The sequence below is a fragment of the Lathyrus oleraceus genome, chromosome 4, assembly GCF_024323335.1.
Source record: "Lathyrus oleraceus cultivar Zhongwan6 chromosome 4, CAAS_Psat_ZW6_1.0, whole genome shotgun sequence".
Classification (NCBI taxonomy): domain Eukaryota; kingdom Viridiplantae; phylum Streptophyta; class Magnoliopsida; order Fabales; family Fabaceae; genus Lathyrus; species Lathyrus oleraceus.
This window is the reverse complement of record NC_066582.1, coordinates 444,699,158-444,771,246: the sequence shown is the minus strand read 5'-3', so window position 1 is coordinate 444,771,246 and position 72,089 is coordinate 444,699,158. Positions and strand designations below refer to the sequence as shown.

Sequence of the window (72,089 nt, the reverse complement as noted above, 5' to 3'; positions counted from 1 at the left end):
AACTTTTCATCTGACCTCAAATTCTTCAATGTTGATATTTGAAATGTCAAATGAGACTTGTATGGACATGAATGAGGCCTCTCTAACCATCTCCCACCTTCAAATCCATGATTGAGTGCACAGTTAACTTGTGTTGACTTCTCTAGGGTTTCAGTTGACCTAGCTATGCTCAGATGAAATTCAAGCCCCTACCACTTGAGATCTTGATTCAAAATGAAGCCACAACTCATATGAACTCTTGTGAATGATCATGGTGCCCAAATTCTCAAGAATGGCCACCATCTATAGCTCAATGACTGCCTTGACCTGTAATTGCTTCATCTGCAAGTAACAAGGTTAGATGACATATTTTTGTACTTTTGGTTAGTAAACAAATGAAAAGCAATGATATACATATGCTAAACATGCTTGGTGATCAATAACCACGCTCAAGAGATGACCCACCCATAGGGAAGCAGGCAAGGTGCACAATGATCCTTGAGGCGATGATATGATATGATATGATGCCATGAGGGATCTTAGGGACAAAATTGGGGTTTTACAGATGCCCCTATTTAAGGTCATTCTAGCCGGAGAAGTGAAGTTTAGAAATCTTCCTCTCGACGCGGTAGAATAGGCTTAAATAACAGTAATGAGACAAATTTTGGTCCCTAAGAGACCTCACGATGCAAATGTATGCATGCAAAAGACACAAACTCTGTGGGGATATAGTTCACATAGAAGAAAAAGACGATCCATCGGAGTATTACACTCACCAGGAACAGAGACTCTACCAGGACTCTTATGGGGATGAAAAAAAGGAAAAGAAATGCGTGAGCAGGACACGACTCTGAATTAGGGGAACAAACTGACACTGCGTGAACAAAACACGACTGGACTGGAGACCTCACTGGGGAGTGAAGGACTCACACTGGGGAAAAGAAACCCAAATTGATCATAGGAGGAATTTCATCTGATCAATACTCTCCATTCATTTTGGGAGATGAAATGTACATTTCATCAGTCCCCTAAATCCAATAGTATTGGTCAAACAAAAGTCAAGTTAACCATGATCAAGGCCAAACAGAAAGTCAAACATCACAAGACCAAATAAGTGGCTCAACATAATTTTTACACATTTATTCAATTAAAAATCAAATTTAAAATGAATTAAAATGCATTTTTAAATGGACAAAACCTCAATTCCCTTCAAAACACCAAATAAATGGCCAGGGGATTTATCCTAGGTCAAACAAGGTCAAATGACCTTAGGCAAAAAAAATCATAATTTTTGGAAAGTCAGAAGTATTTAAAAATATTTAAAAACAAGTCAAAAATCATTTAATTCATGAAAAATATTAAAATTAATAAAAAAAAAATGATTTTAATTCAAAATATGGAAGAGGAAAATATTTAAAGATTTTTGGTGAAAGTCCCATATTTTTTGGACAAAAAATGAAATTAATATGAATTAAACAAAATAAATGGATTAAATGAAAAATTAGAAATTAAAAATAAATTAGAAAAAAAACGGGCCATCAGATCTCCCTCATTAATTGAGGTGGCAGATTTGATGGCCAAGCGCGCGTTCCATGGTGCACTGCAGTCAACACGTCACATGCTTGGTATTCAAAAGGAAGGGCTCAGATTAAAACGTTCCAACAAGATCAGGTGGTCAGAATGCACGCCAGCACATCACCGAAGCCCTAGCTCCGGTCATCTCCTCCGGTGGACCTCATCGGATTGGTCCACCACCAAAGTTCATTAAAATAAAAAGTGGATACACTAATTTAAAGAGAAAAAGTTCAGGAGCTCGAATATGGCCTAAATTTCTCCTAATTCCAAGTATATTGAAAGATATAAGGAATTGAATTTTGAGGTACACGATCTGATTTGCTTCGATTTGACCTCAAATCAACTCAATCTTATTTCCTACATTGGTAGGACTTCAGACAACCAATAAACAAGTAGAATAGTGGAGAATTGAGAGAGAATCGAAGGCTTGAAAATCTGGAAAAATCACCTTTGGGTTGTAGTGATTTGGCTTGATCTCGATGCAATTCCATTTGGTTCTTCCTCCTCTTGCTTGCAGTGATCAACTGAAATGAAAATGGCTACGAATTCTTGGAGTTCTTATCCCCAAACAGAAGTGGAATCAAGTATTCGATTTAATGAAATCTTCAAGAAATTCTATGAAATGGGGTTCTGGGATTGCCTGGCAAGGCTTGGGCAGAAGGGGTCCTTCAATTTGAAGCCAATGAGCTCATTATATAGGCCATGGAATGTGATATTCACACCAATTAAATTTTGAGCCAAAAATAGAAATCCAAGTGCATGGGTGCATGGACATGTGATAGACCCAATATGATCATTGCATTTCACTCCAATTTGTGCACAAATGTCACTTATGTCATAACAGGGTCCATGCTAAGGGAAATGGAATTTGAGTTCAAAAGTTGCCAAAACAAACCATATAAAGTATCCATGTGTAAGTCCCTCAATTCTTGTCTAAATGAAGTGATATTGGATGCTTTGGAAAGGTGATATCAAGGGGAACAACTTTGATGTTGAACACTTTTCCATTTGGATCTTGGATCATGATGAATTTTGAGGTGGAAGTTGGAGAAAGCAAACATGGTTGAAAAGTTTCTAAGTATAAAGTCAAATGACCACTTCTTCCACCTTGAATAACTTTTGTTATGAGCTCCAAATGAAAATGGTTTCTTCACCAAAGTTGTTTATATTTAATTCCTTTTCAATTTGGTCACAATTTTGACATTATTTGGATTTGGCATAAGGGAGTTATGGATTTTAGAAGTTGAGGAAAATTGCTTGTTCAATGGTAATGACCCAAAATGACCTATAATGTTTCCTCTTGGCACATGCCCTTGAAAGTTGAATTTGAAATTTCTTAAAGAATAAAAGTTGGATAATACATCTTTAAATTTCATCATGGAACTTAGATGGCCTTCGTATCATAAAAATTGAGCAAGTTATGGTCTTTGGAAGTTGACCTCCTAACTAGGGCACAAACAAAATGACCTATAATCTTTTACCATAAAAAATGACTTTACAAGCAAAATTAGATCTAGATGTCAACATGAAAGTTGTTTGGTATGTCATAAAGAGTAACCTTTCTCTTGTAATCATTTTCATATGACAAAAATTGTAGGAGATAGGGTCTAGGGAACCCTAGTTTTGACCAGTTAACTTTCTCTGGTTAACCTCTTCGAACCAACTTGCAAACTTGAAGTTCTTTTGATATTTGGGGCTCATGGAGAATCATATATTTTTGAGGTGATGTATAATGAATTATACCTTGATATTTTTGACCAAATGATGAAGAAACTTGCTGAGGAAGTCATACAAGATACCTAGACGAATTAGGGCTTCCAAGGCCAACAAGCTTCAAACTCTTGATGAATTTTTGATCAAAATTACAAATAATGAAAATGGGGATCCATATATGATGCTTGGAAACATTGTGAACCTTTACTTGATTGATCCTTTTCCATGAGGGTCTCAAACCCTAGTTGTGAACTTGGTGAGGCACATATGGACACACACACTACCTACAAAAGAAACAAGACTACACTATACATATTGGTATTTTGGTTAGTAAACAAAGAAAATAAAGTATTATATAATCAAAAGTTCTTTGTGATCTCTCCCAATGCAAACCCAATAAATGAGGGGTAAGGAGGATCCCAAGGTGTGATCCCTAAGTCAATGCAAATGATGAGATATCATGAGGGATCTTAGGATCAAAATTAGGGTCTTACACCTTCAACCAAGCCCTTTGAATTAAGCCAGATGCTTCAATAATAAGTCTTCCAATGTAAGAGCCCTCATTAGGGTTTTGATAGCCAAGACCAGGCCCAAAGAAGATCCAAAGGATCCCACCATCATACTATCAAGAATTAGGGTTTTGAAGACCCTTGAGGATTGCTTAGATAGCCCCTTGTTGAATCCATACCTCCACCATCAAGAAATTAAGGTTTTGAAGACCCTTGTGCTTTGATGAATATCCAAGTCATGCTTTTGAAGTTGTTCCACACATAAAACCTAGCTTCACAAGCCAAGAGTTTTGAATATATGGTGATCCAATAATGGATGAATGATGCATATGAATAAGTTGTTAATGTATGCAACTGATCCCCAAGTCAAGTGGTTGGACATAAAGATGAAAAAATGGAGGGTAAATTTTGGGGTACAATAGTATAGCTACTCGTATTAAAGTTGTGGCTCAAGCAATTCCCACTTATGTTATGAGCTCATTTCTTCTTCCTAAAAACCTTTTTAATACGATGGACAACTTATTATCTACCTTTTGGTGGGGAGATAAACAAAACAGAAAAAAGACCCACTGAATTAAGTGGAATGACCTTTACAAACCCAAAAGTCAATGAGGATTTAGATTTAGATCTCTTCACGAGTTTAACAAAGCCCTTCTTGCTAAACAATTTTGGAGTCTTCATGTTGAACCTCACACCCTAGTTTCCAGATGCTAGATACTATTACAAAACTGATATTCTTAAGGCCACTTTAGGTAGAAGGCTTAACTATCTTTGGAAGAATTATTACAATTGTGGTTGGATAATTAAAAGAGGTAGTTGTTGGATTATTGGTAGTGAGAATAATTATAATATTTGGGAAGACAATTGGATTTCAAATCTATGTAGGCTTAAACTCCTAACATAGAAGCCTTTGGTTCTAAGGGCTAATGAAGTTAGGGACCTCATAGACAAAGAAAAAGGTTTTTCGAACTCAAATAACACTAATAACACGTTTATCCCTTTAGATAGAGAGAATATCCTTAATATTCTCTCCACACACATGATGAAGATGATAATCTAATTTGGATGGCTAATAAGGATGGAAACTATAATGTTAGATCTGGGTATTATAGCCCAAAAGATTGGGAAGTTGATAATGTCATCGAATCTTTTGATAAAAATAGAGACAAGGGATTGTGGATCTTATCTCAACATTAACTTCTATAATAGTTTAAGATTAAACCAGAATTTCACTGAGTGGATAAGAAATAACATTCAAATGATGCACAAAGACACCCTATCTTTATCAATCAATATAATTGATCGGATATGGAATGTTAGAGATGATTATGTATTCAATCATAAAGACATACATGCAGAAGAAAGCATCGGGATAGCCAACAATAATAACATCTTTTATCTCTCTAATAAGGCGAATGATTAAGTCAGAAACAAAAATTATGACCTCGATAAATATAAGAGGAAAGGAAACATAAGTAAACACAACAATTGCAATAATGATAAGAAGAAAAATGAAATTGATGATAAGTGTGATCATATGTGGAATATGAGTAGTAACGACAATGCATATGTTACGAAGAAAGAGTCCAATTTTTAACCTGAAGTTTTTAACTTGCATAATATCAGGAATATTAGATGTCTCAAAGAGCATATCAAGAATAAGAGTAACCATAATTATGAATTCAAAAACTTACCTCAGAATATCTAGAAGAATAATAAAGATGGGATAAAGCACAAAGGGAAGAAGAATGGTGATGGTGACTTGTGGAAAGTTAATACAAATAATATGATCAACATTGTTAATTACCAGGAAAAAGGTAATGTGGAAGGGGAGAAACATAACTCTCACCTCAAAAAACATGTTGATAAAGACAAAGATCTGATGTATTCCATAGATTCTGATGGTAGGGAGGAATCCCAAACAAACATGGAGAACAACGATAAGAAGAATATTTACAACTTGAAAGGGAACAATAATTCTAAAACGAATGCTAATATGAGATATAGGACTTACCAGATGTTCGTCGATAAAAACCTTGAAACCATGGTTGAGAAGCACCGTAACTACGATTCAGAAGGTCAACAGAGTAAGACGATTGTGTCTTCGTCAACGACGAACATAAAGCCTCACAATTATGAATGGATTTATTGTAATACAGATGCTAGTCTTGCTATTGACAAATATTGGGGATTAAGTGCGGTGTTCTGGAATCACAAAGATGAAATCCTTGATATTGCATGCAATAAAAGAATTCGTCATTGAGATTCCCTCAATGCATTAACTATGGCGGTGATGATGACGACTAGGAAAACAATGCAGAAAGGATATCAAAAAGTGTGGTTCAGACTGGACAACCTCATTTTAGTGAAGAATATGAAAGATAATATCAATAGACTTCCTAGAACTACAATGGATATGATGTGTAAATGATGAAGTATATGGTGAAGACGATAGAGAAACCTAAGTTTTCTCACATACCCAAAGAAGAGAATTAAGACATGCACATTATAATTAGGATTTGTGCTATTTCAGGTTGTAACGTTTGGACCAATCGTAATATTAAGCCGAATAACACCAAATGTATCAAATCCAATCATTTTATCATTTTGACAATTATTTTGGTGAGAGTATTTCTAATATACTTAAATATTTAACGATTACAGTCATATTTAAATAAAGGCAAATGCTATCATGTGCCCCAAGGGCACAAGTTAATAATATATTTATAGAAATATTCTTTTAGAATACGTGCATTTGATTTCTTGAAACTTAAGATTTTATTTTATTCCACACAAAATTTTCAATAATAGTAACCTTAACTTGTGCCCCAAGGGCATAAGTTAGCAAGACCCTTAAATAAATAAGGATCACACTTTTCAAGAAAAAATATCCATAAATTATTTGAACAATTAATGTTGGGCAGTTGCCGATCCCCATAATCCTATGGATTTAAGCTAGGATACACTAATAGTACTAAAATTTAAGGACCTACCTTACCAATGTAGAACTTCCTTGAAAACTCTGAGGAGCATATTGCAAGGTTAGCCAAATAATTAAATGTATCAATGCAAATCACCATGATAGTAAAATTAAGTTTTAAAATTGAATTTAACATCTATCAATTAGATTTTTAAGTTACAGTTTAACTACATTATTAGTAGAATTGAAAAATTAACAAATAAAATATGAAAATCAATATTTAAAAAAATGATTGAATTATATAAATATTTTTATTTCTTTAAAAAAATAGAGAGAAGCTCAACACATTTTAAGCCTTGATTATCCTATTAAAGTTGGGTTCAATTAAGTGGAGTATAACACATTTCAAATTAATCTAGGTTGGAACAAAAACTTACTTAAAAAAGACCATAGACTATGCTGAAATTCTTTTCAATTTTAGGGAGATACTATAATATAGTAGATAGTTTGAAATGTATAACCGACAAAAGGATTATGATCAACTGGTTAATCATTCTTATATAAATCCTAATTCAATTGTCAAAAAATTTAAATTACAATTGATTTACGATGAAAAAAATATTATATTGCCTATTTCCTTTCTCCTCAAATGTCTAAATTTAAATTTTTAAATTCAAAAATATTAATACTAGAATATCTATTTTTTCTTTAATGAGAAGTAATAACTTGAATTTATGAACCTAAAACACATAGACATCAATCTCTAGTGTGAGGGGTAATGAATAAACACCTTAATGATACTCATATCTAACTTTGGTGTATAGATTATGCGTATAAATTATGGTTCACACAATCGACAATGCAACAATGACATAATTTAGAAGTCAATCTAAAAAAAAATTACCCTAAAGAAATATATGATTAATTTTGTCAACATTAAAAAACATTAATGTAAAATTTAAAAATCTATTAAAGCTAATACATTTTATTGTGAAATTTAATTATTCTTATTGCACTTCAAGTGAGAGCCCCTCCTAGCAATATGATATAAAAAAGGACACAAAATATATGATAATGGGAGGTGGGGGAGTTATGTTGTCCTTCCGGTTTTATTAGAACTTTAGGATTATACTGAGGTGATTTGAGCTCATATTTAGTTATAGCTTATGAGAGGCGTATATTATAACATATGATTGTGAAATGTCATTGGTAATGCCTCCCCCGTGATGAGTCAGGACGTAGGTTGCCATTGGTTGTGCCTTCCTCATAATGAGTTGTGACATTGTGACAACAAAGTCTCTTTCTAGCTAGGGGACCATGTTAGATGTTAGTGTTTATTCTGGGTTTGGATTATGGCAATTTGAGGTCAGGTTATAGGTTATCACTTTGAGTCATTTGATCAATTATACACTGGCGTGGTGGGTTCTTGGTATTGGATTTGTGATCCAAGTTTGTATGAGATCATGTTCATGGTCTTCTAATAATATATCAGTCCACCGTCCCTGAAACACGAGGCGTTTAAGGGATAAATGTTTAAGAGTATTATTTTGTTCTATCAGTCCCCCAAGCATTATGCCTACAAAAGAGAAATGCTTAAGAGCGTTATTTCACTCCACTAATCTCCAAACACGAGGCATACAATAGTAATATGTTTAAGCAGGCGTGTCTTGGTTTTGATGTATTATGATTTACATTATGAGTGTAACAATTACTTGATTGAATCAATTTTTCGGCGCATCAAAAGTTGTGTCCCTTATGTTGTAACACTTATTTTTATTTTTATTTAATGTGAAACTAGTGTTATCACCATTTATAAAATATCATGTTTATGTTTTTAAAGGGATGTTTATTTCAAAATTTTGTTTTGCACGCTTTGTACTCTAGGGATAGAGTTTTGAGTAGATGCATTTTCTAAACCATAAGTTATCATTTATTTGTAAATGTGTTGAGGGACACACTGTTTTATTGACTTTGGTCATATAATTCCTTTTATCGTTTTTCACTTGTCTTCTTTTATTACCTTCATTTCTAATAGTCTTATGAGTGTTATCTTCATGTCACTCAAAAGTTTTTCCCCTTTCTTTCATTTTGTAATTTGTAGCCTACATTCAATGATAATTCTTAAAGAGACTGATCTTCTTGGGAAGATTGTAATATCTCTTATTATCAATCAAGATTTTGTTGATATCAATTACTCTCACTTTAAAAAGTGGAAGAGTATATGATAATTCTTAAAGAGACCGGTCTTGTTGGCGAGATTATAATAACTCTTATTATCAACCAAGATTTTGTTGATATCAATTACTCTCACTTTAAAAAGTGACAGAGTATGGACTAGATCTGATATTTAATGATCATATAAAGAACCCGTTCATCTTAATAACCAATCATCTCAATACTTTTTTTTAACAATAGAGGACCTAAAGGCCCAAAGAAAAGAAAAAAAATTCTAACGAAACACTCTAACACATTTAAGAAATGAGACTTAAAAATTATCATCATTTAAAATTAATGATCCGTTTATTTTGATTTTTTATTTATTAAAATAATTTTTATAGTGTAATATATTTTTGTGTAAAAATATTTATAAAAAGAAATTTTTCATGAAAGTTTCAAATAAAATTTTAGTTTGAATAGTTATTCTTATTTTAGATATTTCATCGTTTTATTAAAACTTTTTTTGAATATCAAAAATTTAAAAAATCACTTAAATTTGAAGCTATTTCAAATAATTTTTCATAAAAATCATTTTTACAATACAACTTTTTGAAAACATTGCAATTTCGATTATGTTTTAATTTTCAATAATGTATGTTTATGTTATAAGATGTTAAAATGAATCTTTCAATTTAGAACACACGAACATAAAAAAAACTTACAATTTTTTGAAAAATACTTTTATAAAATTATTTTCAAAAATATAAATATTTTTTTTTAAGTTTAAATAAACAAACCTAAATCAAACGCATTTCACACGAGATTCAGAAAAATGAAAAATTCAATATTATTCCAAAAAAAAAAAAAATTTAAATTTAAATTGATTAAAATAAAGAACCAAAAGGTAAATAAAAGGAATAGAGATAAAAATGAATTTGAATGAAAAAAAAAGTAAAAGCCATTGCAAGAAAGAAGTTGAAAGATAGCACACCAAGGTTGATTAAAAAGGAAGACCCAATGAAGAAAAAAAAGTAAATTTGTTCACGAGTTGACACGAGCATGTCCACTTCTTCTACACCATACCAAACACATAGTCAAGTCAATAATAACCCATAGACCCCACGCAACTTCTTCAATCTCTCTTCAAATGTCACCACCAACCGCAAAGTTAGCTCATTTCCATCTCTAAATCATCGTTTCTATATTGGGTCACCTCCCTTTCTCTCATTCAACAACCCTTCGCCATGTCTCTTGAATCAGCTGAGAATAACATCAGAGGAATACCGACTCATGGTGGACGCTATTTGCAGTACAACATCTATGGTAACCTCTTTGAGGTTTCCAGAAAGTATGTCCCTCCTATTCGTCCTGTCGGTAGAGGTGCTTATGGTATTGTTTGGTAAGAAAAAAAATCTTTTTTTTCCTTTTTGTTTTTGAGGGTTTTTGATCTTTGTACTTTTTTTTTTTAATTTCTTGTACTTTTAGATTAGCTGAATTTGAAAAAGCAAACAAGATATAGACTAGTAGTTTTTGCTATAGATTTTATTTTTTTTGTTAATTTTTAGGGCTTGTTTGGATTTATCTACCACAAGCCCTTCAACTTTGGGTAGTTTTGGATTATCTCAGCATGAGTTTGGCAACAGAAGCTATAATTTGGAGAGCTTTATCAAAATCAGTGTTTCAATTATATTGCTAAAATCACTTCAAATCCTAACATGCACTGAATTTGAAAGCAAGGAAGTTGTAGTTTTTTTTCTACAAATTAGTTTTTTTTTTGTTAATTTGGATTTAAATTTGAAGTGGGGTTGCTCTGCTTAATTTAGTGGTAAATTGTTTTTCACTAAATTTTTTGTCCTTTTTATAGCCACAAGTTATTAGCTAAATGTCTTACATACGAAAGGCTTTCGTATGTAGTTCAATTTTTTGTTGTTGATATCCAATTGGATGTGGTTTGGGGAGAAAAGAGGGTGGAAAATAGCTCTGAAGCACATACACCTCTACGAGTAGGTATGTCGTGGTGTCCGATACGCGTCGGTGTTTGACACACATATGACATGTGTCGGAAAAGTCAAACAAGTGTTGTAAAAAAATAGATTCAAATAAGTGTCGTACGGGTGTCGTGTTTGACACGTGAAATGAAGTCTGACATCTGTATATGATACTCCTACAACACGTGTCGTACAATTCAAATAGGTGTTTAATGTTTGTTTTTTCTTTTCTTAACATGCCTTATACAGTTTTTTGGACAATTCTCACACACATCTGAAATGATTAAATATGTATTGAAACAATGTTATCTCAGCAAATGATTAATGTCATCGAGTTTTATTAGAATATTTAAGTTTTTTAATAATCAATGGATAGATGAAGGTCAAATATTACCATATATGTATCGGTGTCGGTGTCCTAAGTTTTTGAAATTAGCGATGTCGGAGTGTCCATGTCATGTTGTGTCCCGTTGTGCGTGTCGGAGTTTGTGCTTCATAGAAAAATAGACTTAGGTGGTTTGAACATGTTGAGAGAAGACATGTAGATTTTGTGGTAAGGAGACTAGATTAGATCGAGAGTAGTCAACCAACTAGAGATACTCGACGTAGAGGAAGGCCTAACAAAATTAAAAGAGAAGTTATTAAGAAAGATCTCGAGATTAATGATTTGGATAGAAACATGGTCCTGAATATAAATTATGGTGGAAGTTGATCCATGTAGTCGACCTCACTTAGTCGGATAAGGTTTGGTTTATATATCCAATTGGAAGTGGCGATGCATGATTCTTCTCGAGTCAACAATGGGTGAATCTTCTGCCGGTATATTTGTGTGATTAGTGATTTTGATGCTTTAGGTAGCACACTTCTTTGTATTTTTAGACTCATTAAACTGGATACTATGTGTGTTTTGGATGCTTTATTATTATTTAGAGTTTGAAAAGAAGTTCAATTTTCTCATCATTCATGTGGTGTGACATAGATTTCTTATGTCAACAACAATTTGACGGGCGGTATTATTTTTTGATTTCCTTCAGTGCTGCTGTAAATGCTGAGACACATGAGGAAGTTGCCATTAAGAAGATCGGCAATGCATTTGACAACAGAATAGATGCTAAAAGGACCTTGCGAGAAATAAAACTTCTTCGCCATATGGATCATGAAAATGTAAGTTTTAATGAAATTCTAGGCTTGGATTTTGATTCCACTATCTTTGTTGGTGTTCAATTTGCGAAAATGTTGGCTTTTAGTGCTTACGTATCAAATATTTCTCCAACGCAGGTGATGTCTATTAAAGATATTATCCGACCTCCGCAGCAGGAGAACTTCAATGATGTGTACATTGTTTCTGAGTTAATGGACACCGATTTGCATCAAATAATACGTTCCAATCAACCAATGACAGATGATCATTGTCGGGTTAGAACTTTAACTATTTATTTCGGCTATCAACTTTAATCTACCAGGATTAGGCATCAAAGCTCAACAAATTTTTTCAAATGTGATCAATTTTTGGAGCAACTAAATAGACTTTTCAAAATATGAATCGAACATAAACAGTGTAATCAAGAGTGTGTCGTAAAACACTGTAGCTTAATTCTTATAATTTATGTCTTACATCGATTAATAGGATCTATTTTTCCAGTATTTTGTGTATCAGCTGTTACGAGGGCTCAAATACGTACACTCAGCCAATGTGTTGCACCGAGACCTCAAGCCTAGCAATTTGCTACTGAATGCCAATTGTGACCTTAAGATTGGAGATTTCGGCCTCGCTAGGACTACATCAGAAACCGATTTCATGACTGAGTACGTGGTTACTCGGTGGTACCGAGCTCCCGAACTGCTTCTTAATTGTTCAGAATATACAGCAGCCATTGATATATGGTCTGTCGGTTGCATCCTCGGTGAAATCGTAACAAGACAACCCCTATTCCCCGGAAGAGATTATGTTCATCAGCTGAGATTGGTCACAGAGGTATTCTCTCAATCTTTGATCCTTTTCTCGACTTGTCTTTTTTAATTCAAAATTGACTCAGCTGTGACAAATAGTTCTTTCTGTATAAAAGCTGATAGGTTCACCTGATGATGCCAGCCTTGGATTCCTACGCAGCGAAAATGCTCGTAGATACGTACGACAACTTCCACAATATCCGAAACAGAAATTCGCTACTAGGTTTCCCAACATGTCTCCAGGTGCTGTTGATTTGCTTGAGAAGATGCTTGTCTTTGATCCGAGCAAGCGCATTAGAGGTAAAATAGCATAAACTTTAACCCTTCACCATTTTAGACCATTGTGTAATAACGTTACCCCGAATGTTATAAAGCAGTGTTTTAAAAACTGGACTCGAGATCGAGCCCATGATACATCTGGGTTAAATAAGATTCTTTATCTTGTTTTGACATTACGATGCTTTGCAGTTGACGAGGCGTTGTGCCATCCATACATGGCACCTCTGCATGATATCAACGAGGAACCTGTATGCGTCAGACCATTCAGTTTTGATTTCGAGGAACCGATGTTCACCGAAGAACATATCAAGGAACTCATCTATAATGAGTCTGTGAGGTTCAATCCTGATCCACCAATTCAGTGAGATTTTTGTATTTACTCTTTGCATATGATTAGCAAAGTATTTATTTGATGGCTAATTGATGAGTTGTGATGGTATTCAAAAAGTTGCAGCTTTCCATAAGATATGTAACATATTGGAAATACTCAGATTGTTGTAATGTGTTTTTTCATTTTTATCTCATCTCTGATTCTTATGATAAGCATTAATCATAATTTATAATCCTCAACTTGAGCCATATAACATTAATTTGACATACAATATGCTTCTCAACTTGAGCAATGATTTGTACACAACATGATAAAACACTTAAAAAGTAAATAAATAGATTAATGATACATCTTCTTAATTTAGGACTTATGCATGTTGTTTAAATGCTGTAACTACATTTCTTAAGCTCCAAGATATCGATAGGTAGATAATCTGAGGGAAAATCACAATCTTTAATTTCCTCTGTCCCTTGATCAGGTAACAAATCACAAGGCTTAGGAGTAACACCACTTGTGATCCCTTGAATATCATTGCATGTCCATGGCTGTTTCTTAGCCTTAGCAGCTATACTAATTGTCACATTGGAAATGCATATTCCAGTAAAAGGGTCATTAGAAATTCCTTCCAAATTAGCAGCCATGGAAACATCTTCAGCTACCATGTCTCTGTAGTTGATGTTTTTGATCTCAGGTAAAGCATTGTGGTCATAGTTTTTATCAGCATGTGAGCCATAGTTACCTGTTATCCAAAATGCCCATTTCATTGTATGCATGGTCATTCTCTTGACATATATGTCTTTCACATACCCTCCTCTTCCTACAGCTGTTTTGATTCTGATTCCTGATTCGGTGTGAACGGCTGTGATGTCCTCGGCTCTGACGTCCTGTATGCCGCCCGACATTTCGCTTCCCAATGCAATGGTTGCGCTGTATGGTGAAATGCATGTTAACCTTCTGATTATTAGTTGCTTTGTTGGCCACCCGAATTTTATGCCATACTCATCCCATCCACTCTTCACCGCCACACAGTCGTCTCCAGAAACTATGTAGCAATCTTCGATTTTTGTATTTGTACACGAATCTAATGCCAAAACACAAAAAAGAAGATCAAATTGTAATCCGCTAAATACCAACGTATGCAGAGCCGTTTTTGAGGGTGCTCAAACATGACCTCTAAAAACTTAAGACGGTCATGCACATATACGCTTCAGAGATACTGACCTGGGTTGATGCCATCGGTGTTTGGAGACCTTATAGGAGCAATAATGGTTACGCCTTTAATTATAATATTGCTGCATCACAGTGTTCAAATTTTTGTTATAAACCTTAAAATTGTAACAGAATTTCAAAGGGTGCAATGTAATAATTATACTCTAGTGGCAAAAATGTCAAATATGGCATGTGACAAGAGCAAGCATGATTACCTGCTATAAACAGGATGAATATTCCATGATGGAGAATTAAGCAGTGTTAAATTAGAGATTTGAATGTTGTCTGTGAACATTAATTCAATCAAGTAAGGGCGAGTGTACTTCAACTTTTTCTTATGAAACTCTTGCCACCAAAATGAACCTTGACCATCTATAGTGCCATTGTCCCCTGTTACCAATTTCCACAATGTCATAATTTCATTTGTCTAAAGTAAAATCCACAACCATTAGCACATGTTTGTTGAAAATGTTACACCAACTCTATAGTTTAATGGAACATTTTTCCATACCTGTGACAATAACATCAGTGAGGTTTGTTCCAAAAATGAGACTGCTGTACCTTCCAGCTGCTGCATCTCTTCCTCTACCATAGGATGGGAGTGGTTTGATTACAGGCCACTCTTTGACATCCTAAACCATTATACAAGAAAATATTGCCTCAGACAAGAAAGTGCCAAAAATGTGTCACACACTTAAACCTCATTGGACCACTTATGGTACCACTCACAATGTTGGTGTGTGGTTTGGTGAACTTTTGTCAAACATATTTCAATCTTAAAAAAAAGTAATATAAAGTTCAGTATAAAATTTTCAATTTAATACAAGAGTACCAAACCAAGAATTTCATAAAGCAAATGACCCCAAAAGGGTAACTGAGTCCAATCAATTGCAACAAAATAATTAGTTCAAACACTACAATCAAAGAATTACCTTTTAACAAGAGTTTTAATTTGTGGTTACTTAGTCATAAAACAAGAACATAAGTGAAACAAATTACCTGAGAAGCAAGAAGAACAGCATCTTTGTGTAGATAAAGTGTGAAATGACTTATAAGACTAAAGCTTCCAGTAAGCCATTTTCCTGCAGGAACATACAACTGAGACCCTTCTTCAGAATCATATTTACTCAAATGACTTATTGCAGATTGAAAAGCTTTTGTGTTTGATGTTTTTCCATCTCCAACACCACCAAAATCCTTTAATGAAACACTATTTGCCCTGCAGTTTATAGCATTGTACTCAAAAGAAGTGCTTATGATTTTGTCTTTTTTGCTCTCAGATACCTTAGAATTCAGCAGTGTCACCAAAAGAAGAACATAACCAAGTTTAATCACCTGCAAAAAAAAAATGGTAGAAATTTAATTTACATGTGACTATAATCTTACTAAATTCTGTTAAATTTATTATGAAATTCTAAACATGCATGAAGGATTTGCAAGTAAATGACAAGAGTGCTTCTTAGAAAAGCTAGAATCACAAAGAAGGAAAGAAGGTCTTACTTTCATCATGTGAGATTTCCACAAGAGTTCCATTATAAGGAAAAGCACTTTGGTATTTGTTTGAGGTATATATGTGGCCAAGTTAGTATTTATAGAGGAAGATTACTTAGGGTTAATATGTTAATAATTCAAAATTCAAAATTTAGATGTTTATGTATTTTTTTAACAAAATAAAAAATCTAAATGATTATGCTTAATAAATTAGTAAATACTTAATATAGATATAACATAAGCGAAGAGAAATATTGTAGAACAATATCTTCTAACGTGTCAGTCCCGTTTCTTTCGGACTTTTGCAGGTTTAATATATTTGTAATTTTTAAATTTTAAAGGACGCTCTTCGTGGCCTGCACCCTCATTTTTTTCACAAGACCGACAAAGATTTTAAATCTGCACTTTCATCTATGCTCGTTTGTTTGTTGGCAGATTTTTACGGGACGAGACTGAATGGGACGTACACGTCCGTTTGCCACCCTTAGCTATCTTGAGACATCTTGAGACATCTAATTACATAAACGCGAGTTTGAATTCAAAATATTTCATTTATTCAATTTTTAAAGGTAAAATTCTAACAATTAATCTACCAAATAAAAGATTATATTTCTTTTCTTGAACATATAAAACTAAAAATCTTTGTAAAAAAACATAAATCCAAGATTGTTTTGGTTATCTCTAGGAGTCATGATATTTTAGATAGAATGAAAGTATATTTATTTGATGCTTGCAAGGCTTAAATCTTAGTTGCAACTTTGAGTATAAGTTATTTATACTTTTTCTTCAAATTCATGATTGGTGTTTTGAATTGGAGTTTAGTTATGGCTTCTACCATTTATTTATTTTCAATTGCTTGTGCATAATTTATACTCAAAATCATAGAAAATAAACTTAAAATTGTTCTAGTTCTAACTTAGAATTTTGGATAAACATTGATATACTTCATTTCATAGTCACATGTCAACACACTCAACAGTCAATTTCTGGTTAAAACTATAATTTTTAGGAGAGGACACATGAAAAAGCTGAAGTCACATGACTCACATTACTGTGAATTATTAATTATTAACTGCATGCACATGATCACCGAATTGTTTCAAATGTCATTTTCTTAACCTTATTCTACGCACATGTAACTCAATGCCAAATGTAATTGAAGAAAGTGGTATGGCACATTTTTTAAATATAAAGGAAATAGGTTTATGTCTTTTCCATAATATGGAAGAGTTGGAATATCTATCTATTTATAGGGTTCTATTTGAAGGGAAAAACAAAAACAAAAGTATATAATGCACTTACAATTTTTCATCATTCAATTTTTCATCATTCAAGATTAAATTGAATATGTTTTCGGGCGGGTAAATGATGACTTAAGTGTTCGATCAAATCATGAGATTCATCTTAATTAGGGTATTTTGGCGTTAAAAATTATTTGAATTGCAAAAAAAGATTGTACAATTTAATTTAATTCGATTGACTTTTATAAACAAAACCGAACCAAGTCAAATCAAATGAGACTAATGTGATTTGAGTTGATTTGATTTTTTCACAAATTTTACATTTAGAGGACAACATATACATTACTTTAAAATAATTTTATAATAATAATAAAAAATATAATTTTATAATAATAATAAAAAAATTATAATTTAGTATATAAATATAGATTGTGTCCTACACTTTTATCTTATGTCTAGAGATCAATATAGATGAAATTGCATTCTTATACATATTTGAAATACTATATATTATATAGTTATAAAAAGTGCATGCATATGACTATACACACTATAACTTTTTTTATTATTAATATTTTTTATATATAAAGGAATACAAAAGTAAAAAAGTAAATAAGGTAAATAAAATTTTTTGTTTTAATTTTATTCTTATTAACTTTGACAAATTAAACTGAAAACAAATATAAATATAGAACATTTTTTTTTCAAAATAAAAATAATAGTATTAATAAATAAATAATATTTTATTTTATGTTGATATATAAATTAAAATAAATATCATATAAAGAATAAATATACACATAGTATTTATTGATTTATCTAAAGAATTATATATATATATATATATATATATATATATATATATATATATATAATATATATATATATATATATATATATATATATATATATATATGATTTGTAAAATATCGTAACATAATGTGGTTTGGTTCGGTTTTGTTTGGTTTGTAAAATACAAATCACAAACAGAACCGAACCGTGTGGTTTTGTTAGAAAATGACTCAAACTCATCCGAAACAAATTTGATTTTTTGCGAATTTCAGTTTGATTCGATTCGGTTAACAGTTTTCTATTGGATCGATTCGGTTTTAAACATTCCTAATCTCAACCGTTGATGTTAATTCAACGGTCTCTCCCGCATTTTATGTTATAGATCAATTGGTGATGGTTTTAATTGTCATATATATATATATATATATATATATATATATATATATATATATATATATATATATATAACATGACTCTAAGTCACATCGAGGGATGATTCATTCATATTTGCAAGTTCCACCCCACTTTACTAACTTAGTATTTGAGCATTAACCTTATTTGATCACTTACCACCTCCAAAAGCCTTTCCATAATAGTCATCATTAACCTAAGACTCACTTTTTGTTCTACTATGGAATAATGACATCGTCTTTGAGGATCGTCTTCTGATTCTCACAAATTACCATCACATTTTCTTAATCTCTTATGTTGCGCCATAACAACTGCATTTGTTATTCGTTCCATATACCGTAATTGTTCATGTCACCATGTCTGATCACCATTAATCTCTTTGAAGTTGTTTCCTGTAATTATCTCCAATAACGGGATCCAAATTCAAGGCAACTCGATCTACCACTCATTGTAACACAACTCTCGCGCCTAACATCTAATCAACGATTCAAATGCTTAAAGATACTTCCGTTCAAGTTCTTACTCTTACAATGGAAAAAACACTTCAATGTCAATAGGCTTTGATTTTTAATGACTTTTCTAGTGGAAGCACCATAACATAATCCGATTCCTTAACCCATAAGACATAAATCTCTTCAACCTTTGTCGTTCCGACATTAGTTTCAATTTTATCCCTCAGGGAACAAATTAACAATTTTAAATTCAACAAATTTCCCAAAAGCCACGGGAACAAAAATGATGAGTGTGTCCATTTGAAGGATTCGATTGAGAAGTTGATTTAAAAAATAAGACTTGGAAGATACACTAAAATGAAGGAAGGAAGGATTATTACAAGACACATAAAGATCCCCCCCCCCCCCCCCCCCCCCCCCCCGAAATATAAAATATAGAGCAAGTCACCGTGAAGTAAACACTCTCCCCATTGGGATGAGACACTGCCAACAAAAACATTTGAGGCTCTTGAAGGCACCCTTAAAGGAAAAGAAACAAAGAAGAGGAAAAGGATATTTGAAGAGGAAATGATCGTTAATAGTATCTGTCACTAGAGGATATCATTTTATTTCTTCTATAACACGAACATTCCCATGTCCAAAGACATCGTCCAAAGGTATCGTGAATAGAAAAAATTATTGAATTGATGGTGATGGATAAGAAGGGAGAGACATCGTTAGACGAGAAGTCGAAACCACCCACTTTGGGGTTCAAGGACAGAGAAAAGGTGGCGTAATTCCCAATGAGATATTTACATTGGTGATTATGACCACCGTGGCTAATTTTATTGAGTCAAGAATCGTCGTTGGTGGAGAAAGCTCAAGCAAAATTATGCATGCCAAACTTTTTGAGAAGTTAGCCTGGAAGAAGGATAAATTTTTACCCTACATGGGCACCGATTTGCAAGCATTAAACACTTTAGTTACCTAAACTTGGGGTTTTATAGAGCTCATGGTAAACTTTGGCAAAGGAAGAAATACTAGGATGATGTATTTTAAATTTCTAGTGGTTCCTTGTAAAAGTGTTTACAACTGCATCTTAGAAAGACCTTCCGCAACAACCCTTAAGGTAGTTTCTTCCATCGTCCAGATAAAGATGAAGTACCAAAATGTTCATGATGAATCAATAACTATCTGTACATATCTGACAAAAGCCCATCACATTCATAAAGCCCTGTAGAGGAACTTCGACACGACTTCCATCCAATACATGGAAAAGGTATAATAGCCCATCTTTTCCATACAACATGCCTTAGACATAAACATTGCATAATTCAATGCACGTCTAGAGGAATCCATGTCTAAGTAAAAGCACGAATCTGAGATACCTCTCCCTATTGAGGCTAGGATGAAGATTCTGAGGCCGGTCTCTGATGATGATTTCACAATCATCCAGCTCGAAAAAAACCCGACAAGAATAATGAAGATTGGGGTTAAACTTCCTAGATAAATCGAGGAGGAACTCGTTAAATGTATAAAAGCCAATTCTAATATATTTGTTGTCCCCCCTAAATAAATGGCCAACATCGATCCCAGTGTTGTCTGCCATCAACTGAACATCGACCCTTCTGTCAAGTATGTCTTCTGAAGGAGATAACTCCAGTCACTAGAGAAGGTTGGAACTACCATAACTACCATCAAGGAATATCTATAAGCAAAATTAGTTTTAGAACTAAAGTACATAAAATGGGTATCTAACATAATGTTAATCAATAAAGCTTATGGTAAATGGCCTATATGCACCGACGACATTGACCTGAACAAGGCGTATCCTAAAGACTTTTATCCCTTGACCAACATCGACAAGTTGATGGATAAATCCGCAAGTTAAAATCTTATATCATTTATAGATACATACTCTTCCTACAACCATATTTTAATGCATGAGAATGACATAGAAAAAACCTCTTTCATGATGAAACACAACAATTATAGTATAATATGGCGCCTTTTGGTTTAAAAAAATGCATGTGTGACTTGCTAAAGGATGATGAACACGATTTTTAAGGGCACGATTAGTGACATGTTGGAAGTGCGCATGGATGACATGATTGTCAAGTCCAATGAAAAACAACAACACGAAAGTCATCTTAACAATGTACTCAACTGTGTCTAGCAATACAACATAAGACTTTATCCAGAGAAGTGCACCTTTGGAGTCAATACCAATAGGTTCCTAGGATTCTACTTGGTAGAGATGGAGATCCTGACTATGAAGGCGAGGATAATGGAATTGAACGGGATGTTCACCACTCTTAACACATTTATCTCGAGATTTGTCTGACATGCACTTCCGTTCTATAGACTATTAATGAAAAAATTGAAATTTGACTTGACACTAGAATGTGGAAAGGTCTCCACTCACCTGAAACTGACCCTCTATAAACTCCCAATCCCATCAAGGCCCGTGATAGAGGAAACTTTGTTCATATATCTAGTTGCATCCACTAAAGCAGTAAGTATTGTCCTAGTCAAAGAGGTGGGCACCAATCAAAACCATATATACTTCATCTCTAAGGCACTAGAAGACCATAAACGCTATTCTATAAAATCACCCCCCCCCCCCCCCCCCCCGCGCGCGCCCTGGTCTTGTCTAGACACACCTTTCTTTATGATAACTAAATAAGGGACGTCCTTTATGCATAAAATAAGTTAAAAATAGTAAGCCTATAAATATGATAGATGAAAAAGAACAAACATAATTGCATAAAACATCTTAAAGAAGAGAGCAACAAGCCCCAATTGGTCCACATCCACGTCCATTAACTCCCTAACATTCAAAGTATACATATGTTCCCAAAAATCAACCCCATATTTCTCAGACTCATTATGCTTGTTATAATCAAAGCTCGTTATAGAAACAAGGTCACTTGTCCAATAGAGAAGGAATGTGTGAGCTCTCTCATCATAAAAAAATGATCTCACAACAATTGTCACCGCCCCATACTTAGGAAAAATTGTGTTTTTAGTTCTTATAATTTGAAGAATAAATGGAAAATAATCCTTTATTTGGAAGGGCGCGTATGGAAATCCAATTTCCCTTGTCGACCCCTTTTGTCTAATAACAATTTCTCTTGTCGTCCTTTTTTGTCCCATAGAAGGAGAAGAATAAGCTCTATGTAGGTGTGATTCTCAAAGCACCACATACTATTTCAAACCCCCTCATGAAGACCTAGTTGTTGGGATTAAGTTGTGAGGGGGAGATGTTGATTATCTTTAAAGCATCAGCCTCAAAAGGTGGAGATGCAATTCCAAATTTCGTATCTCTCGTAACGAGTCTCAGACTCAACCACATTATTATTCACGCCACGCTCCCTAAGGAAAAACATCCTCTAAATACTAATGGAAAATGAGTACAAAAGGGGAAAAATAAATACATACTAAAGGGTTTCGTGAGGTGTTTGGTGAACTTGATTGAAGAAGGAAACATAGGTGTAAGAAAAGTTCTCACAAGTTTGGTAAGTATATACAATAAGTGATGTGAATGGGATGTGCTTGTCCTAGAATTAATAAGGAACCTATAAACTCTCGAGCCTAGCGTTCATCATGGTCGTGTCAGACCGTTGATGATCCTACCTCCAAGCATCCAATAAATGAAGAGTCTAGATCAAAAGTACATTCTCAAGAAACTTAATCATAACAATTTTAAAGGAGAAACCCAAAGGATTACACAAACACCTTTTGATCATAAAAATGAATTGTTTCCACCAATAAATGACCACGAGTGACCCAACTCTAACCACACAATAACACAATCTTTAAGCATGTCGCCTTCTTAACCACTCTACATTTACAGGTCCTTTACTGGGGGGGGGGGGGTAGTGTTATGTCTTTTAACTATTTCACTCTTACAGACTTCATGCTTAGAGATTGTAGATTGTAATGTCTTTTCTTAACCATTTGGCCCTTACATGAATCATGTTTGGAGGCTGCGAACCATTATGTCTTTTTATTAACCATTATGCCCTTCCACGACGCGTGTTTGGGGACATAGGACCATTATATCGTTTCTTAACCATTTCACCCCTACAAGTCTCGTGCTTGGGGATTGTGGATCGTCATGTATATTCTACTACAAGCCCATGTAATATAAATAATCTCAATCCACTCACTCATGGTCACATGAGATGTACAAAGATGACTGAAACAAAGTTTGGAGACGTTGAACATGTATGGCATTCACCCGAGCTCGCGACATTCTACTATACATATAGGGATGATTCATTCAATATGCTCTCTAATAGAACTGAGTTGTGTGAGTCATATATGAGATTATAGTCCCAAGATTCTGCAGATTCGTTAGCCACATCTCGGTTATATATTCCATTCATTCTCATTTATAAGAAAATTTTAACTTTTTGCATTCATTAAATAGTTGATGTATCTAGTCTATTGTTAAAGAGTGTCACATCAGACAATATATGATCGGAACATGTGTTTATAAATGAAGATAATCCCCACCTTACAAGCGGGTTTTGTAGGGTTGAGTTAAACTCAACCACACATTCTTAAGATGATATCAGATCCTCATTTAAGATTCATTGAGTCATTCACCATTTAGTTCAACGTCCAGACACAAATCTTGAGCGTGAGAGAGAGTGTTAAAGAGTCTCACATCAGACAATATATAGTGTCAACATGTGTTTATTAATGGAACAATATTTATATTATAAGCCGATTTTATAAGATTGAATTAATCACAACCGCGCATTCCTTAGACCTATATATAATTCAAATACATCATTTATTCAATAAACTTTAAAAATCAAAATTCACTTGTAAAAGAGGAAGTGGATTCAATCATTAGATTTTAAATTTGTTGTTTTTAATAATTATTGTTAGTTTATTGAAACACGCATTACAATTTTATTGGATCATATGGCGTTAGAGAGTAAAAATAATAGTTTATCAATTTGCATAGACTAAATCTTAAAAGAAAAACCTTACTAAACCATAAAAATGTTATATACTTAACCATAAAAATGTTATACTTAACCATAGATTAAAATTATTTAAACTTTGTTTTTAATAAACGTGGGTTTGTGAAAAAGTTGAGATGGGTGGGTAATTAGGTTAGTATGTTGCTACTAGTTTGGACTAATGTTGTGTTGGAATATAGTTAAAGGGAACCTACCCTACTTACCTACACACTGTCGTGAATCTCCCTTACCCTTCACGTTCACGCCATTACCGCACTATTGCCGACCCACTTTATATTCACACAACTTTTCTCATATATATATATATATATATATATATATATATATATATATATAATATATATATATATATATATATATATATATATATATATATATATATATAATATATATATATATATATATATATATATATATATATATATATATATATATATATATATATATATATATATATATATATATATATATATATATATATATATATATATATATATATATATATATATATATATATATATATATATATATATATATATATATATATATCAAAATCAAATGACATCAAGATGTCAAATTTAATAACATAACACATTCGATAACTTTTTACCGCATATCTTTAAAACAAAATCGATCATTGAATTGAAATGTATTATCATATAAAACATCTCTATAAAATTTAATATTAGTAAAAATGATTTAATATATTAAAGAGAAAGATCAAAATTAATGATTTTTTTAAAGTTTTGAAAGAATTTAATTTTTATGCATGTCATTGACATATTAAATGATTTTTGATTGATGTTAAATTTTATATAGATGATCTATATGATAATAACTTTCAACCTAAGAATGGATTTTGTTATACGGATGTATGATGAAGAGTTATCGAATGTGACATGTTATATATATATATATATATATAATTTAATTGAAATACACTGACAGTGTAAAATGATTTTACACCGTTAGTTAATCTTATACGTTAGATATTGAAATAAGTTTGACTTTTATTTTAAAAATCTATAAAGTAATACAAAGGGGTGATGATGATGAATCAATAATGTAAATCTTTTTACACTGACAATATATAGTAATTAATCTCATATATATATATATATATATATATATATATATATATATATATATATATATATATATATATATATTATATATATATATATATATATATTATATAGAGAGAGAGAGAGAGAGAGAGAGAGAGAGAGAGAGAGAGAGAGAGAGGAGAGAGAGAGAGAGAGAGAGGAGAGAGAGAGAGAGAGAGAGAGAGAGAGAGAGAGAGAGAGAGAGAGAGAGAGAGAGAGAGAGAGAGAGGAGAGAGAGAGAGAGAGAGAGAGAGAGAGAGAGAGAGAGAGAGAGAGAGAGAGTTCTTACCATGCGTGTTTTCTCATTATGTGTTCCATTGAGTTGTTTCCTTCAATCTTTTATTGATGAATATGTTATCCTCAACCGAGTAAGTGGTATTTCTCTGAGTGAGTTCTTATCCTGTGTGTTTTTTCTTTGGGCATCCCTTAGTGAGTCGTGTTCTTCAACCTTGTGCTGATAGGAATTATATCTTTCGGTGAATCTTTTCCTTCAACCTTTTGTTAATAAGGATAATGTTACACAATTTATCATTTTTCCAACCTTTTGTAGATGATATCCCCAAAATAAGTCTTACGCATTAATGTTCCATATTTCCCAACAAGTTTGTTCTATTGACCTTTTACCGATACTCTTATTTTTAACAAGTGTTTTACTATCATCCTTTTGATGGTAGTCCTGTAATCATTAACATTAACCATCATCCTTTTGGTGATGGCCATCATCCTCTTGGTAATGGCAATCGTTGAGATGTGATCTAACCATCATCCTTTTGGTAATGCCGATCTTTTTATTGTGATCTAACTATCATCCTTTTGGTGATGACGATCTTTGTCATTATTATGTTACCATCATCCTTTTGGTGTCGACAATCTTGGAAATTGTGAGTTAACTATCATCCTTTTGGTGATGGTGATCTTTGAAATCAGTTTGATCTAACCATCATCCTTTTAGTGATTTCAATCTGTGTCACTACAATGCTACCATCATCCTTTTAATGATGAAAAAACTTTGTTGTTGATCTTACCGTCATCTTTTTGGTGCCAAAAATCTTTGAAGTCATCGTGATCTTACTATCGTCCTTTTGGTGACAGCGATCTATGTAGTTATGGTCTCACCTTTATCCTTTTGGTGATGGCGATCTTCGAAATCATTGACTTACTATTATCTTTTTGGTGATAGTAAACTTTGTTGTTGATCTTACTTTCATCCTTTTGGTGTCAACGATCTTTGCAGTTTTGATCTCACCATCGTCCTTTCATCGATGGCGATCTTTGCAAGCTATTTAGAGTCCACTCGAGGGTCGACATTTATCTGATATTTTATCCCCAGTACCTTGGTTATCTTAAAACTCACTACGTTTTCTTAAGACAAATTTGGGGTCTTCTCGTATCTAATTAACTTCTACCTTGAAAGTATTAACATTGTAGTAGTTCATCTTACTAGATTTAAGGCAATTAGATATAGGCAACTATCATACCCCAAATTTGTCCTACCTTATTTACAATCCATTCTTCAGTTCATTTTCATCTGCATCAACATGACAATTTCATCTAATCATGTATTGTCATCAGTTTTAAAAATTCATTCATTAGCATAGCATATTGGTTATTTGAGTCCCGTGAGCATTCATCAGTCATTCTTGGTCTTATCATAAGTATGCATCATATCATTAGTCATTTGATCTCATTTTCATACAAAAGTCCAAGTCAATAAGGAATTAAAAGTCAATAAGGAATTAAAACTCAATAGACTCTTAAGACTATGTCGCTAATTTTACTCCATCATACATGCATCATATTTTTTTTTAAAAATCACAAGCCCAATTAGATCCATTATTAATAAATACTTCATTTTTAACAAATGTTTCATCTTCATTCTAAAACCATTTTTCTTGAACCATTTCATTCTTATTTCAAATAATTAATTTCATTTTTCATCTTAGTAATAACTATTTTTATTTCTTAATTAATTTCTTTTTTTCATTTTTAGTAATAACTTTTTTTACCTCATTTTAAATAATTATCACATTTAGATAACTTCTTTTTTTACACATAAGCCATTAGATTTGATGTTGCATAAGTAGAGTAAGGACCAAATGATCAGTAAAAAAAGAGAAGGAAACTTGCATTTTATGATCACTAGAGTAACCAACACATCACATTCAGTAAGTAGCACTAATTTCACCCAAATGTTTACATTAGTAAAAAAATAGTACATCCAAAACGGCCAAAATCATAATTGTTTCACACCTCAGCCTAAAGGAATAGAATGGATGTTGGGCTTGGGACCATGCCCAATACGCCTCATGGCCTTCAGCAGCCAACATTTTGCTATTAACATTATATGTCTTCATTTTCTTTAGTTTACATTACATGCTTAATTAATTGAATGATTATTTTAGTTAATTTTTTTTATTAAAACTAGTTAACTTAATTATATGATTAAATATTTCTTTAGTTAATGGGATTATGTTGATTAACATTAATTAAATTAATTAATCAATTAAATTAAACTTTAATCAATAATTAAGCATTGACCTTTCATTTTTCTTGTTTATTTCATTATGTTCTCCATGATAGAAATGTCTTGATATCCATTATTTGTAACTTCTTATGTCATTCTTGTTTTGATTCCCTAGTTAGGAGGATAGAATTTAATAAATAATTCGACAACCTAAAATCAATTTTTTCAAATCAAAATTTTTGGTCAATACCAAAAGTTTTTTTTCAAATCCAATAAAGATCAGAGATTTGGTCAACACCAAGTTACCATTTTCAAAATCAACTTTCAAATCATTTCAAATCGATTCACTTCAAACATTTTGCACAATTTGCTTCGCATATGCAAATTAAACGCTTGACCCAACATCAAGCTTTTTTCATAATCAAAATCAATGCGATTGAAATCTTTTCTCAAATAACATAACGTTGAAAATCTTTTTCTTAACAAAAGAGAAAGAAAAGGAACCTTGGCGTCTCGCGTTCCCTGAAACCCTCGAATGATCAGTCCTGAGGCAAGCGTCTTGCGCTAGCCGTTTGTTCTTTCTTTTGTTTCTAAGAAACTTAATATAAACTTGGACAAATAAGGATTGTTAGAGTCTAGCTTTCCAATGGAACCCTTGAACAATTTATTACAAGGCACATGTCTCGTTCTTATAGAATGTTCGTTGTCTATCAAACATATTTCATAAATACCTTGAATGAAAAAGGATTGTTGGAGTTTAGCATTCCAATAAAACCCCGAATAATTGATGTCGAGGCTCACATCTCGTTCTCACCGAGCATTCATCATTCTCTAAAAAACACTCAACATATTAAACCTATTTTCTCGCCCTCGTACGACCGAAAACCTTTTCAAAAAAGACATTGTCTAATTCGTTCTAATGCGTATACAAACTAACGCTTAAGCCTCCCCCGCGAGCGTACAAGTCAATGTTAATCGTTAGAACATGATCTAAACACTTGTTTGATAAAACAAACCAACCAACAAAACATAGTTTTCAATGAAGAACTATGTTGCTTTGAGTTCCTCATTGTACCTGAAGATACATAGGAGAGAGACCCACAATCTCGTCAAGCACCCTAATAAAAACATTTATGTGACCATTTTTGTTTTCCCTTTTCACTTTATCACTCGAAGAAAACAATTAACGTAAGTTAACATTCAATCCAAAGTTTAACTAAAAGGTTCTCGTTGAGTACAACTCACGTGAGGATGTTAATATCTTCCTCTTGCGCAATTGACTCACGAACCCGAATATGGTTTCGACGACCATATTCATTTTCTTTTAATGGTTTTATCGATATTTTCCTTTCCCTCTTTGTAATAAATAAAGTTTGGTGACGACTCTTTTTTAATCATTTTCCGCGAGCGTGCAAACGCTTTGTGGAGGATCGTATTTTTCGAAATGCAATAGTATAAAATCAATGCAATCATGCAATAATGAAACGACAAATATGAATGAATGCTTGATAAATAAAAGAGATAGAGAAAGGGAAATATACACAGAGATATATAGTGCTTCGACATTCATCCATTCTTTAGCTACATGCATTATTCAATGGATGAGGCCATCAAAACATAATCACAGTCTTCCACTATTTTGATAAAATGATTACAACATTTGATTACAAAGAACTATCACACGATAATTATCTCTAATGATGCAGATTCTAAACTGCTAACAAAAACAAGATCCTGATCCAATAAACTTTATGTCTATAATAATCTGCTCCAAGTATTTGTGTGTGGTGATCCCCCTGATCCCACTGATTTCATGTTTGAGTGGTTGCCATTAACTGAGTGTATATTGGAAAACTCCCAACTTTGTATGCAAGCAATCTTTCTCCAATGCTACCAAAAAAAGACAACCTCCAACTCCGCCTTACGGGCCATTGATACTTTCACACACTTTTTACTTTCACTAAAAGAAACAACTATTTAAATAAGTGATGGAAATTGGACTTTTTGATTCATGATTCGAATCAATAAGAATTTATGATTCAAACCAATCTGGACAAACCCAATAAGGGGCGATTTTTAAAGCTCATGATTTGAATCATCATTTGCACGTGATCTGAATCAATTGAGGTTATGATTCGAATCATGTTCAATTTTTGATCTGAATCATTTGATCCAGAAGTGAGTTCCAATTTTCAAAATGTGAGTGATTCGAATCAAATACCAAAACATTCAAATTCAAATGTTCTAACTTGTGATTTAAGTTATTCACGTGGAAATTAAAAAATAGTAATTTCATAGGCTCAAAAAGGAAATACCAACAAGGATCAAATGAAAATAATCATGAAATCTAGAGGATTCTCAGTGGTACAGTTTAGTAGCCGAAGTGATTACAATCAAATGGAAGTGAATAGTACAATCACACAAATGAATTGAGATAACATCCAAATTACAAATACACAATCAAACAATAATCGAATTGTAAAAACATCAAAACACAAATCATACTTAAAGTACGTAAATGATAACAAATGATATTATGTGCTTTCAATCTACCCATTTTTAATGTTTGGAAAATCTGAGAGATTGTTGTTGATGAATTAATGCAAAGCGATATTTGGAATTTAATGGAACATAGACAATTCGGTGACTACATACAATACTTTCTTAGTCATAAAAGTTATAAATCCCCCTACATTAAACACTTAATGCACATAAATATCGATAATATTTCAACCACTTCTACCCTTTTGTCAAATATCAAAAAGGATAGAACCAGAGAAAAACAAAATGCACAGATAAATATAAGCTAGTACAAAAGCAAATACTCAAAGATTTCATACTTAGTGAATCATAAACGGGGACCATACAAATCACATATAAGAGATAATGCAAATACACAATTTGAAAGAGATATCGGGATAAAGATAGCAATAGAATGAATAACGAAGAAATAAAATATGTGAATTAAAATTATAATATTCACTAGGTACATTGATCAAAATACGATCAATAGGATCACAAAATAGTTGTCTAAACCAAAATGACATAATTAGAAACTAAACATGCTAAATGACATGAAATGCATGAAAATGAGACATCATGAAAGATCATGAGGAAATGATCAGAAGAAGGAGGAGGAGGCATCAACAGTGTCTGGAATTTTTGTTGCAGCAGTGTCGTGGTGAAAGACGAAGTTGTTACTACCGAGATAGTCAACGGGGCTCTTCAAAGCTTCAACCTGAGCAGTCATACGTCCTTCTAAAGCTTGAATCTCTTCTTTTACCTCTGCTAACAACTCATTATCCATCCTTAACCTGCTATCCTCACTAACATGGGCAAGCGTATCAATGCGTTCCATGATCCGATCTTCCCTAATCTAATCATCTACAAGCTACTTCTGAAGCATATCATCAATAAACGTCTTCATATCAGCTGATCTAGAAGAAGCAACACCAATATCAGATGGACCAACAATCCCATGAGCTTCCTTACCTTGTTCTACAATCTTGTCTTCATAGATTTTCCTGCTAGAGTCCTCAAGATAGTATCATCATAGAAGCAACACCAACATCAGTATCAAATGGACCAATAGTCCCACGAGCTTCCCTATAGTATCTCATATTTGCCACAACACCATAGTCAAGAATCTTGGGAAATTCAATAAGCTCTTTTTTCTTGCATTCAATAGCATTCAAGTGAAGAATCATTTGAACAAAAGAAGAAAAGAAAAGTGGTCTTCTTGGATTATCTCTACAATGGATCATCTTATCAATGATGAACCTAATCCAATTATTTTTTTCCTTGTTAGTAAGACTCCACATCAAATAAAGTTCGCTATCATCAACTCTGCTTGAGTTACCTGGTTTCCTGACAAGGATTTTAACCATAATCCAATGCAATAAATGCATGTCAAATTTTACTTGGTTGGTCCCAAAATTTTACATTTCCATGTTTTCACAAACAAACTTGGAGATGGAGAGGACAAAGGAAATTTTATCATAATCTGAACTCTTGGAAACAGACATATCAAACCCGCCATAAGACAAACCAAAATACTTATTGAAATCTGAATAGTCAAACTTAATAACTTTTTTTTAAACCTACTCTCAAGTCCCACAGTAGTAAGTTCTAAGTTGTAGTAAAAAGCTTTGATGTAATCGGGGTTATACTTCATATTCATACCAATAAACTTCAACAGATTATTATTAGCATAAGGTTTCCAAAAAATGGTCCTCAGTTCAACTTCAACAGTGGAATCGACATAGTATTCAGAGTCAACAAGCTTATATAAAAACTTCTTTTGATACCTTTGCAAGCTATCCTCAAGTAGCAGATGAATTACTTTACTACATAAAAGTGTAAAATAAGAGTTTGAAGAACCTGAAGTATTTGTCTTCTTGCTCAAAACCCCATCCACTGATGTTTTACTACCTTTAATTTTTGTTCTAGCTCTCTTTCAAGTTAGAACTGGAGGTTCATATGATATGGAAATGGAAGTTGGTTTCTTGGACTTCAGTCTTCCAAATATTCCTTTGTAACCAATTTTATATGCCATTATGATGATGATGATGATAATGGTAGATAGAGATGATGATAATGGTAAGATGATGATTTGATAATGATTTGAAATTTTTGCTCAAAAGGGTTTGTAACGATTAAAAGAAAAGATGAATGATGGAATGAATTTGAAAAGGTGGAAACTAAATAGAAATGAGTCAGAACGTGACTTTTGATGTTATGTATGAATGTAAAATGGTTGAGCCTTTTATAATGCAAATTCTCAAAGGAATTTTAATGCAAATGTGTTCAATGTGGATGCAAAAAAAAATTAATGCATAAACATAATGATGGTGTGTGAATGTATGAAATATGCATATGAATGCAATGAATGGACAACATAAAATTTAAACTGATGTTGGATGATTAAGAAATTAACGAATTAGATGCACAAACATAGCACATACACAAACATGTATAAATCACATAAGACAATTAGGCAAAAGAATAAATACTTCAGTGCATACTCAAAAGAAATAAAGGAGGGTTAGAACAATCATACCAATTTAGACTATATAAGCTTAACTTGATACATACGATATCAATTAGAAATCAACAACAAGAGTAACACAAGATTTAAACATAAACAATCAAATACGAATTGGATATAACTCTTATTGCACGTCTAAAGAACATTATCAGACTCTCCTTCATAAGGCTTCAAATGAACTTTGAAACGACAACATTATGATTATTGATGATTGACACAACTTGTCAATCCTGAATCACTGATTCAAATCTTAGACGATTGATTATCACTTCAAGTGAATTCCTTGAATCTTTTATAGTTGGTTGAGACTTCGGAGAATCATTGTCGATATCATAAAACTGCTTTCATCTTCTTTTTATGATAACCTAGGAAGACTAGGTCACTTAGAAGATGCTTTTGTTTTCTTATCCTTTTTATCATAATATTTTCCATCATATTATAGTGTGAATGCATGAAATTTTGAATTAGGATCAATCGGGAACAACCTTTAAGAAATAGTGTCAAAACATACTTCATATATCTCAGAAAAATTGTTACTTCAATCTTGGATGAACTAAAACTTAGAGAACATATTAAATACAATTAATGCTTGAAGAATATTCTAGTAAGGTTTTACTTTGAATTATTTTATGTAATGCATTGTAACAAATAATCAAACACAAGTAAATTAATGTAGTTTCACTGAAATTCATTGAATTGCATAAGCTTCCAAACGATTTGAAAAACTCGTATAGGATTGAAGGAACCATACCCTCAACTTTTGGAGTCACTAGATTTTGATCAAAAGACCGGCTCTAGTACCAACACTTGGGTGATAATATGGATACTAAAAGGTCTAGAAGGGCCAGAGGTTGAATATACCCTTATTCCCTTAAGACAATTTGAAAAACTTTTTAGGCCCCATAAACGAAATCAGATATTTTTAGAAGCGATGAAGCATAACACAAGAACAGTAGAGATTGGAAGCATATCAATAAATCAAGCCATATGAAATGGTGCATGATGTTACCATGAGATTGATTGCTATTAGTGCAAGTCACTTACAAGACAACCAAAGTTGTTTTATATGAAGAGATTTAAAAACACATTACTTAGATGTTCTTAACAATGCATAATTGACTTCATGATGAATCCATAAGATTAATACATTGCAAACCTAAGCTTATACATTAAATCGCTATAATCATGGTATAACATATATGGTATACAATAAATGCAATCATGCAATAATGCAACAACAAATATGAATGAATGCTTGAGAAATAAAAGAGATATGGAAAGGGAAAGATACACAGAGAGATATATAGTGCTCCATCATTCATCATCGCTTTGCCTACATGCATTCTTCAATGGATGATGTCATCGGAACATAATGACGATAATTCCCTCTAATGATGTAGACATTTAACTATTAACAAAAACAAGATCCCTCAAGATCCTAATCCAATAACCTCTCTATCCACAATAACCTGCTCCAAGAATTTGTATGTGGCAATCCCCCTTATCCTACTGATTTCTTGTCTGAGCGATTGTCATTAACTAAGCGTATATTTGACAACTCCCAACTTTGTCTGCAAGCAATCTTTCTCCAATGCCACCAATAAAGGACAACTTCCAACTCCACCTTACGGACTATTGATACTTGATCTTACCAAATTCTTCCTTGAAGTATATTGGAAACCCTCTTCTTGATAGATATCAACTCAATACCAAATTGCACTCAAGACACGATACATCCACCTCTTACACACACAAAAATAGATACTTACAAAAACATTAGATACATTAATGTACCACTAGTCTCCCTTACACTCAATCTTTAGAAGAGGATCCACAATCAAAGGAAAAAGACTAAGGATAAAGATGGTGAACAGTGCCAGATAATCTCAACCATCCCCTGACATAATAAGGTGTTAATCAAGTAATTTAGTTTTTGTGAATGAAGATCTCACACACACACAAGGTTCGATCAACTTTCTAGATGAACGGGTCTTGGTTCATGATTATTATCAAGAGCTTGATCAATCACAATAAGATTGATTAACTCACTCTCTAATTCACACAAAGACAACAACCAAATTGCACAAGAACAATATGCAACAAAAATATAAATAATTGACATGGATTCAATATCAAAAGGTTGGTTTTGGGAGAAGAAGAGAGAAACACAGTGTAAAGATGAACACACTAAGAAGAGAAGACAAAAAAATCACATTTTTGTCTCTATGGATCACCGTAGGTTTCACACACGTTACTTTCACCAAAAGAAACAACTATTTAAATAAGTGATGGGAAACTGAACTCTTTGATTCATGATTCGAATCAAGAAGGATTTATGATTCGAATTAATCTGGATAGGCCTAATAAGGGGCACATTTCAAATCTCATGATTCGAACCATTATTTGCACTTGATCTGAATCAAATTAGGTTAAGATTTAAATCATGTTCAATTTTTTATCCGAATTATTTGATCCAGAAGTGAGTTCCAATTTTCAAAAGGTGAATGATTCAAATCAAATATAACACATGATTCGAATCAAATACCTAAACATCCAAATTCAAATATTCTAACTTGTGATTCAAGCTACTCATGTGGAGATGACAAAATAGTAATTTCATAGGATAAAAAGGGAAATACCAACAAGGATCAAATGAAAATAATCATGAAATCTATAGGGTTCTTAGTGGTACAACTTTGTAGCCGAAGCGATTACAATCAAATGGAAATGAATAGTACAATCACACAAATGAGTTGAGATAACATCCAAATTACAAAAACACAATCAAATAATAATAAAATTGTAAAAACATCAAAACACAAATGATACTTAAAGCATGTAAATGATACCAAAGGATACTATATGCTTTCAAAGATGGGTTTATAGACTGTATGGATTGTGGCTGAGGCGACCAATCTCAATTTGAAGGCGGGATTGATGGAGAAATCCCCGTGAAATTTCTCATATTTTAGTTATTTTACCTATAATAACTTTGAACCAGCAGGCGACAAGGAAAAAAGTGCAGCAACCCGGGATTCCAACCCTGGGAATAAGAGGAATAACTGCCCTAGAGGTGTGTTGCAGGGTAAAGCATTAGTCTAGAGGAAACATAATTCATATGCTAAAACCATTAGAGACACGTGTTATCGTTGTAATGGAAGAGGTCACAGATCAAATTTTTATCCAACAAGGAGAGTCACTGATATTGCAGAAGAAAGGGAAGAGGAAGAGGAAAGAGAAGGTCATGCAGTTGAGAACGATGAATATGTAAAGGTTGGGTTTCTAGGGGAAGAATCTGATAAAAGGGTAAGTTTTATGTTGTATAGAATTTTACTAGCTTCCAAAGGTGAAGGGAAGCACAAGAATTTGTTTAAAACATATTGTTCTATCAAGAACAATGTGTGTAATCTAATTGTGGATAGTGGCAAAATGGAGAATCTGGTATCGCATAAATTGATAGATTGTTTTAAGTTTTTCACGGAACCCCATGAGAAGACATACATCCTATGTTTGGTAAGGAAGGGTTCCCAAGTTCGAGTAACATTAGCCTGGAAAGTTCCTATCTCCATCGAAAATCATTATAGAGAAGAGGTACTTTGTGATGTTCTTGATATGGATGTTTGTCGTATTTTACTTGGTAAGCCATGACAGTTTGATAATGATATCACTTATCAAGGACGGTATAATGTGATGGTGTTTACATAGGACACACATAAAATTGTTATGGCTCCTATTTTGCATTTTGATAGGAATTAAGGAGGAATGAAGTCTAGTTTCTTGGTGATGATGTAGAGTGAAAAGAAGCTTGATGAGGCTGTTAAAGAAACTAAATTTTTTTGTCCAGTGGTGATTAAAGGGTTGATGGATGTTGTAAATAAGGAAACAACAATTCTAGAAGAAGTGATACGGATCCTAGATGCTTTCAAGGAATTAACCGCATATGAACTACCAAACAATTTGCCTCTAATGCAAGATAAACACATGAAAGTTAATGTTTTCAAGGTGGGACACGATGTGATGGTGTTTCTTCATAAAGAGAGGTTTCCAATTGGTACTTACAGAGCAAGTTGCAATCACACAAGTATGGCCCATTCAAAATGACCCGAAAGATCAACGATAATTCTTATGTGGTAGCTCTCTTGGAGTTCATGAATATATCCAATACTTTTAATGTTGCTGACATTCATTTGCATCAAGCAAATAAGGCTCATTATCAACAAGAGAACTCATACTGAGTTCTTCAAATGTGAAGGAGACTAATGTAGGAAGGTTGCCTTCACGTATAGAAGAAGAAGTCGTGTGTCAGAAAGGTTCGGTAGGATTTGCACAAGTTTGGCGTTCGCTATTAGAATTACTCTTGTTATACCTTTTCAGATAGGGAATCGACATCTGAGTCACTGTCTTTTTCTACACATTTTGAATTAGATGGTTTCCCACCCATTCTTGAACTTCTAGCCATGACACTTTAAGGAACTCCCAACCTAATTTTTGAAGAAGACCTTACCGTGGATCCATATTTGTTAGCTTTTAACTTGTACTTATATTTTCTACTATTGATTTCAACTCTATTACCTTCATGTGGTTGATCAACCTCCACAACCACAAAGTCTTTCATTAGCTCTTTCTTCCTCCTCAAATATTATCTCTCTAGCATCATCATCACTATCTTCACCAATATCTACATAATTTGAAATGAACACCCTATTCGAATTGTCTCCAACTTTGTGCTCCACCCATATATGTCCATCAATATTGTTAGATATGAAATGATTATAAACTTTTGTAGCATGAGAATCATCAGTCAAGTGGAAGAAATCTTCATCAACCCCTTCAATCTTTCTCCATATTTTAACACCACTACCATCATAACCTCATTCTTTTACTAAGCTCAGAGCTTCAAAACACAACCATTTGTCTGAAAATAGAAAGGTAGTATTTGGTGCCCATAAAAAAAAGTAGTATTTGGAGCTTCAACTATTAGTGAGGTTGTACTTTAATTTTCCATACAGATTTTGACCAGAAGCCTCAAAATAGAAAGGTAGTATTTGGTGCCCATAAAAAAAAGTAGTATTTGGTGGTTCACATGAAAAAAAGGTGGTATTTGGTGATCCACGTAGAAAGTATGAAGCTATAAATCCGCCGTATATTGTGTGTCGAACTGTTTTAGATTTTTTCCTTTCCTTACTCTATTCTTAAATGATTTTGTGAATCTTCATGTACTTGTTATATGTGACCATGTGTTTATTTATTGTTGAAGCAAGTTGGTTACGTAACAATTCATGTCATTATGATATCATGCTCTTAACATTTTTTATTTGTATTTGCCACGTTTCAAAACACATTTGATATGTACAAATTAACACTACTTAAGAATTTCATAGTTTGATACATTAACCCAGAAGAGAGTGAAAATGGCTGAGGAAATAATTCATGTAGTGATGCTTCCATGGTCTGCATTTGGCCACTTGATACCATTTTTCAAACTTTCAATAGCCTTAGCCAAAGCTGGTGTTCATGTCTCCTACATATCAACCCCCAAAAACATTCAAAGGCTTCCTAAACTTCCTTCAAATCTATCACATTTGATAGATTTGGTGGAAATTCCATTACCATCATTTAACACAAACCTCTTGCCAAAAGAAGCTGAAGCAACTATGGACATTCCATTTGATAAGATTCAGTACTTAGAAGAAGTATATGATCAACTCCAGCATCCGGTGAAGAGGTTAGTATCCAATTGGTTACCTAATTGGATTATATGTGATTATAATCCTCATTGGATAGTAGAGATTGCGCACGAGTTACATGTAAAGCTAATATACTATTCTGTTGTTTCGGCCGCAACATTAGTGTTCCTTGGACCACCAAGTAACACGATGAAATCTCGATTCTCGCCGGAAAGTTTAACCTCGCCGCCGAAATGGGTGACGTTTCCATCATCGGTTGCTTATAAAAGAAATGAGGCAATTGCTTTTTCTAATAGTGTTCATCAGGAAACTAATTCTGAGGTTAGTGGCATCGAAAGGCTTGTCAAGGTAATTTGTGCTGCTAAAGCTGTAATTTGTTGTAGTTGCTATGAGATTGAAGGTGAATATCTGAATCTATACAAGAAACTAGTTGGTAAGCCTGTGATTCCTATAGGTCTGTTGCCTGTAGAGACGCCACAACGAAAATCAGGGTCAGAGAGTGCGATATTTGAGTGGCTTCATAAGCAAGCAACTAAATCGGTTGTTTTTGTAGGGTTTGGGAGTGAATGCAAATTGAGCAAGGAACAGGTTTCAGAAATTGCTTATGGACTTGAAGTGTCCAAATTGCCATTTTTATGGGGACTGAGAAAGCCTGATTGGGCAAGCAATGATCAAGATTTTCTACCTATTGGGTTTAGTGAAAGGACGTGTGAGAGAGGACTTGTTTGTATGGGATGGATACCACAACAAGAGATTTTAGCACATTCATCTATTGGTGGATCTTTGTTTCATTCTGGATGGGGTTCAGCAATTGAAACATTGCAATTTGGAAACAACCTTGTTGTGTTACCATTCATTGTCGATCAGCCTCTTAATGCAAGGCTTTTGGTGGATAAAGGATTGGCTATTGAAGTTGAAAGAAATGAAGATGGAACTTTCACTAGACATGAAATTGCTAAATCACTTAGATATGCAATGGTGTTGGAAGAAGGAGAGGAGCTTAGAGCTAAGACAAGAGAAGCTGCTGTAATTGTTGGAAATTTGAAGCTGCATCAGGATCATTACATAGCAGAATTTGTCAAATTTCTCAAGGATGTAATCAAGAAAGGCATATGAAGTATAAGAGAATATAAAGGTGAAATATATTTTGATGTTTGTGTAAGACTTGTGTAATCTATAATTTGGTGTTTGTAAACATTCAAAGGCTTCCTGAACATTTGGTAGATTTTATGACCAACATATCTTGCTCATAAATGTATAATTTTTTATACCATTTAGTAAAACAAAATGAAAAATCTGAAGACAAATGATGTCTGACTACACAGTTACAAGTAATGTAAGAAAATTGATTTGGCTGCAAACTGTGGCTATTTCGGCTTTGTTTGGGAAGATCACTTTTTTTAGCTTAGTATAGTTGCAGACTTTGTACATTTAAAACCAGGGCATATCATGTTTTGAAATCAAGCATCTAAAAGTTGTCCTTGCGTTGAGTATGTTACTTAGTGTCATTCCATGTGCTGCCAAGAGCAACACCATGACTCTTAATGACCTGAACTGCTTGCAGGAGAATATCTTGTTCTGCAGCGTAGAACTCATGTTTGCGCTGAAATGAATTATAAAATGAGATAAACAAAAGAGTTAAAGAGGTATAAAATGAGAAGCAAGCATAATATTAAATATCAATTCAGAGACTCAGATGAGTGACTTACCATGTGCTTGAGGTTGTATCCAAGAGTCAATTCTGCAAATGAACTTTCTATACGCGACATGAAACAGTAGGGAACATCTTTTCCTAAGAAAACTTTCGCGTTTGATGTTAACATGCTTTTTACATCATTTGATATCTGGGGAATCTTACTTAAATCCTCAATTTGCAGGGGGATTTTGGTAATAATTGCACGATAATCGGCACGGGACTTGTTCACAATTACCTACAAAGTTAGCATGGAAAAGAGAGTTTTAACCACGACGACTGAAGCAGCAAGTTTTCACAGTCTTATGATCAAAAGCTTAAGCAATAAACACTTTATTGAGATTATAAGGTAACAGTTTATGCATCAGACTGTGCCCGAGGCTGTGTAAATGTGAGGGGTCAGCTTCAAAATTCACATATCTTCTATAGAGAAATTTCCTCAGATATATTCAACCCTAAAATAAATTAATTACAAAATGAAGGTGCAATCAAGTTAGTCAATACTTGGCCACAGTTTGAAAACTTATGAAAAGAATGGTCGGACAAATGTGAAGATAAAATAAAAATTAAACCATGCAGAGGCAGAACATTGTAATGCATTGTCGAATCATTTGACCAATTTTATTCCTCTACATAATAAGTTTTAGTAACAAACACATATTGCTTGAAATACCAGCACTTTTTCCTTCCATGATCCATTCATCTGTACCTATTTCCTAACATACAAATTATGATTTGACAAGCACCCTAGAGAAGAAAGATTCCTGAAATCTTTCAGACAAAATGGAACAATAGATTTACGCATAGATTTAAGTTCAGGATTATATGAAGCCTGCTCAAACTATTGTTGAAAAAGTCGAACAACAGAACTATAACTTGAAGGGGCATTTGAACAGTCAGAAAAAGAGAGAAGCAATAAAGTAGAACTGACTACTCTTAAATTGTCGGACCTACTTCTCTACTTTGCTGAAGTGACTTCGGGATAGTGAGTCAGTTCATAATCACACAAAAAAGAGGGGGAAAAGAAGGCCTACCTGGCTCGAGAAAAAGGAGTTCGGCACAATTACTGGGAACTTCTCAGGACTCAGCAATGATGTGCTAGTAAGACCAATTTCCAGCACTTGACCCTCTATCGATCCAGCCTGCAGTTTGAACAAATTCTCAGATGGATTCAAGAAATATCACACCATCGTTGAAACATACAACTTTCTACATAGTTCAAAATTTTATAAAATTATCTTTGCATTTCCCTAATAGTCTCATCTCATCTCATCTCATAATATCATTGTCATTCATCACCTAAAAAACATAATAGCAAAGAGGGCATACAAGTGTATAACAGATGGCAAATCGGTGGTTCAGAAAATCATATTTCACATGAAAAGTAAACCGGGAATGATCACTGATTTGCATCTAAATCAACATACTTTTATTGTATCTCCAATTGAAAAGGGCTTTGAAAATTGCATGGATAAACCACTGAACACATTGCCAAGTACGTCTCTAGCAGCAAAAGCAGTAGCAACTCCTGTATAACGATTAAGTACAGAACAGTGTAAATTTTGACATCCCTTATTTTATCAGTAGAAAAGTAAATAAGCAACTGAAATAAATGAGAAAAACTCATATAAAATCTTCGCATGTGTGATTATAAGACTCACGAGCTTAGATCAATGGGTAGAGCTTGAGGGTAGTTGATATTTTTCTCAAAAGGAGCACGTGAAAATACAGTGAATTTTATTCCTTTATTTTTCTTAGTTTTGATATTATAACTGCTTTTACAGCTCTAAAACTATATATCTCTGAAGGTTGGGGAATTACTTTTATGAAAGAAGTCATACAATATTAACTCTCAATTGAGTCTCAGGGAGCATAAAACAATTTTAACTTAACTTGTCAAACTTGGAGCTTTTTAATACAGGAAAAGTGGAACTCACCAGTCACCACACTAGGTGTGTGTTTGGATTGGCGGTGAACAAAATTGATTTTGATAGAATTGAGTTTGGTAGAATTGATTTTAACAGAATTGAGTTTAACAGAATTGATTTATGTTTGGATACATTTATGTAAAAGTGATTGTTATCAATTAATGTTGTTTGGATGATTTTTATCAAAATTGATTTTGAATGTATAATTACCAAAATGGACATGGTTAAACACATAAATAAAAAAGACAAAATTAATAATATTTAAACATAATAAAAATTACAAATATATAATAAAATTTGAAATGCAACATAGCACTAAAATATTATTACAATACTAATTTAAATTGAAATATAGTACTAATTTATAAACAATAGCAGTTTGAAAACATAAGCAGTATATCAACACTATAGTTTAATATTGAACAAAATAAATTCTAAGAGGCATTTTATCAAACACTTAGAATGCATTTAGGTGAGCGAAAAAAAAAACAATTGTTTCTTCTCATATTCATATCAGTTGCAGAAGAATTACAAAATACAACCATTATAGAACAAAATTATGAGATTACCTTATTCTTGGAGTAGAATTTTTCCTTGTATTTTTGGTTGTAAGAGATGATGGTGTATATATAGACTTGAAGGTAATAAATCTTAATCAAATTTGGTTTACCAAATTCATTAATACAAAGCAAAGAGAGTAATGAAGGAATTAATACAAAGCAGAAAATTGGAAAGTAGAGAGTATGGTAGCTTGAAAATAGAAGAAACAGTTGAAAAGAAATTAAAGAGGGCAATGAAGGAAAATTGTAAGAACCAAAATATCATAAATGCAGAATTGATTCTTGCTAACCTCAAAAGCTAGGAATTGTAGCTTCTATTGGAATTGCTTCTAGGAGAGTAGAATTGATTTTGGAGAAAAAACCCAAACAAGAAAATAAGACCACTTTTAAGTTTAAAGGAATAAAACGTGAGTTTGGGGCTTCAAGAAGCCAATCCAAACATAGCCTAGATGTCTATTTCTACAGTCTAATGGTGTCAACTCTCTACCAGATTAATTTAATTATCACTTATAAGAAACTTTTATTTCACAAAACCTACAATCTTAATAACAGTTTCCATGCCTCCATCAACATTATAAAAAACCAAAGGTCTGGTAAAAAGAAAGATACTAAAAACTTTTAAGAATGTAAAATCAAACTGATAAAATTCAATAAATCTATTAGTTACCTCCTACGCCACCAACAGTTACAATAGATTGCACAGCCACGCCACAAGCCTCAGCCAAAGCCATTATACCAATCACAAATAGACCAATAGATGAGATTTTGTCTAGAGCAAGCATTTTCTCCCTATCAAGTCCAAGTACACTTTGACTGGACAGCGTCCGTGCAAAAACATTTGTTTTCCATCTATGCAAAAACCATACAAATGAAAGTATCACTGCACCCCTCCAAGTGGGAGCAAGATATTGTGAGGCTATAGCTGTTGGAGCTACCATTACAGCACTGCAGTAAATCAAAATCAACTGTCACACAACCGAACACCTAATAAAAAAATTACACATACAAGGTTTTAAATAAAGGTCTGCGACCGCGATATGGGCCACAACATAACGATTTTTAACATTGTGGAAACCGCAATTGAGGCTTCATCAACCACAATTCTCCACAAAATCAAAGATTCTTACACAGCCGCAGCCGCTATCACGACAACTATTTAGAACCCTAGACACATGCTACAAAAAGGAGAGAAAAACAGGAGAAAGAATATCCTTAAATTTGTAAACAAGCCACTAACATTTGTGAGAATGCCAAGAAAGTAACTAAATATCGCATTGGGTCTTCCATAGCACCCCAAAAGCTTTTCTCATACGGAACTGGCTCCCCAAGCATGTTTCCTTGAAATAGAGCAACGGGACCTTGCATTCCATATTTGTGAAATTTCCTCAAAATCCTCGGCAAAAAGAACCAACCTATTAGTGTAGCCGTTAAAGTACCACCCACTGGAACAACCACCATGTTAAGATAAGGATGCGAATCAAGCAACTGTTGAACATATGGAGTAAGATCATCAGAAGTTTCTTTAATCTTTTCCCCAGCATAAGAAGCCGTCTCTGCAACACTCTTCCATGTATCTTTCACCCTCTCAACCAAATCACCCGAAACAACCGAATCACCACCACCATTATCACTAGCAGCCACTTCCGTTTCACCATTCCCACTTCCTTTCCCACCCAAAGACGACGAATACATTCGACAATTCAACACGCGACTCATCAAAGCAACATTCGACAATTCAACACTCCTCCGGAAACATACCCTAGAGAATCTAGAATCAAACACAGCTTTAAAACCCCTTTCACCAGATACAGAAGCCAAATTGCCAAACTGATTTTGAGCAAACTTCTTAGGTAACTCTAACTTTCCTTCGGAATAACCACGGCTCGACAAATCAACAGAAAAAATCGAAATTCTCGCAAGATTCAAACCCCTGTTAGGGTGACAGTGATAATTTTGAACATTTTGGAAATTGAAACAACCCTTGATTGAACTATGTAGAAACCTTACATGAGAAAACCTAAGAGCAGACATTGTTAAACAAACTAAGAACTCTGCAATTGAAAGAAAACAGCTATGACATTGTTTGATAGGGTTTACTCAATCTGCAAATTCAAGAACACTAATCAGTAATTAATCACAATGCAAACTTAGATTAATTAAATTTGAAAGATTAATAGAGAAAAACTGAGAAAAACTGAATTAATTGATAAGCTCAAAGTATGACTCTTTGCTTGCTTTGAAGGATGACTCTTTTTTTTTTTCTTGAGATAGATTGTAGCGGAACAAATTAATAATAAAAGGATATAGAACCAAAAATTAAAAATAAAAGTTGAACTATATATTTAATGAATTTAATTAGTATATCTTTATTTTAGTAAATTGTTTTTTTTTTTAAATTTAAGAATTTAATTGAAATGCACGGTCAGTTAATTACAACTATTGATTTATTAAAGAAATTTAACTTTTATTATAATCACATGTAAAATAACACAAACGGATGACTGTGATGTATTAAGAGTGTAAAGTTTTTTATAGTGACACTACATAATAATTAATCTCAAAATTTAAATAATATTTGAAATTATATATCTACAAAAATGTATCTCCAAGTTTTACAAACTAATAAAAATTAAAATGTGCACTTAACTCGATTTGTTATTCAATTTATATTTTTTTATAGTAAATGAAAAATATCACATCATCTTGCTTTGTTATTCCATCCCTATCAACTCACGATGATAAAGAGTTTGAGTTTGTCAAAGACGGGGGAAGAGAATAAGAGTAGATTTGATGAGGTGGAAGAGAAGAAGAGTAGTATTTTTTTTCTTTGGCTTGTATTTGGTTGCAAAAAACACATTTAATTTGGCTTCTAAAGAAAAAGGCTAGAACTTTTAGAAATTGTTATGTTGGGGAAGGTTTGAGATTTAAGAATGTATTTCTCTCAAAATTTTGAGTTGAAAAAAATAGTGTCCGCAAAGTCTTTTAGATTGTCACTCTATTTCTCTGGTCGGTTATAGGTATAAAGTTTTTGCTAACATATTGAAGTTGGTGATTGGTCAGATCGTCTCAAATTCTAGATGACATTCTTATTTCTTGTGAAATGGTCGATGATGTTATGGGAAAAAAAGAAGAGCTTATCTTGTTTAAGGTTGATTTCAAGGTGTATGACTCTATTGAGCGGAGATATATGTAAGAAGTCATATCTAGGAACGAAACGCATTAATTCAGCTTCAGCTTCAACTTCAATTCTAATTAATGATTGTCCAATATATGAAATCAGGTTGGAAAGAGCCTTACGACAAGGTGGTCCTCTTTCTTTGTTCATATTTATTATTGTATAAGGTCTTAATTCCATGATGAAAACATCTCTAAATAATGGATTGTATATTGGGTATCCGGTATGAGCTACAAATTAACTCTGGATAGTTCACCTTCAATTTGCAAACGATGTCTTGATTTTGAGTGAATTTTTTTTTGACAAATATTAGATCAACCAAAAGTCAATTTAAGTTTGTTTAAGGTGATTTATGGACTCATTGTTAGTTTTCACAAAAGTCAACTGAAATGTATTAATGTTCCTTACTTTTGGCTTCCTAATAAGTGGTGATTATGGAAAATTCTCTTTCTGGATACTCGTGATAGATATAAGCATAAAAAGACTATCGGGTGGAAATGTCGTCAGTTATATATATTGGTGGTTTGCTTGTCTTACTTAAATATATTTTTTCTTTCTTCTTGGTTTATTTTTATTTCGTTCTTCAAGGCTCTGATGGGTATTGTTACTAAACTTGAATCACTGTTAAAATATTTTTATATGGGGTAACGAGGAAGTTAAGAAGGTTAATTGAGTGCATTGAGACATAGTATATCTTGATCGTCATAAGGGAGGTCTGGACTGAGGAGGATTTGAGAATTCAATATTTTTGTCTCATGACTATAGTGTTGCATGTTTAGGTCATATCAAGAGACCTTATGGTATAGGGTGTTGACTCGTAAGTATGGGTATCATATAGGAAAAATGTAAGATGGAGGGAGAAAGGAATCATAGTGGTGGAAAGATTTGGGTTTGATTAAGGAAGGATTTAGGTTGTCTAGAGAAAAGTGGTTCAAAGAGTTTATTCTTAGACTGGTGGGGAATGAATATAGTAATTATTTCTTACAAGACCCTTGGATGGATGAAGGTTTGTGAAGAGATAAATTTAGTAGATTCTAATGGCTTTCTCAAGTTAAAAAGACCTCAATGGATGATATGTGTGGGAGGTGAATGACAAGTGTGGAGGCGGTGACAACATTTGTTTGCTTGGGATGAAGACTTACTTTATATTGTTGTACCTCATTGGGGAACATTTTCTTGCAAAGTATCTGTTGTGAAATTGAATAATCAAACCCATCAATAATTGTGATACGCGAGACACAGAACAGTGGCAACCAAAATAAATGAAATTACACAAAAATTAAGTTGTCAAGCAATGCAAGTCAAACCATAAAAATAAGAAGAAGAAAATAAAACATGAGTACACATATAATTTGTTTGTCCAATTTGATTAAACTTATTTAGTATGGGGAGAGTACAACTCTCTAATCCACTAATATCAAGAGTGGTTAACATATACTACAAGATCAGTTACATGAAAATAGTTTTCCAAATTTATAAGAACATCTCATATTGTTTACCCAAGTGTTTCAAAAATCCTCCCTCGCTCAATATATGAATCACACAAACTCAAAGTGTTTAAAAGTGTTACTCAATCCCTTTGGATACCCTCCAAAATCTTCCAAATTTTAGAAGAGTGTGTCCTAAGAATATCTTTCTTTATATCTTTAAGTGTCTCTCTCTAGAAAATTCCTCAATGACATGTGTACCTAAAAAATGGCTGAAAATGTGTTTTATAGGTGTCGAGAGAAACTGAAGGCTAACCAATTTGAAATTCAACTACTTTCTCATACTTGATAAATTTAGGAAACATGTAATTTATTGTGCTAAGATAAAGTATGAATCATGAAATCTTAAATAATATTTTAGTCAGGATAGAATTGAAACAAAGTAAAATCGAGAAAGAAATTCATGGAAAATAATAGAAATGAGGCACCATACTCTTTATATGAATTAGAAATGATGGTAAGCATTAGCGATGAAGATTACCACAATAAACTTAATTTCTTGATAATATCAAAATATGGTCAAAATCACACAATGTGTTTGTTGAGTAAAATTTTAACTTGTTATTCTATTCATGATCAACTCCCTATCTATGGGTATACATGTAGCTTGTTAATTTTACAATAATAACTCATGAAATGCTACAAAATCAACCCATTATTCTATCATAATTGTTTGGGGATGAAAGGTTACACATTTAGTGGATGAAGTGGATATTCATTGCTTTGACGAATAATAACAATTCATAGCCACTTTTATCAATGCAGACCCACCTTTCTCTTTCTCCCCCTTCAATATTTTGTATTTTCATTTCTTTAACATATTATTTGCATAGAATGTGAAACTCACAAAAAGTTAAAGCTCGAGTGTTTTTGGCTAAAATTGGACAAATTGGACTGTAATACATTTTATTACATCATGATTACTTAGTACATTAAAATGAGACACCAATCACACATGACATGTCCTCTTCATGATTTTGGATCAAAATGAAAAGACTTGGCTCATTTTATCTCAATTGATCTCTTATTTTTATTGGTTTGGTTATGAATTGTATTAGGTCACCATTGACTTTCCAAGCATGTTCAATTGTCATGGGATCTCCTAGGCTTTGGACTACTTCATTTAAGTTTTGGTGCTTCATGTCCTCATCATCCACTCCCTCTTAAAGAGAATTTGACCTCAAATTGAAATCATCATCACCTACATAAAAAGTAAGAATGGAGTTGTACCCATACTCGGTGGGCATCCGCAAAAAATACCCATAATGGATAGTGTAATGCCCCAGATTTCGATCCAATAAATCATTCAAAAATTTGTAAAAATAATAAGTTCCAATTTTTTTAAAGTGAATGACTATTTAAATAATATCTCGGATTTTACGGAAAAAAAAATATGGGATGTTACAGATATGGTAAAACCCACAAAATGGGTACAGATACGAATAATTACTCATTAAAATAAGTGGATTTAGGTGTGCGTGTGGGTACCTTAATACCCACCATACCCTGTATATGTATAATGTATATTTATGTATTTTAACTTATATTATTATAAGAAAGTGTATGTTTATCACTTTTACAAGATACACCAATACTAAGCTATTATACATTTTAGTATAATGGTTCGTTTATTTCATAATTCAATAATAAGATTTTTTTTGAATTTTTTTTGTTAATATTTTTAAAATTTTAAAATGAAATGATATTTTTTAATTGATCAATTTATTTTTACTAGAACTGCGGGTAATGGATACGGGTATGGGCACTTAAGTACCCACATGGTATGCGTATGGGTATAAAAAGTTAGTGTCAATGTGGGTATGGTGTTCGGATATAAGGATTTTTTTCAAATTACGGATATGGAGATGAGTACTATAGTATCATGTCTAAACTCTGTCCATTATCAAAAGGAGATAAATAAGCAACATTGAAAGTGACACTACACGATATTCCCTTGATTGTAATTTGGATTTTCTTTGTATGAGACACATTTCCTTCCTCACATGGACCCAAACTTAGTCTTTGGGTTCAGACACCACTTTATTCTTACCTTTAATGCATACTTAACATAACTTTCATTTCCCCCCCTCAATTTGTAGTTTAACTTTCGCATATAATTTCTTTACAAAGTCAACCTTTGTTTTACCATCCTTATGCTTCAAAAGAGAACGGTTAAACAATAATAATACATTAAGAGGTGTTGGTGGATTAAAACTATACACTGTTTCAAAAGGTGAATATTGTGTTTTACTATGAACAATCATATTATAAGCAAACTTCACACGAGGAAGACATTCTTTCCATATTTTAAATTCTTCATAAGGATACCTTTAAGAAGAGTTGAAAGAGTATTATTAACTACTTTTGTTTGTCCATCCTTTTGAAGATGACAAGTGGTGGAATAAATTAAATTAATACCAACTTTACCCCCATAAAATCCTCCAAACGTGACTTGCGAACTTACTATATGAAGCAATGCTCTTTGGAACCCGGTGAAGGTATACCACTTCTTTGAAGAATAGATCAACAATGTGACAAACATCATCTACTTTCTTGCAAGGTATAAAATATTTCATCTTCAAATATCTATCAACAACCACAAAGTAGATTGTTTTTCCATTGGTTGTTCTAGGTAGCCCTAAAATAAAATCCATAAAGATGTCAATCTAAGAAAAATTAGTGTTAAGCAAAGGAGTATAAAGTCTATGAGGCATTACTTTAGATTTGGATTTTTTTACAAACATTGCATTTGTCACAAAAATTTTGACAGAGATTTTCACGTGGGGTCAATAAAATGTGGATCTATGTGCTTGCAAGTATGAACATAACGATCATGTTCCTGATACTTTTAACTATCTTGATATTTTAATGATGACAACGTTGATACTTATTGAAGTCAGTGGTAATATATTTCCAACTTTATGATAATGATGATTAACTTGAAGATATCTCAAGTCTCATCCAGTAGAATATTCAATATTCTAGTAACGTGCTTGTAAGATCGGTTTATCTTAAAGGAACTTGAAGCTTTAGAGTTCCGAAAGAGAGGAAATGTGAAAGCTCTCATGGTCGTGTCTGTTTGAGTGATCAGAATCTTATGAAAGTATGATAGTAACTTCTAAGGTACTAAGGAAATCCACACAGACACCTAAAACCACTTTAAGGCTTCTCTTATTTTATTAAAACCATATGAAAATGTTTTTAAGGCCTAGCTAAATGATTAGGGGAGTGTCTAGTCCATTGGAGGATATTTTACAATTAAATAATCGATTAGCCATAATCATCTAATCGATTATTTTCACTTTTTTAAGTATAAAATTGATCGGTATAGTCTTTTAATGATTGGTAACTACTAAGTATCAAAACCTTCCATTTGTGGCTTGAATAATCGAGTATTGATGTACAATAATTAGTTGGCCTAATTCATTATTTCATTAAGTCGATCCACATATTGTTTCCTTTTTTAGCCTCATTTTCTCCTATATATCTTCCTATTTTAAAATACAAGAAAATTCAGAGTTTCCCTATTTCTTACTATTTTATTACTCTTCTCTCTCCTCTCTCTCTCTCTCTCTCTCACACACACACACACACTTTTTTTCTAACAAAATTACTTTAGTGTCTTGTGAGTTAAAACTACTTATAGGAAAGTGTTGTACTGGTGTCGTGTCATTGGTTGTTTCAAGATTGTGATTCTCATGAAGGTGCCTAGTTGGTTCTGGAGATAACCCAGTGAAATCTCTATTTGGTCCTAGAGTTCAGCCCGATAAAAGTTATGTTTGCTTATTTAGATTAGCCGATAAAATATATACTTGGTTTGTGAGCTTAGCCCATGGAAAATATTTTGTTTGGTTGGGGAGATAAGCCAGTGTTAAATCTCTTGATTTGCTTGTAACGAAGGTTCATGGTCATAACTGGTAAAAACTCAAGTCATTATTAAAACTCTCAAGAAGATATCTTTGTTGGAGTAAGTCTTAATAGTCAATCAGTAATGGTTGTATATGCTTTTATATAATATCCTTTATATATATATATATATATATATATATATATATATATATATATATATATATATATATATATATATATATATATATATATATATATATATATATATATATATATTAGGCATTGTATATATTGTGTTGCTTGTATATGACATAATAAAGTCCTTAGAATAATTAGTCTATTTAATGGTACATTAAGTTTCAATTAATCATGAGACCTTGTTCGCTCTTCAAAAGGTGTCACGTGCAAGTATACATGCTTTTGATTGTAGCAAGTGATAAAATTAGTAAGGATGTCGAACCCACAAGGAGCGGTATTAACATAGATTGATTTTTTAAATATTTTATGTTTGTGAATAGCATGAGAAAGATAACAAATATAGTGATTGTGTGATGGTTCATTGAGCAAAATGTAGACACTCACATACATGAAGTTACACAAATAAAATGACTTAAACATAAATAGAAAGGTAATTTAAACAACATTACAAAATTGTCATCCGAAAGCCAATACAATTAACATAATCGTTGTCACACTTGAAACAAGTTATAAAATTGTCAAGACATAAGCTTAAATACAAAACAAACCATAAGAGAAACACAAAATTCATAATGACTTACAATATGGAATGCATGATAGAAATGCTCCACAAAATATTTGACCTAACGACACAAAAGCTCAACACTTCAACGTCCTCCACGACCTCTAGGCATTGTCCTCACTCCATGACGCCAACCTTGTCCATCATTTCCAAAGAGATGATCCAACAAATCACACACCTCTCGGTAGAATTGTGCATAGTGGTAGTGATTCTCATTTTGAGCAGAAATCATGTGATTTATCCTGGTGATTATGGCAGCATGATTAACATCCATCTCATTACGCATAGAGACAAGTTTTTCAGTCACATACGAGGAAAAAGATTCAAAGTTGGTGTCTTGTGTTGCCATGTGCTCTTGATTGAGACGAAATATTTCCACTTGAGCTGCCTCAAAAGTATCTCGCCTTCGACAATCCTCCTCGTAACGCTCATCTTGCCTAACCTGCATGTTTTTAAGCATAGTGATAATGGAAGATTGATCTTTATATTCATCACTAAGTTTGACACCTTGACCATCCTCATGATCAACATCTTGTATAAACATATCACATTGAGGAACACCATGAGAAGCAACAATAGGTTTGTTCATCAACCACATGTGGCTCAACAACTGCATCAACAAACTCAGTAGGGTCATCAAAATTATAGACTTTCCTACCATTCTTGCTGACATGGAAATAATACACCCGATGGTTTTCATCCCAAAAGTATCTCATGTTGGTTAAAGTGAGATGGGAGAACTCTTGAGCCATGCTCAGAGATCTATACTTAATATTTGGCATCCCTATGTTGAAATAGTTCAAGATGTTGGCAATCATAGAAACGTAACATAATGAAGTTCCTTTGTTACAGTCTTTGATGGAAAACATTCAGGACACGAGTAGTTTTCCCAATTTATCTGAATTTTGTTCAGAAGAATGTAAAGAAGGTGAATTCCAACATTGTTAATCCTTGAGTAACCACCATTCTTTGGGTGCAACACATGATAGACAAGCCAAAGCAAAATGCGAGGAACCATCTTCAACTGACTGGTTGTTATGGAATAATAGCAATCATCGAACCGAGGAGTCTTAAGCAACTCATTCAGATTATAGTTCCATTTAAAATCATGATGAAGGTTGGTATCTGTCACCAACGATTCAACATCAACACTAACAATAATAATTCCAAACAATAACTTCTAAAGGTCATCAGTAAAATCATAAACCTTATTACCTATTGTGAACTTGAGGGTGAGTGAAATCAAGGTTGCATTTGGGAAACTACTGAAAAACACCTTTATGAACAAATAGTCTCCTAAACTTGCATTTTTAAATAGTATGACCCTTCTTGCAACAATAGTGACAAGATAATTTGTGATGAGATATACTTTTTCTATTTGAATCCTTTTGAACATATTTATACTTTTTATATGAAGGGTTTAATGACCGCTAAAACTTTGATGGATCAATATCAAATGTAACCTCTGGTTATAATGCCTTATCCAATTTAGCTTTAAGAGTATTTACCTATTTTTGCCAAAATGTGACAAGTTCCACAAATGAACCATGAAGGTTTTTCATCCTCATTTTTGTCTTTTTGAATATCTACCATAGATTGCTTAAGAGCTTCTGTATTCTTTTCAGTTTCTAAAACTTTAGCTTCTAAATATGAAAATATTCTTTTGTTTGAAGCTAAGTTTTTAAAAGCATCTACGACTTCTCTATGAAGATTTTCAAAAGCCTTTTGTAATTGGGAATAAGACAATTCATTAATAGACTCAAGTTTAGAATGACTTACATTCTTCTTCCTCTTTTTGTTGGTCATGAAGCAAAGCTTACCCGATTCAACATTTGAACTTGAGCTTTCATCACTTTCACTCTCCCAAGAAATATAGGATTTTCTAGACTTGCTAGATTTCTTGTGATGGCCTTTCTCTTTGTCTTTATTGATCAATGGACAATCTAACCTATAATGACCAATTTTTCCACAATTGTAGCATGAACTTATAAGTTTACCCTTCTTATTCTCATCTTCCTTTGAGGAGTTCAATAGCCTTCTAAATTTGATTAGGTTCTTGTTGGAGTGCTTGAATCCATTTTCCTTATATAGCTATGGTACCTTTTGAGGAACAACCACATCTCTTCATCATTGGAATTTTCGTCATCACTTGTTTCACAATCACTTTGCTCATTGGTTGAGGACTTTGAAATTGAAGCCTTTATAACAATAGACTTATTTTCTACCTCCTTGTCCTTACCTTTCTCCTTCTTTATCTTATTCTCATGCTCTTTATCATGTTTTTCCAAGCAAGTGAGTTCTTGCTCATGGTCTTTTAGCTTGTCAAATAAAATTGTGAGATCAAGTGTTTTAAGATCATTCGCTTCTTTGATTATGGTGACCTTAGGTTTTCATTCCCTATTAAGACACCTCAAAACTTTATTAGTAGCAATATCATTGGAAATAGGCTTACCTATAACATTCAAATGATGTATAAGATATGTGAATCTCTTTTGCATGTCGGCAATGGTTTCGCCATGCTTCATGCGAAATAGTTCAAACTATTGATTTAAGGTATTGATCCTAGCATGTTTGATTAGTTCTCTCATGGGCAACTTCTAATGCATCCCACATAACTTTGGAGGTTTCACAATGGAAAACATGATAATATTCATTAGCACCAAGTACAAATATAAGAATATTTTGTGTCTTCCAATCATGTTACCACAATTTTTTATCATTATCATTCCATTGTGCTTCCGGTTTTGGTATGGAAAAACCTTCACCATTGTTCATTGTAATTTGATTAGGACCATTGATGATGACGTCCCATACACCCTTATCCACCGAGTTGATATGTATATGCATATAAGTTTTTCAATAGCCATAGTTTTTCACCAGTAAATATGGACGCTCTATTGTACTCCCCTTTAGGTTCGGTAGCCATTTCTAATAAGTGAATATTGAAGCAAGAAATTAATCGGAGCTCGTGATACCACCTGTTAGATAATAGGTAATGATCTAGAGGGGGGGGGGGGTTGAATTTCAAGTTAAAAAACTTTACAAAAACTGTTTTGAAAAATTTAACGGCTAGCGAAAGTGACCCATATCGAATCGTCTAAACCGAACCGCTATCGAAAAGCTCAGATATGTGTATATAGAATAAAGTTATGATAATGAGAACAAATTTGATCAAAATAATTTTAATCATAATCACTTGAATGCTACACTAATAGTAATGTCTATTCCCATTGACAAAATACACAAAAATGCAATAGAGACAAATTATCGAACACCTTGTGTGCAATCAATTTAGTGTAGAATTTTGTATGGTTTTGTTGATTTGAAAATCTAACCACAATCTAATAGATTGTGATAAATTCAACAAAATCTTTTTCAATAGGTTATCAAAAAGTTTAGCCAAACGTATTGATCACACAATTGATGAATTCAATAATTTTCAAATGAAAAGTAAAAGATATATATATATATATAATTTATAATCTTACCCAAATGTATTGATCACACAATTGATGAAATCTTCAAAGCTTTCACTCGATCGAATCCAACTTGCATAATCTTACCCAAAACCTTCAAATCCCCAATTGATCTTGAAGGAAAACCCCAACTTGATTTTCTTATTTGAATCCCTAAAGATCCTCAACCTAATTTATAATTCAACAACCTAAATTGGATGTTATCAACACTGATTTTAGATGACACCCAAATAAAAAATGATTATGTGTAATTTATTTGCGTGTATGCATAAAACGTAGGTTGAAGATGAAGAGAACTCTTTGATTTCCAGGTTTCATATGTAGTTTTCTCAAAACTACTAAATGAAATGATGCATGTATGGAGTATATATATGTGTTCAAGAATGAAACAAAAGGAACGCAAGAGGTTTAGAAAAAATGCAAAATTTTCAAGATTTTTAATGGATGTGTTGACCTATGTAAGTCATGTGTCGGCATATACGATGCATGTGTCGATTCATACAGGCGACACATCAAACATAAGCTACAAGGTTTAAAAATGACTTACATGTGTCGACTCATAGAAAAAAATTTCTTTTGTGTCGACTCATAGCATGCATGTGTCGACACATATACCTATTTTTCACATTAAAAATAGTTTTTAATGCATGAAACCTTTTCGAACCCATTCCTATTTTTCCTAATACTAAGATGCACATTTAGAATTAGAGAATACTGTCCAATATACATAAATGCTAAATTTTCCTAGTTTTGACATCATACAAAACAATTCCAATAGGAAGGTACACTCACATTATGCAGTGACCTTAGAAAATCTATAATAGACTTTTTCTTGGGAGAGTCCCTCATATCATGGAAATCAAAGAAGGAAATTATAGTCTTCAACTCTTCTTTTGAAGCGGGGTATCAGGTCCCTGCTTCAACAGTTCGTGAGCTTCAATGTCTTACTTACTTATTGCACGATTTCCATGTCGATTAATCACACATGCATTTCTCTATTGTGATAATCAATTCGCACGACACATTACTACCAACGCAATGTTCCATGAACGAACAAAATATATTAAAATCGATTGCTATATTGTACATGAAAAGCTTCTTAACAAACCTTTTCAATTACTACCAATTCCTACATCAACTCAAATTGCCAATATCTTCACCAAACCCCTAAATCCTTATCATTTTCACTTATCTTATCAAAACTTATCATTTCAAAGAATTATGCTTCAGTTTGAGGGAGTATATTAAATTATATTTCATTAACTATATTTTCAATTAATTAGAATTATTAGGGTTTGTTTTAGTTAGTTACTTGACTCTTAAGTTTTATATATATATATATATATATATATCTATATATATATATATATATATATATATATATATATATTATTGACTGATTAAGTCAAATACTACAATGAATCACCATTTTCAATCTTCCTAATCTTTTTGTATTAGTAGTAAAAAAACTAAATTGAATGAAATAGTATTTAACTTTTAACAAGTTTTCATTTTTATTTTTAAGTACATTAAATAATAATTATCCAAAATATATAAATCAAATATATTAATTATTCATTATACTAAACTTTTCAAGTATAGTATACATCCAAATACTCTCTTTCCTAATTCTATGTGTCTAAACCACACATGCTTTAATGAAACTCCAATATTGTATCTTTGTGTAGAAATCCACACACGCCAATGTTTTCCTTAGCACTACCACATACTTGTACTCTGCACTAAACACGGTTCTTTTACTTTGACATTTTTTCCCTCAAAATTCCAAAGACTTTCTCGTAATTCCCATGTCCCTTTATTCTGTGGGTTATTCTTCATTTCAACCTTTCAAACTTTACCAAATCTCACAACCCATTTTCTCCAAATCATGAAGAACAATTTCAAAGACCCAGATCACCACAATCTTCACTCATCCATAACTTTCTCAAAGCTAATAACTTTCCTCTTCCTCTTAATCTCAATCTCATACCTTTTCTACTCCCTCAGATTCATCACTCATAGCTACGATTGTGGTAACAACCAAACTCACCAAAACCCCAACATAATACCCATTATTCATAATAGCCACACAAATTTCCAACCACAACCACAAAACCCATTTCAAGAAGAACCAACCAACATCTCTCACATAGTGTTCGGAATCGGTGCATCAGCGAAGCTATGGAGAAAGAGAAAAGAGTACATCAAACTCTGGTACAAACCAGACCAAATGCGCGGCATTGTTTGGCTAGAACAAAAAGTGAAACCAGATCCTAAAGACAAGAATCTCTTACCCATTCTGAAGATCTCCGAGGACACAACGAATTTCAAGTACAAAAACTCCAAGGGTCATAGGTCAGCTATAAGGATATCAAGGATCGTGTCGGAGACAGTGCGGGTCGGGATGAAGAATGTCCGGTGGTTTGTAATGGGAGACGATGATACCTTTTTTGTCGGGGAGAATTTGGTAAATGTGTTGAAGAAATATGATCATAATGGGTTTTATTATATTGGAAGTTCTTCGGAGAGTCATTTGCAGAATATATATTTTTCTTATAATATGGCTTATGGAGGTGGTGGGTTTGCGATAAGCTATCCTTTGGCTGTGGCTTTGGAGAAGATGCAAGATAGGTGTATTCAAAGATATCCTGGATTGTATGGCTCTGATGATAGGATTCAAGCTTGTATGGCTGAGCTTGGTGTTCCTCTTACCAAGGAGAAAGGCTTTCATCAGGTTAGTAACGACTAACCGTTTTTATTGAATAACTGATGTATCTGATCTGATTGAGTTATGATTTTATAACTGTGAAGTGAATAGAACCAATTTTATTGAATAACTGATTTTATAGTTGGTGAATTTTTAAGTTAGTTGATGAATGATAGGGAATAGGTGGTTGAAATATAAAGTCACATTTGTTTGATAGATATTGGTTGAGGCATTTTTGGGTATGAGTGGAATGAGAAATTTAGTTATGGGAAGATTTAGAAGAAAATCTAACTTATTGAATTTTTTTTATATAAATTTAATTGAAATGTATTGACATAGTAAAATAATTTTATATAAATAAATTATAAATGTTAGATGTTAGAAGAAATTTGATTTTTATTTTAATTGTCTATAAACTAATGCATACAGATGATGAAATGACATTGTAAATGAGTTTAGTAATTAATTTCTTTTATTTGTATTATTTATTATAAAATATTTAGAATTAAAAATAAAAATTAGGTTGAGTTTTTTTTTCTCACTATATATTGTTACTCTTATAAATATATATTTTTAATTGATTAAATAGTTAATGTATTTATGATATTAAAAACAAGTTGTACTGTTATTTTACTTGTTAGATATTAAAATTTTAGTAACTACTTAATTAATTAATTGAATAGTATTTTTTTTATTTGAAAATAAAATTGATTGGGTTATTTATTTATTTATTTTATTTTATATTTTAATACGAGAGACACTACAATGGACTTTGCTTTCTCATTTTTTAAAATAAAAATGGTCAATTTGTGAAGGATTTTGATGTATTTATTTATGCAATGAACCTTCGTAGGATAATCTATGACTTGGATAAATTTGAGAGGCAAATGAAATATTATTTAATAATCAAGTATTGTCAATGATAATAACAAAAAATGTGCTACTTAATGGATGGAACAAGTAATAACCGTTAGATTAGATGTAATCAAATCAGAAAAAAAAACTTGTAAAAAAAAATACTAATAGGCAAAAAAAAAAATACAAAGAAGTTGTAGATGCTAGAAGTTACTCCTAGCATTAATTGAAATGTTTTTGTTTTAGATGCCATTGAGAAGATTCAAATAATTGTTTTGAATTACTATAGTCTATATGGCCTAGAGCATTTATCACTATTTACAGATTAATTTCAGTCACAATAGTAACTCACAAAAAGTGTGATGTCATTTTGAATTTTTTTTTGGTTTTAAATTTGTGAGTATCTCAATGTAAAAATCATTTTAAATAGTACTAATTCTTATCCATTCACTTCTTTCTATGCATATTTTAAATTCATTGTCTTTTTTTGTAAAATTATTTTTTATTCTTATTCACGAGTCATACTCTATTTAACATAAACTCATTTTCTTACTTCAATAATCAATCTATGCATATTTTTCTCCTGTAGTTATTAATAAAATTTGAAAATTTAAAAGCATTTCTTCATTCTAAATTATAAAGTTTTTCTAATTATTTTAGCTCCTACAAATTACTTCATTCACAGTTGCATTTTGCAACAATCTTAACATATTTCTTCCACTCCTTTCCAATGATCATTCTGTGAGAAATATTTAATAGTACAAACATTTAAGTGTCACTTTATTATGCTTTTAATGTGCATTGTGTTTGGTGTAGTTGAACTGACACCATTCAAATTTAATATAAATAAAGTACTCTTAGTCACACCATAAAGCACGTCAATTTCTAAGCCACAATCACTACATGATTGGTTAACCCTAATCATACTATGTCGGCAATATAATAAAACCTTTTCCACTTCACCTAAATTTTTGTCCAATTTAAACAACTTGTCATACTTTTGTTTTCTCTTGTTTATTGGTTTGGTTGGTTTGGAACATTATTTGACAATGGTTTTGTTATGCTTTGTGTTTGATTTTGCCAGTTTGATGTATATGGCAATCTCTTTGGGCTTCTTGCAGCCCATCCCATTGCGCCATTGGTATCTCTCCACCACTTAGACGTAGTGGAGCCCATCTTTCCGAATGTTAGCCGGATCCAAGCCCTAAAGCGCCTTACCGTGCCCATGAATTTGGACCCGGCCGGACTCATCCAACAATCCATTTGCTACGACAAGACACGGAATTGGACCATATCCGTGTCATGGGGCTACGCGGTTCAAATTTTCCGTGGTATTTTCTCGGCTAGAGAGATGGAGATGCCGGCGAGGACCTTCCTAAATTGGTACAAGCGAGCCGATTACACCGCCTATCCGTTTAACACGCGCCCCGTCAGCCGTAACGTTTGTCAGAAACCGTTTATTTATTACTTGTCTAATGCAATACAAGATGAGGATACGAACGAGACTGCAAGTCGATATGTTCGGGTTCAAACGAATCCGGATTGCAAGTGGACAATGGAGGATCCAACTCAAATCAAAGTGGTAATGGTTTATAAAAAATCCAACCCGCATTTATGGGACAAGGTACTTCCAAATTTCTCTAACTCATAAACCTAAATCTTGTCAATTTCTTTTGTGTGCTCGCGCGCACATACGCGTTCGCACGTCGTAAAGTTGCTTAATGAAATGAATATGATTTTGTTGTTTTGAACAGTCTCCAAGAAGAAATTGTTGTAGGGTTCAAGATACAAAGAGGAAAGGAACTATGGTGATTGATGTAGGGGAATGTAGAGAAGATGAAGTTGTTGAATTGTAGTTAGAGCTCCAACTTGCTTGTTGATAGTTCTTGAATCAATGATTTAATTTATATATATATATAAAATTGTTACAAAATTCTTTACTTGATATTTTCTTTTTGGAGGCAAATGCAAACAAGAATGAGTGGTAGAAGTCCAATTACTTTATTTTCTACTAAAGAAAAATTGTAAATTTTTTTACCAAAAGTTGAGAAAGAAACAGAAGATCTTTTACCAATATTGCATATAGATTTTTCAACTATAGGTAAAGTTTCATAAAAGTTAGATTGGGTTGTGCCAAACTTAGTGGAGACCGATCATTCAATAATGTAACCGTTATTTATACTTCAATTTGTAGGTCAACTACGGTGAACATGAGACCACATCAATTATCAAGACTCTCAACCACCACATTTCTTGACACCAATCACAATCATAAATTCAATTATACTTATAAATAAAAATAACTATGTGATTAAAAAAATTAGTTAAGTGTAATACAATTAAAGTAAAATTTAATATAATGTTCTTAATAGTTTTGATGAATCAATCAGCAAAATTAAATTAAGAGTATACTTGTAATACAAATATTAATTAATTTAAAAGTTAATAAATTTTACTTATAATAATAGTGATCAGGAGTTAAGATCTATTTTTGTTTATAAAGTGATCTTATAATAATAGTAATTAAGATTTAAGGTCAATTTTTACTCATAAAAGTGATAGGAAGGAGTACACTTACTAAAGGTTAAATAAGTTAACAAACCTTTCAATTTCAAAATTTTATCTAATACCTCCAAATATATATTCCTCTACCCTTGAAATATATATTATTTTGATCAAAATGTCCATGTATAAATAGTTTATTTATTCTAAATTTTTACTTTTTTTCTCATTCTATTATGAAGTTGTTCGAGCCATTGAGAGATATGAAAAATTGTTTCGTATTGGAATTATGTAATTCAAGTTATTCGGTCCACATATATAAAATCATAAGTCTTTCTCCATAGTTCTTCGAACAAAAAAGTCATTAGAAGTTTTACGTCAAAGTTATTCGGTACACACATTCTAACACCGGAAGTCTTGCATGTAAGTACTCCGGTAACATGTTTCAAAATTACACTTAGGAGAATGTTGAAAGAAGATATCAAATGAAAGAGAATGTCGAGAGAGGATGGATAAAAATGATGAGCCACAACCAATAGGATTTTCAGGAGGGTCGTACAATACGTTTCTTCTGGTAAAGTACGAGCATCATGTTGCTCGCCATTTATGGTTCAACAAGGTAAGTAAATGACAATCATTTTATTTTGAATCATTTTTATTTTTAGTTATATATTTTATAATATATACTTTAAATTTTTTACAAGAGAGAGGTCTGAAGAAAGAACTCAAGGTTGTTGGACACAAGAGCAAGCTATATGATGGATTCCACATTGTCTCCCACATGCGATGAAGAAGTGGTTGAGTGACTTTGGTCTATCTTCACTCTAGAGAAACCGTTTGTCGAGGATATACCAAAATTTGGCATCAACATTTACAGAGAGGTGACATCCAGAGACATCATCATTTTATATGTCATTTGGCAAGATGACCATTACACTGACGTTTCTTATCTGCTTCACCTTCCAATCATGGGTGAGTTCTGGGACCCTCCACCAGGTGTCACTAAAGAAGACGTTGTTGGTCTTGCTGTTAATTTGTTAGGAGTGCCATTTGAGGTGGCAACAATATATGTTTGTGCTTGCAGGGGTGCTTATTATAACGTATCATATAAACTTAATCTTTCTTATTCTCTTATTTCTTTATCCTATAATCGACGAACCATGAACAAACAATTCTCATTATATCCATGCAATGATGCAATGACTCTAAATCCACAATTTTCATGTGATACAACATTAACTATATCTTCAATATATTACTTAATATGATTAGGAAATTGATGAATGAATTGATACATTGAAGTTGGTTGCTTCTTTGATTGAGATTGCTTCTTAGAAGTCCGAGATGATTGAGATAACTTTGTACATGGCCTCTTTAAAGATTGGGATGCTTGATCAACATACTCATGATATGAAAGGTCCATATAAACATCACATCCCACTGCTTTCTTCCATTTCTTATTTACTTCTCCTTTGGTTTTTAGTTTTTCAGGTGGTGGACACATTGAAGTTGTAGTGGGGGTAAGAAATTTCACAAACCCTACTTTTTAATGCCCTTTTCGCAACAATGTAAAATGATTTGAACCTTATCCACAATGCATCTATTTCACTAATCATATTCAACTCTGACCCATCATTAACATCTACCTCCAAGTCAACTTCCATGCTTAGTTTCCTCCAATAGACATGAATAACATCTATTGGTATTGGTATACCACTAAGTGTGTATATTCCTAACTCACAAGGACAAGGCAACCCATAATATGTCCTAAAAGTACACCCACATATTTTCCTGTTGGTTCCCACATAATCAACCCTCAATAACTCTTCAGTAATGCGTCTCAAAGCAACTCAGGATACTAATCCACGCAGATTATCATAAAATGGACTAGTGTTCGAGTGCTCAACATCATAAAAACGTAGAATCTATAATATTTCCCAATTGTAACTCCAAGTTATTATTCATAGTTGTTGAAACAATATTGTTGATACCATATTCCCTGGATTTTGATGATAATAAAGTATTTAAAGAACAATTGGGTATTCTAACATCTTTTGAACTATGAAAGGTTATAAACCTAAGAACAGATAAAAAGAAGATTGATTGTTTTGCATCTGATGATTAGACTTTGGCTTTGAAGATCACTTATGATGACTCTGGCTCTAATGGAAGATTCAAACTCTGAAGAAGTCAATTCTAAAGTGATCATTATCTGAAGAGTGAAGTCTGAAGAAAGTCAACCTCTAAAGTAGGGTCTCTTCAATCGAGGCAACTCTGGCAGACTCAGAGAAATTTTAATCACATGAAGACTTAAAAGAAAAATCTCTTCTTGAATGTCTGAGCTTCAACGGATAATGCCTCTTGCAGAAAGGTGATTTCTTGATGTGTCTAATCAAGTAAAAAGATTATCCAACCTTTTGGTGAAAGTCTCCAACGTCTCTTTTTCTGTTGTCTATATAAGGAGCTGAAGGACCAGATGTTGAAGCCTAATACACTTCCATACAAGACTCTGAACATTGACATTCAAAGAGAAGCTACCCTGTCAAATTTTCTAGACTTAGAACATCTTAAAATTTATATATTCTATAAGTTCTCAAGTCTTAGAGTCTTTCTAAGTTATATTATGTCTGCACCTCTGATTGCATATCAAGTGTAGTTTTTACCCAAATCTCTTAATAGTTTATTATAGAGTCAGACATCTCTTGCTTTAGTGCTTGAGCATTTGAAGTCTCTTTCTTGTGTGCTTGAGCATTGGAAGTCTCTTACTTGTGTGTTTGAGTAAAGGAAGTATCTTGCTTGTGTGCTCGAGCATTGAAGTCTCTTTCTTGGTGCTTAAGCATTTATAATTAATTAAAAGAATGCTTCCATGAATTTAATTTGGTTTTAATTAATTAAAAGAATGCTCCCTGGCTAACTCTGCATAGTGTGATCGGTCGCCGAAATTTAATTTGGTTTTAATTAATTAAAAGAATTAAAATTAATAATAATAATGTGTTTATTATTATTGTCTTGTGGTGATTGGTTATGGCCTTAGTTTTCCTTTATTTTGTTTTGGGTTTTTAAAATACGACCTGCGTGTCGTGCCTCTCTTTTTATCTCTTAATGTAACTTCTTTTCTCATCTCACTCCCTCGTATGTAAAACGAGTTTCTTTTATGTAATGTAATATTATGAAGAAAGAGAAGAATTCAATATCAAAGGAGGACAACCTTGAAGATCTTGCTTGGAGAAGCTTAGATCGTTATTAAGTTAGCTTAGGTTCTCTCATTGGCTTGGGAGAACAATTACGCTAGGGGCCATAACTGTTTCATTATGTATGTTGATGCATGTGAATGTATGTTGATGCATGTGAGAGACGATTTATATCATAAATAAGTCGGTAATATCAGAATAATTGCAAATTCCCTCAAATTAAATATTAAGTTTATGCTTTCCGAGTTTTAGCACTCATTAAGACTAGTATCAGATAATGTAGGTTTCGCCTACGCGAGGTGCATGTTCTATATTAGTAAGGTGCGATGGGATAATTGTAATATCCAATTGCTAAAACAATGGGTCAAACTTAACTAAACAAATTATAATAAGATCATATATGTTTAGAAGAAAGAGTTGGAAATGATCCATGTGATGGATTGGAATAAGGAGTTATTCACCCAACTAAAATATTCGAGAATTGTATTAGATACAATTGGAAGGAGTTCCTACCTAAATAACCTAGTTTTGTGTAATCCGCCTACGCGGACTTAAAACAAAGTGAAATGTGGATCTCGACCCACTAGAAAATCTTCCAATGGGATTTTCCGAATCAAATGGTGAGGGTCATTTGTTTTGAGTAAAATAGTGGGAGCATATTTAATTAAAGGCCTAATTAAATATGTTATTGATACTTATATTGAAATTCTGGTATCAGATATGATATGTCGAAGGTAATGTTACGACACTAATATCTGAATAATACAAATAAGATAAAAGATAAAGAACAGTAATGCAAGAGACACAAGCAATTGTTAACCCAGTTCGTGCAAACTCACCTACGTCTGGGGGCTACCAAGCCAGGAAGGAAATCCACTAAACAAAATTAGTTCAAAGACTCTCAGTAAACAACTTCAAGTTACAGTCTTTTCACCTAATCTCTACCCGTGTGACTTCTATCTAAGAACTCTTAGATATGAGATCCTACTCACTCCCCCTCAATCACAGCAGTGATATAAAACAAGAATTAAAATGAAAAGAAGACACTCTTCAAAGACACATACTTGATCTTGCTTAAAAGCTTCAATTAAGTAAACACACACTCATGCTTCAAAGCTTAGAGTGGACAAATTACAACTCAAAAGTCAGTCCAATTCAATCATCTATGGATGAATGAATGACTCATAATACACACGACCACACAAGGCTAAAACCCTTATTCTCTCTCAATGTTTCGTTTGTTGTTTCTTGTGTATAAAACCAGGTTTTCCATGCCCTATTTATAGAATCGTTTGGCTGGGCTTGGACATCATAAAACCCTAAAACTATTTTCCATTCATATCTTCTCATGACAGCTGATTATATCTCATTGGAAAATAATTCAATCTGGTTGTAATTACTGATTGAGGGCGCGTCCAATCATTACATCAATCACACATAGAATAGCATAAAAAATGCAATCACACAATACATAACATTCAGACTGAATGTTCTATATATACAGATGTCATGACATCTCAGTAAAATCCTGCATATTCACATTTTAAACACCCTGCAGGTACATGTTATCTTATGTAAAGACAACACTTGTGACAACTTGTGAACACTCTAGGTTTTACCAAAATTGCTGCCAACACATAGACCCAACAAACTCTCTGTCATACCCCGATTTTGGCCCTAAAAATTTTCTTCATCAATCATTCATTTTCTTTCCTCCTCGTGACCATTTCATTCGGTCATGAATTCATCCACCTACACTAGTTGTTTAGACATTGCCACTACCGACCATTCCATGATTGTTAGATTTTTACCTCTCGATTTGGCTTTAGATGTTTGATACATTTTGATGAAATCAATTGGAATGTCATTCTCATGTCTAAATTCAATCCATGTTTTGTCTCTCATGGAACATCATTTTCCCTTTCAAGGAGATTTCCATCTATACACCATCTTTTATTTTTTGTTCAAATTTGCATTCACATTTTTATTTTTATATCATGTTCAAATTTGCATTCACATTTTTATTTTTATATCATGATCAAATTTGCATTATTTCATTCAAATTGGAAAGCTTCCATTCATCCATACACATATTCATTCATATTTCAATTACGTCATTCATCCATTTACATGGCATGTGGATAAAGTATCCCATCGCCCAAACATCGGGAAGTTCTAAGGTCCACCAAAACACCGTTGAAGAAGAACACAATGAGTAAAGCAATGAAAACTTCTTTTCTTCTATCCTTTATCATTATTTTCTCACACTTTGTGATTGAAATCCACGAAAAAACAAACAAGTTGGAACTCTTGACAGTCTTCACAAAGCAAAATACATAGGAAACTCTTTGACAGAATGCCTTGTAAGAAGGTAGTTTCTTGGAATGCGATGGTTGCAATTTATGTCCAAGACTTACAAATTGATGAAGCTGTTAAGCTATTCAAAGGAATGCCTTATGAAGATTGTGTATCATGGACTACAATAATTAATGGTTACATTCGGGTTGGCAAACGTGATGAAGCACATAAAGTTTAAATCAGATGCTAATAACTCAAGCTCCAATTTCTTCTATTGTTGAGGTTAAACAAGAAAACTCAGGAAATAGCTATGCATATGGACATGGAAATGAAGAACTTAATTCATGTGTCACAAGTTTCAACACCAACATGTTATATTTCTCTAACAGTAATAATACAAATTTGAGATATCCACCACCGGATCTATTTGCAACAACACTGCATCTGGTGGGGCAAATAAAAAAGAGAGAAGAGATAGAGTTCGTCAAGCTACAACTTAATCAACTTCAAAGAAGGGGTGTCGACTTTAACATATACTCAGGCACGTCCATGGCATGCCCTCATGTCAGTGGGATAGCAACTTTAATCATGTCCATTCATCCATATTGGAGCACAACTGCAATTTGTTCTGCGCTGATAACAACTGCTTATCCAGCTTATAATGATAACAAAAAGCCTGCGACACCCTTTGATTTTGGGGCTGAACACGTGGACCCTGCAAGCACTACGTCCCGGACTAGTCTATGATCTTACAGTTGATGATTATTTGAGCTTCCTCTGTGCATTGAACTACTCAGCTGCCAATATGGAAACCGTGGTGCAGAGAAAGTATAGTTATGACATAAAGAAACACCACACTATAACAAACCTCAATTATCCTTCGTTTTCTGTGGTATTTAAAGAAAGGATGGAGGTTGTTAAACACAGACGTACGCTTGCCAACGTAGGGGCTGCTGGAACCTACAAAATTTCGGTTCACTCTCTCAACCACTGAATCACAGTTCGAGGCGTGGAAGCTTACACAGGGGTATGCTTACGAACGTGGGACTATCATTCTTAGTAAATGCTGCTAAGATGTTAACACCCACACCTGGTGTAATTAAATTGGGCTTCAATATTTGAAGGGTTATTGAATTGGGGCCTCGTGAGATAAAGCTTGCAACAACCGGAGACACCTCAACCCCAAACTTTGTTCCTGCTGCTATGAACTTGACAAGAATAAATAACACCAGCATGACAGATACCTGCCTCACGCTACAGCTTGCCATGACAAATTGTCAAACTCACATTCCAAGTAAAAAAACCTGAAAATGGTGGAAAAGAAAAGATTAAAGTGAAAATTTGTTTGAATCTTCATGGGATTGTAACTGTTGATTCGGAAACTCTCTTCGGAGAGGAAGAAATTGAAGTTCCGGTTACCAAAGAGTCAGCAGAGGAAGATTCAGAATAATAAGGAATTTGCGTATATGTAATTATTGTCATATCGTAGTAAAGCTAATCTCCAAAGCCTTTGATCATGAGATTGTCGTGAGGGACCGCCATCGCTTTCATCACTTTAAGCATGATTCTTGTTCTTGCTTGGACTTTTGGTAGCAGAAGACCATAAAAAATGTGAATGGCTCCTGTTGGTATAGAATGAGGGCAGCAAATCATGATATACTTCACAAGATACCCAAATGCTGCAAGAATTCTAAATCGAGAGCACAGTGAGAACCATCAAATTCGTTGCTCTAGAGAAGTTCCAGGTTCAATTTTAAAACGGCTGAGTTGGTAAGATGCAGTGCAAGTCCCGGACTTGAGGTCACAGGGAAACCCAATATCTTTCATCTGGTGCAAGAGGAAATATGAAAAATGTTAAGTGCTTTTCTAAAGAAGGATGAAAAGAAAGACTAGAAAGTTGTTACCTACTCAATCTGTATGGAAGTTCCCCATAAAACCATCCTGCATTGGACCATCATCAATGCCACAACAGACCTTGCAACATACAACATCAATAATCTTGCTGCAATAAACCAGTGCAACCTGCAATCAACATGCTTGCAACCTCGTCCACAACCTGCGACAAACAATAAAGGTCAAGGCACAACTTGCAACAAACAAGCCTAAACAGTGGCATGCTCAATCCTATAGCACCAATGCGCAATTCATCCAATCATTAGTATCAACAATAATCAATTCCATGCCAAATAAGCTGCATCAATACATGTAGTTATAACAACAAACCTGCAAGCAGAATAATTCAAAACCAAGTGAGGGTGTGCTTGAAACACCTTCCTAGCCTCACTTACAGAACGTAACCACCGGCCAAAATAAACCTGCACCATCATTCTCCATCCGTTCTGCAGCAATACAATAGACCTGCAGTAGAACACATCGCAATACAAATCGAAGCTACTCATATTTTAACCAATCTTCACTGCAGTAAAAAAGCAAGGTAAGTTAGCAAAGGCAGTTAAAATTCAAAAAGATATCCCAAAAGGGATTAAGACAAAACAGAGGGAGAAAGTACGTAGGTTCAGATTACCGTTCCAAAATCCAAGCATCAAAAAAGCCAATGCAAACTGAGTTCACGGAAAGGATGTTGGCAGATACCTGTTTTACTCTACCATACAACAACCCTAAACCCTAAAGCTGTGGAGATAAATAGAGGCGAAGGAGAGACGAAAAGGAGGACGAAAAATTGAGAGGCGGAACAAAATCTCAGAGAAAACCCTAAACACGAAAAAGATCCAAAATTTGGAGACCACGAAAACCTGAAAGCTAGCGAAGGGAGGCAGTCGCAAGCTCGTCATTACCGCCACCGAAGGTGAGTTTTTGTTTGAATCTCTCTGAAGCATTTGATTGAGAGCGAAAGGTTGAGGATGGGTGAAAGTGAGACGGAGAGAGGAACAATTAGGCTAGTGTGAGCTTTTGAGATAGAGGGTTTCGATGAGAGATGAGGGATTGAGGTTAGATTTGAGAGACGGAAAGTTTCGAGAGTGAAAGAGGATGGAGAACGCGGTTGAGAGGCGTAAGAGGGAGTTTGAAGACGATTGAACTTTTCTGGGTTACAGTACCTTTCACTTTTTTTTCTTTTATGCATTTTCTTTTTACTTTTTCAACAAAACCAACATTTAAAACTATAAAAGATCCTACGTTTAGTCTTCCGGTGTTTCAGTTAATAGTGTATATTAAGTATTTTTTTTTGTTATTCCCAATCCATTAGCTCTAGAACCCAACAGCAAGGCGGCTGAGTTTAATTTCCTGTTTTTTTCTTGGTAGTCCAACAGACTATTTTTTATCTTAGTTTTTATTTTTTATTCTAATTTATAATCTATCTTGGTTTACTTATCCAAATTAGCATTAAAATAATAGCTAATCATAAATGGTCTAGTGGAGAGAGGGCAGTTTCATGGTCTTTAGTGGAGTGAGTTCGATATCCATATATAGCATTTTATTTCTTTTAGCATTCATTTTTTTCATGTTTATGTTTTATTATAATTTCTCCTATACTCATAGTTTCATTATTATTTAATAACACAAGTTTGGTTTCCTTTAATTTCATCATCCATTCAAAACCGCTTTAAACTATTAGAATCACACTTTTCTCGATTCAATGTCGAGCCCATTTCCATACCCTTGTAAGTCGATTGCTTTTAAGCATCGCCATCAACCTCACATAGCTTACTCTTGGGCTTTCTTACAATGAGCCAGTTCTCTTGCACTTACACTCATACATTGCATTATTTGTTGTTTGGGCCCGATTTAATTATTTCATGATTTTGAATCCCCATTTGATAAAATGTACCCCACTCCCCCGATGTGTAATAATTTTGTACTGTTTTATTTCTTTATTTGTTTGACTGTTTAGTTAGATACTAACACAAGAATAAAATCAACCATTTCCAAAAAAATACAAAAATAATGACTCGATCCAACGTCGAGTATTTTCTCAATAAACAAATCAATTCATTTCTCCCTCCTATTCTATTCCATTTCTTTCAAACTTTCATCAAACGCTTGATTCAACGTCAAGCCGGTTTTCTTAATAAAAACTCAAAAAATATTAATTTATAGTTAAGACCTTTTCAATAAGATGGAAGAGGAACGTGGTGTATACCGCGCACTCCTGAGACTAGGATTCGAGATGTATATCTCGCCAATCCTAGCTCTCGCCTTCATCCAAATTTATCCACTTTGTTTTCTCTCAAACACTCATTCAAATTTCTCTTAAACGTCCATCAATACTTGATCTAGTGTCAAGTCATTTTTCACAACAAAACTCAAAATACCTAATTCTTATTTAACACTTTTTCAATAAAGGTGGAAATGGAACATGGTGTATACCGTGCACTCCTGAGATTAAGATTCGAGACGTATGCCTCGCCTATCTTAGCTCTCGCCATCGCCTAAAATTGTCAATGAGGTTTCTTCAAACCCTTTCTCAATCAAATTCCAAAAATACTTAATTCCTATCTTAACCTCTTTCAATAAATATGGAAATGAAACATGGTGTATACCGTGCACTCCTGAGGCTAGGATTCGAGATATATATATCGCTCATCCAAGTTCTCGCCATCACTCAAAATACATCCAACCAATCAAACTCTTTCTCGCCGCCGTGCGACTAATCAAAAACCTTTTTTCTCATAAACGAAAGATATATTGTCTTAAGGTGATACAAAACAATGTTTCGGCCACAATTGTTGAGTCGAGATAAGTGACGCTTTTCCGAATGTAGATTTATAAATCCGTTCGATGTGTGGTATGCGTCCACTCCTCATCTGTTTTGGGTAAAACAATGTTCTCGTCGATTGATACAATATAGCTTTCGCTAAAATCGACCAACAAACAAACATTTTTCTACCCAGAACTACGTAAGCCTTGATTTCTCTTTTGAGATACGTAGGAGCAGGATTTTTAAATCTTGTCAGGCCCACTAATAAAAACCTTAGGTTTAGTCCTTCGTCAAAAATCCAAAAACATTCTCCTCTCATCTTTTCTTTCTTTCCCACCTAATAATTCGAAAAGCCTAATATTTCAACTAACACCAACGCACACAACTAACCTAATGGTTCCCGTTGAGTACAACGGACGTGAGGGGTGCTAATACCTTCCCCTTGCGTAATCGACTCCCGAACCCTGATTTGGTTGCGACGATCAATAATCATTGTCATTTTGTCTTGGGTTTTTATCGATATTTCCCCTTTCCTTTTTAGGAATAAATAAAGTTCGGTGGCGACTCTGTTCAGTCCATCATTGCGAGCGTGCGATCGCGCTTCGCTTTGTAGTCGTACCCCCATTTTTTCGAGGTGCGACAGATGGCGACTCTGCTGGGGAATGTTTCTC

At 33.2% G+C, this 72,089-nt stretch overlaps 5 protein-coding genes across 5 annotated transcripts; 3 read left to right on the top strand and 2 right to left on the bottom strand.

The window, feature by feature from the left end:
- Positions 1–9,835: 9,835 nt before the first annotated feature.
- Positions 9,836–13,607, top strand: LOC127075988 (mitogen-activated protein kinase homolog MMK2). Its single transcript, XM_051017536.1, has 6 exons — positions 9,836–10,252; positions 11,876–12,005; positions 12,120–12,257; positions 12,484–12,816; positions 12,908–13,091; positions 13,260–13,607. Exons 1-6 carry the CDS (start codon positions 10,098–10,100, stop codon positions 13,433–13,435), a joined length of 1,116 nt encoding a protein of 371 aa, XP_050873493.1. The 5' UTR covers positions 9,836–10,097; the 3' UTR covers positions 13,436–13,607.
- Positions 13,608–13,610: 3 nt separating this feature from the next.
- LOC127075987 (probable polygalacturonase) lies at positions 13,611–16,236 on the bottom strand. The gene is made up of 6 exons (XM_051017535.1): positions 16,111–16,236; positions 15,610–15,945; positions 15,122–15,242; positions 14,826–15,000; positions 14,623–14,693; positions 13,611–14,482 (listed from the first exon to the last, which is right to left on the bottom strand). Exons 1-6 carry the CDS (start codon positions 16,141–16,143, stop codon positions 13,782–13,784), a joined length of 1,437 nt encoding a protein of 478 aa, XP_050873492.1. The 5' UTR covers positions 16,144–16,236; the 3' UTR covers positions 13,611–13,781.
- A 21,645-nt stretch (positions 16,237–37,881) lies between these two features.
- Positions 37,882–39,546, top strand: LOC127075986 (putative UDP-rhamnose:rhamnosyltransferase 1). Its single transcript, XM_051017534.1, has one exon. It carries the CDS (start codon positions 38,005–38,007, stop codon positions 39,394–39,396), a length of 1,392 nt encoding a protein of 463 aa, XP_050873491.1. The 5' UTR covers positions 37,882–38,004; the 3' UTR covers positions 39,397–39,546.
- LOC127075985 (mechanosensitive ion channel protein 1, mitochondrial) lies at positions 39,399–44,726 on the bottom strand. The gene is made up of 6 exons (XM_051017533.1): positions 43,699–44,726; positions 43,129–43,406; positions 41,401–41,501; positions 41,008–41,115; positions 39,990–40,211; positions 39,399–39,883 (listed from the first exon to the last, which is right to left on the bottom strand). The coding sequence occupies exons 1-6, from the start codon at positions 44,490–44,492 to the stop codon at positions 39,776–39,778; spliced, it is 1,611 nt and encodes a 536-aa protein (XP_050873490.1). The 5' UTR covers positions 44,493–44,726; the 3' UTR covers positions 39,399–39,775.
- A 12,147-nt stretch (positions 44,727–56,873) lies between these two features.
- Positions 56,874–60,715, top strand: LOC127075984 (uncharacterized). Its single transcript, XM_051017531.1, has 3 exons — positions 56,874–57,942; positions 59,855–60,394; positions 60,525–60,715. Exons 1-3 carry the CDS (start codon positions 57,097–57,099, stop codon positions 60,624–60,626), a joined length of 1,488 nt encoding a protein of 495 aa, XP_050873488.1. The 5' UTR covers positions 56,874–57,096; the 3' UTR covers positions 60,627–60,715.
- Positions 60,716–72,089: the final 11,374 nt, after the last annotated feature.

Coding starts and splice junctions, on each gene's coding strand:
- LOC127075988 (XM_051017536.1), top strand. CDS start 10,098: ATGTCTCTTGAATCAGCTGAGAATAACATCAGAGGAATACCGACTCAT. Junction 12,258..12,483: donor TGACAGATGATCATTGTCGG/GTTAGAACTTTA, acceptor CTATTTTTCCAG/TATTTTGTGTATCAGCTGTT. Junction 13,092..13,259: donor TCCGAGCAAGCGCATTAGAG/GTAAAATAGCAT, acceptor GATGCTTTGCAG/TTGACGAGGCGTTGTGCCAT.
- LOC127075987 (XM_051017535.1), bottom strand. CDS start 16,143: ATGGAACTCTTGTGGAAATCTCACATGATGAAA. Junction 15,001..15,121: donor CACTGATGTTATTGTCACAG/GTATGGAAAAAT, acceptor AATTGGTAACAG/GGGACAATGGCACTATAGAT. Junction 14,694..14,825: donor ATTCATCCTGTTTATAGCAG/GTAATCATGCTT, acceptor ACTGTGATGCAG/CAATATTATAATTAAAGGCG.
- LOC127075985 (XM_051017533.1), bottom strand. CDS start 44,492: ATGTCTGCTCTTAGGTTTTCTCATGTAAGGTTTCTACATAGTTCAATC. Junction 41,502..43,128: donor AACTGTTGGTGGCGTAGGAG/GTAACTAATAGA, acceptor ATCGTTATACAG/GAGTTGCTACTGCTTTTGCT. Junction 40,212..41,007: donor ACTCCTTTTTCTCGAGCCAG/GTAGGCCTTCTT, acceptor CTAACTTTGTAG/GTAATTGTGAACAAGTCCCG.
- LOC127075984 (XM_051017531.1), top strand. CDS start 57,097: ATGAAGAACAATTTCAAAGACCCAGATCACCACAATCTTCACTCATCC. Junction 57,943..59,854: donor AGGAGAAAGGCTTTCATCAG/GTTAGTAACGAC, acceptor TGATTTTGCCAG/TTTGATGTATATGGCAATCT. Junction 60,395..60,524: donor ACCCGCATTTATGGGACAAG/GTACTTCCAAAT, acceptor TGTTTTGAACAG/TCTCCAAGAAGAAATTGTTG.
- LOC127075986 (XM_051017534.1), top strand. CDS start 38,005: ATGGCTGAGGAAATAATTCATGTAGTGATGCTTCCATGGTCTGCATTT.